The following is a 71,463-nucleotide window of genomic DNA, read 5'->3' on the forward strand; positions in this document are numbered from 1 at the left end:
CAAAGGCTGCACCTGGAGCCCCACAAATTGTCAAAGTCTCAGTGGTAACAACAACCATGACCACAGACTCTTATAGGGCGTCCCTGCGGTCCAGGCTGCCTTCAAAGCCCCAAGATCACTTGACCCTCACAGTGACCCTTTAAAGCTGGTATTATTATTCGCCTTGTTTTTGAGGCCTCAGTCATGTGACGGGGCTGCAGGTGTGCTGGGATTTGGACCCAGGCAATCTGAGTTGCCAGTCTATCTTTTATTCTTTATCACAGACCTCTGACACAGGATGCTATAGAGCAGAGGGGATCAAAGGAGGGCTTTCAAGAGAGAAATAGGAAGAATAAACAAGAAAGGATACAGAAGCAAATCTTAGAACTGAAGAAACAGGGAAGAACAGAGCAAGTTTAGAGGGAAGAAAATGGACAGTGTTGAGGGGACAGACTGGAAAATTGCATACTCCAGACTTGCCCTGAGATGGAACAAGGAAGGAGCCTCTCCGCAGACGGCTGGGGTGCAGAGATGCCTGGGCACTGCCGGGAAGGGTTGGGAGAAGGAGAGAGGGGCTGCTGGGTCCTTCTGCAGGACAGAGGGGAGGCCAAGGATTCAGGGCGGGGAGGTGGTCCAGGAGGGAGAAGCAGGGGAGGCAGATGGGAAGAAGAAGGGACGCCCCCTAGTGAGTCCAAGGAACTACCTCCTATGGAGCAGAAATGCCCAAGGGAAGCTTTCAGCTGTGCGCCGTGGTGGTGGGGTTTGTGTGTGTGTCTGTGTAATTGGCGTGTGTGTGATGTGACGTGTGCGCATGGTGTGTGTGGCGTGTGTGTGTTTGTGGTGTGTGATGTGGGCTGCGTGTGTGTGGTGTGTAAACGTCCTCCTTGCCTATGAGGGGTCAAGTCTACATAAGTCCTGAAGGCAATTGTGTGGGTGTTTTGCTGTTGTCGTTGGGCTTGAAGTGCAGCTGATTTCTGAATCCAGGTTGTCTCGGGTGAGAAAGAGGCACATGTCAGGGATACGGGCTGGAGGGTGGGTGTCGCTGGCTTTGGAGAAAAGAGTTGAGAATGTGATGCCTTAGATTTGCAAGTCAGGGCTCCCTGCTCAGAGCGTGGAGGTTTCAACACCCGTTTCCTTGGGCGCCAACAGGGTTGCCCACTTCCTGAGGAGAGTGTGGGTACTCAGAGCCTGCTGGTTTTGAACTCCAAGAATCCGGCACAAAGAGGAGCAGAAGCGCAGTCCTGGGCACCCGAGGAAGACAGCAGCTACCGGGGGCCCGAAGGAGGGGCCAGGGGAGGGACGGGGCCGCATCAGGGCCAAAATGTGTCGCCCCAGTGCAAAAAGTCACATAAGGAACGCAGAACGTTGAAACATGGAGATTCCACTGCAATAGTTCTCTCTTCTACCTGTTTCTTTCTTCCACCTGTTGCTAATCAACTGTTTTGAATAACTGGACATTCACTAAATTGCTGACTTTTCGAACTTGGCTCCCTGGGGCTCCTTGGGAAGTGGGACCAAGCTGGGTGGTGTCGGGAAGCTGCCCAAAAGCTGTGGCCTGAGGAACTGGGGGCTCAGTCCTCAGCTCTGAAGCTATTGAATGTTTGCATCTAGGGTCCTGGCCTGAGACGCCCCCAAACACGCTAGGTCCCGAGTGACCTTGAGCAAGTCACTTAGCATGTTGGGACCTTGGCTTGCGCACCTGTGATGTCAGGCATCGCGGGGTTGCCATGGGGATGTCCAGGTGCCTTGTGCGTGCTCAGCTAAACGGCAGCTGTCTGCCCTCATCGTGATCACTGCTCATGTCCTGCCCACTGCTGGACACTCTCTGAATTACCTTGGAAACCCCAGCTGGGCACAGGCGACAGTAGCGTGGTGACTCTTCCAGTCCTCAGAGCACATGGTCCTCCAGGTGGCAGCTGTGAACACCTGGAGTGCGGCGTTCTGACCGCTCACGCGGACTGACCAATGCACAGGAAGACAGGTCGTTAGTGGCCTGAGGAGCCCTGAGACCCGGCAGAATTTCTCTGCAGCCAGCCTAGACCCTCCCGTGCTGAGTCTGACCTGCCCCTGGTCAGTGCCCCACCCACGCAGGGCAGCCACAGTTCTTAACGTCTGTACCCCTGAGCTCTCTTGGAGTTCTCTTCTGCTTGCTTACCAACCCAATTTTAGCTCCATGTAAGGACCCTCCCTTAATACCCAGCCCAGGGTCTCCTGGGCTGAATGCCAGTTGGATCCCATGACTTAACAAAGGCATTGCCTTGGACCCATGTCTCAGATGGGGAAGGTCAGGGTCGGGTTGTACTGACGTCCTCCTGCTTCTGCTTCTGAAAAGGCATGACCTTACCACATCGGTACTCATCTTCCCCGTCTTTGCAGTCGGACACTCCGTCGCATCTAGCCGTCAGCTCAATACACTTAAAAGACGACCGACACCTGTACTTCCCGGAGCAGTCAAAGTGGACTGAGGAAAGGAGGGAGGGGGTCGGGGAAGGGCTGCTTCAGTGCACAGCACTGACAACCGTGCACCTGCCACGCGGCCTTGAGCTTGCCCAAGCGTCATGAAGGCTGCATTGAAACGGCACCACTGCCAGCAGCCTGCTTCCCTCAGCCCAGTTTCTGTTCCAGATTCCAGCGGGTGGGGCAGCTGCACCCCACCGTGTCTCCCTAAGTGACCTCAGGCCACAACTCAAGATGAATTTAGACTCCGGTGGCTCAAGGTCCAGAGAGAAAGTGCATGGCTGTGGCCGACTGGCTAAGCCGGCTGAGCAAGGAGACTTGAGAGAGGACCCCTGGCCCCCACTCTACCTCCTGCCTTCTCTGACCCTGGGCGAGAAGTGAGGGCACTGTGGACCCCAAAGCCGAGCACGTGGAGAGTTAAACTGATCTGAGATCCGCCTATTTGAAGAGTAAATGCGAAATTGTTCCCTATCAGGGACCATTCAAATGACTCTCTTTCTCAAAAACCACTTGCACCTTATTTGCAACCCAGCTTGGCCTGGCATGAATGGCCTCCTTGTCTCCTCCACCCGCTCCCACCCTCTCCTGCCTGTGGGTTCAGTTTCATCAGCTGCCTTTGGCCACTGTTAACTGGGCAGAGGCTCCTTGGTGACGAAACCTCTACCACAGCCAAAGGCCCCGCTGGGGCCCTGGTCGGCTTCACGATCCTGCCGGCAAATAAAGCTCAAATCAGCAAACCCAGAGGGTGTTTGCCTTAGTAATTAGGGCTGTGTGGCGGGCCCGGGTTGGTGTGAGGGGGGAGCCCGTGAAAGTCTAAACGCCTGAACAGGTATTTGAGAACCTACTAAATAATGGATGGTACTCACTGCCCAGACCAATGGCCAGCGCTAATATCAGTGCAATTATCCCGATGACAATGATGGGAAAGAACTTCAGTGGCAGCAGAGACAGGAACTGGGCAGCCACCGCGTCGGCATCTAGAAACCAAAAAGCGGGGAGAGCAAAAGGCCACGGAACAGCGAATCTGAATGAAATAAAACAAAATTTAGCTCTTCATCCCCCCTGCCCTCAGTGCAGAGAATGTTCCAGCCCAAAGGGAGTTGACTTCGAGAAATGGCCGCCTACCCAGGGGCACGTTCTCTAAAAGTTGAGCCCCAAGCTCCCCAACACCAGCCCAGCTCCATCCGTCCTCGGTTAGGGGACGGTGTGATGGGTTGAATTGTGTCCCCCAAGAGACATGTTTATGTTCAAACCCTCAGAACCCAGAATATCATCTTATTTGGAAATAGAGTCTTTACAGAGGTGATCAAGTTAAATCAAGGTCATTAATGTGGGCCTTAATCTAAAATGACTGGTGTCCTGATAAACAGGGGAAATTCAGACACAGAGACAGACACACACAGAGGGAAGATGATGTGAAGAGACAGGGGCAGAAGGCCGTGTGAAGAGGAAGACAGAGATGGGGGTGATACATCTATAAGCCAGGGAACCCATGATTTATCAGCAAACCCCAACATCTAAGGTGAGGCAAGGAAGGATTTCCCCTGCAGGTGTCAGAGGGAGCAAGTCCTTGCGGTCACCTTAGTTTCAGACTTCTAGCCTCCAGAGATAATAGATTTCTCCTGTTTTAGGCCACCGAGTTTGTGATGTTTTGGTGGCCCTAGGAAACTAATACGGAGGGGAGGTAGAACCCCAACTCCCAAGGATGTTTTCCTACAGAGGAAGGCAACATGTAAAACCCAAGCAGGGTGCTTTCAGGAGAGAGACAGCTGGGATCTCTGAGAGGGTCACCAGATGATGTGCGGGTCATTCTCCACCAGTCCTGGGCATAGACACTGAAGGCCTTTATTCCAGACTATCTCTTGGAGGATGCTGGCAGAGCAAACAGCTTAGAAGACAGAGATGGTGTCCTTCTCCGGAGCAAGGGACAGGTTATTATTTACATCTGGCTTAGTAAATACCACCTCTTCCTTTAGGACAAAGCTTGTGCAGGTCTGTTTGAAGCCCATTATAAAAGATGTGGATTCCCTCAGCTCAGGGCTCCTCAGCTGTGGTGCAGACCCACTGCGTGTACAGCGTGCACCTGGGCCGCTCCACATTGCTGCCGAGGGACGTGGTGGGCAAGCGTGACCTACTCAAACAGGATGCTCATGCCACCTGTGCTGTGCGTACATGTGTCTGACGGAAGGGCTGTGTCTTCTGCCAGCATCCGTGGGACTGGGGCAGGCTGACTTGTTAGCTTGCAAGTAGGGTAAAGCCCCAGACCCTTCCCAGTTCTTGCCTATAGAACAAGGCTGATTTGGTAGAAAAGAAGATGTGAAGAGCTTAAGATACCCAAAAGTGCAAGCCTCTCTGGACAACAGGAGGATTTCCACTGTAACGTTCACTCTCAGGAGAACAGGCCATTTCATGCAAATTATCTCATCAATCCTGAAAATACATCTATGCTGAAGTTGTCCTCTCTTATAATTAGGAAGGTTAGAATGTAGGGAGGGGAGGAAGCTTCCCAGGCCTCACATGACGACACAGGACGGAGACTGCCTTGGCCTGTTTTCCTGCTCTTGGAGATGTTGGGCCGAGAGTCTCCCATGGAAGAGCCAAAACAAGGCTCCCTGTCTGTCTTTAGAAACCCACAACTTCATCCTCTGGCTATAAAGACTGCGATTATAAAATGGTCAGTACCCTTCCCGGTTGCCCAAAACAGAAGTGAATTAGAAAACAAAAAGGGAAAAAAGAAAGCGATGAAATGGGAGAAAAAGGAGAAAAGAGTAAACAAGGAAAAAGCAGGAGCAGAAAGGGAAGAATGGGGGGATAGGAGATGCACATCAGACTCTGTGCCGTGAGTGTGGAGCGGGGCAGAGGGACCACCCGCACGGTCCTTGTTTAGCCTTGGATGCAGGAGGAGGCAGCTTGTTCCAGGGTGTGCTCTCAGCACCTAGAACGGCACTAGCCATTCCACGGTCCTCAGTAAATGTTAGTAGATTGAAGGAATGGATGGATGGATGGATGGATGGATGGATGGTTGGTTGGTTTGGGGATGGTTTCGGGATAATGAACGTGGTTTTATCTCAAGGCCAGAGACCAGTTCCTTTCAGGATGACCCATTTAGAGTCAGCAAAGCAGACCCCTCCCCTCTACCTCCCCCGCCTCCGGAAGCCTGCCCCAATCAGTCACTCTCCCTACTGAGATGCCAGCTCTCCAGTCACACTTTAAAACTCAGCAGGAACCCCAGAATGACTTCTCATCATTCTAGCTGTTCTGTATCTAAGAGTGAGGTTTAGGAAGTGAGCCCCAGTTGTAGATCCAGAGTGTCCTGCAGTTATAGTGCCTCCTGCAGTCACAGCGCCTTTGTATCCGCTCACATTTGCCACTTTACGGCTCCTCGGCCGCGTGCCCTGTGGTCCCACTGTGGTCCCCCTCCTCCTTGCCCTGTCTTTGAGGTCATGCTTGGAATAAAAAGCAAAAGGTATAGCATCTCTTCAAAGGAGGAACGCAAATGATAAACAAGCATTTGGAAACGAAAAACACACCACAAATTAGACACAGTTACATATCACCTTTGCAATGTATTATTACTACTACTACTATTTCCACTGCAGTCCAAAGTGAAAGGAAATGGATCTCCGCTTAACAGTCAATAAGAGTATAAATTGTGTCAACTTTTTGACAGTCAAATTGGAAATATGTACCAAAAAGCTAAAAAATGGATAGAATTTTTGACCTATCAATTCCACTTCTAGGAATTTATCCTAAAAAGTCATCATAGATGTACACAAATCTCTATGTAAAGGACACACTTAAAGGAGCGACCTTGAAAATATTGATGCACGGACAGATGGAGACAGCCTAAGTGACCAACAAAAGGGAGGTGGTGAAATAACAAATGGCATAGAAATATCTAAAACGATAAGAGGACAGGGGTCGGCAACGTGTTTCTGTGAAGGACCCGATCATAAATGTCTTAAACTTTATGGGCCATAAGTGGTCCCGTCACAACTTCTCAACTCTGCAGCTATGGCCTGAAAGCAGCCAGACAAAATGTGAATAAATGGATATGTCTGTGTTCCAATAAAACTTTATTTATAAAAACAGACAGCGGGCCAGATTCGGTCCAGGGGCCATAGTTTGCCAAGCCTTAAAGGCTATTTAATTATTTAATGTCATGGAAAGATGAACATAATATTTTTAAGTTAAAAAAAATAAGCTTCAAAATCATACAAAGAGTACAGGCAGACCTCGTTTTATCACGCTTTGCTGATATTGCAGTTTTCATAAATTGAAGCTTTGTAGCAACACTGTGTAGTCAGGTAAAGGCTAGCATTTTTTAGCGATGAAGTTAATTGTTTAAGTTAAAACGTAATTTTTTAATTAGGGTATGTACATTGTTTGGGGGCATAAGGCTACTGCACACTGAATAGACTATGCTATCGAATAAACTTGACTTTTTGTACGTATGGGGAAACTAAAAAATTAGTGTGACTCATTTTATTGCAATATTTGCTTATTGCAGTGGTCTGGAACCAAACCCAAAATATCTCTGGGGTCTACCTTCATATTTCACTTCCAAAGAGAAATACAGATATGTTGATAGGAAAAAGGCAAGAAATAAATTATAAAGTGCTAATAGGTTTATCTCTGAGTAAGAGTAAAATTGTGGTTCATCTTAAAAAACTTTGATTAACTGTATTTTCTAATTTTCTCTCATAAACAATGTATTGGTTTATTTAAAAAGAAAAGTTTAAAAAAGTTTTTATTCCTTCCCATGACTAGGAATTAATCATGAAGAAATGATCAAAACTTAGCAGAAAAGAATATGTATAGTGCTATCATGTTATGATTTATATTATAAAATATTAGAAACAATTATATGTCAAATGATGACCCAAATGGCTACGTAAATTACACACCTACCTGATCCTATAAAAAAGGGCATTTAGAAAACCAAAAAGCACATGGAAGAACGCCTGTCTGCACCTGCACTGCCTGTGAGCGTATACTTATGGTCAAGGACATGGAGAGAATAAAGAAAATGTAAAAACTAGCTAAGTTTGGGTGCTTAGGTAACTGCAGGATGTTTTTTCTTCATTTCCACTGATGCTAATTTTTGAAAAGCATTTGTAAGTTGTGTATATTTTCCCTTACTTGAAACCTCTTCTCCCACCTCCCATCAGTCCACATCCGCTGTCCAGGTGGTTTAAAAGGAATCGTTAGTGCGGCCCCCATGCCGTGCTTTCTGGAACCCTAGCCAGGGGCCCCAGATGTCCCTCTGCCCAGCCCCTGGGCTCAGCCTTCCCGACCGCAGCCAGGACCAGGGAGCCACAGCTTCCTGTGACAAGTCCTGATAGGGTCTTTGCCAGAAAGATCCTATCCAGGCACGAAGGAGTCTGCCATTTCTCCGAGCATTTATGACCCATTTCCAAAACCAACTTTCCTTCCTTCAGTTGCTAGGAGCAACTCCGTCACCTGCTGTTGAATTTTAATCTAGGTATCTGATACCGTGAGGGCAACCGGCTTATTTTAAGTTTTCTGGAAGGGCTGGTGACCACTGATTGTCAGGAATTCCTGGAGGGCTCAGAGATTTCCTGGCCAGGATCTGACCCCTAACTCCCAGGGGCAGTGGGAGCCTGGATTTCTGAAAACCTCCATCCAGAGAATACCAACACCTGTCTCCAGGGAGTTCGCAAGAGGCTAACCAAAGTGACGGCCCCCCTAATGCCCCTTCTCTCCAGGATTCTGCAAACACGAGGAAGCGGCCTGTGGGTGTGAGGGCTCCTGGGGAGATATTTCTCCAGGGGGACACTCAGCCACATCCATCATCTATAATGGGGGAGGGGAAGCGGGGCAGCAATGATCCCTGGTGCCACCTACCTGGTGTAACAGGACTTATTTTCAAATCGTCAAGGCCGAAAAGCGATCTGAAGGAGAAGGGGGCTTCGGCAGCAGGTGGGTCATTTTCCCCCATGGTGACTATTTCAGGACCTCGGAGACCAGGCTCTACCTCCACCTCCTTCGCAGGAAAGAACAGAGAGCGTTTGCGTCCCTATTTATAGTTTTAGCATCAAACGAATCTTTGTCGTGTGAAATCTTTGAAGTCTGACAATCCACATAAAGAGCTTTCAGTGCGATAAATCAAAACTATTTGTCCAGGGAGAACGCTTTTTTTTTTTCTGAGCCACAGCAGATAACGCAGAAACGTCTAGAGTGAGCGAAACTACGAATGTAATTCTGCCAAACGTATGACTTTCCCATTATTTGTTCAACCAATCTTCAAATCAATTGAACAGCATGTCTCTAGAGATATGCCCTTTTACCATTTAGAAGTTAGTTACCATTATTTTTCAGAAGATAAATTACTTTCAAACCCTTTCATTCTCTGTTTTGTCCCACTTAAACTTGACCCTTTGCCCGTGCAGGTGATACACCTACCATACTATAAGAAGTCTGGATACTCACATCATGTCCGTGCCCCCAAAATGCAGATAGCACCAAGGAAGGGACGCTCACCCCCAGTATTCGGAGCTTCCCGTAAACACAACCTTTTCCTGGCTCGCACAGGCTTGACCTAATTAAGGATGAAAGTATCCTCGCCCTCTGGGTGCCCAGTCCCCCCCCCTTACCTCGCAAAGGGAGGAGTGGCTGGGGACTGCGGGCTCGCCCAAAAGCTACACGGGGGATCTGTTTCCTCCAAGAGAATTCCACCTATCGTGATGCCGGACAGGTCAGAAGCCTTTGGAAGTCATTTCCAATAACTCAAAAGAGGGGCAGAGGGAGCAAAGAAACAGTCCAAATGTTCCCGACTGAATTCCAGCTCACTCTCCGAGGAATCAGGCGAGAGCACCCCAGGAAGTTGCTTCTGCAACGTGCTAACGCCTAGACTTGCCAACAGCCATATAAACATGGATACTTAGATCACCCATTGTTATTTTCTCTCCATTTACTTGTAATGTTTGAAATTCAAAAGGGAACTATTAAGCCACTTAAAACAAACTCTGTCTTCATGCTGTTTCACGTGGTCATGGGGAAATCTAAGCAAGAGTCATGCGCTAAAAATGTTTATTTCATTTCCATTGCGAGAGTAGCTTCGACGAATAGCTTAGGAAACTAATAATTCACATTCAGCATCTTCTACCTTGATTCTTGCTCGTAACTGCAGCTGACCGTCAGCCTGTGGCAAATTCCACAGCCTGGCTTTAGAACGAGAATAAGAATCAACAGCAAAATGCTTTCTGAAACGGGGAACCTAGGTAAGGGAGTCCCTTCCCAGCAGGTCATGGTTGGGGGGTTCACATCCAGAAATGTTGAGAAGTCATCTTTTAGAAGCGGCTTCTCTCCCCTGCACCTGCCCCACCCCCACCCCCCACTCCACTCACCATTTCTGGAGCCGCCATCATTAAAAGCAGAAATAATTTCCTTTCTCATTATAAAAGCAAGCGTGATGGTGAGCAGGCTGCCAACAGGAGAGTCCAACCGGGAAATATTTCCACCGAGGCACTCAGCCTTGTCGACTCAATCATCACGCAAATGGCTTGATCACGGGCCCCTGGGTAACCCTACCTGGCAGTGACTATCAAGTAGCCACTGGTGGTTGACTGCAGAGACCAGAGAGGGGAAAATGTGGCTTGCCTTTAATTAGTTAAGTAAGGTAAGCAAACCTTTTCAGAAACTTCTCATAAGAGAGGCTTTGGGACACAGGCACTCCTTTTATTTAAAAGAACAGGCAGGTCCTGCCCGCTGCTGAGCAAGGTCACCCAGCAGGGCAGGGAAACTCTTTGGTGGGGCTTTCGAGCCCCCTGTGTGCCCGACCTCAGGTTTAGACTTGCAGCGCTCTGCAGACAAAGGACAGGGGACCCGCAGCCAGCACTCTACAGAGACACCCTGCCCGCTCCACTCTGCAGAGTCCTCTGCGTCCCAAGAGGCTTCTGCACACAATCCGGCTTAGAGATGTGTTATCAGGAAAGCACAGAGCCCTGCTGCTGTGGGCAGGGGACTAGGAAGCCCTTTGGAAGGCCAGGGTGAATGTGAGCTAAATGAGAGTCGTGCATTCACTGATTCAGCAAACATTGATGGGCCGTCTGCCATGAGCCAGCCATCTAGACTCAGAGCAGGTGGCAGAGGGGACAAAGCACTCACCTGTGGTCTCAGGTGATGACAAACAGTAGGAAGAGATGAGGCCAGGAGAGGTTTAGATAATGATGGGACGGTGTGGTGGAGGAAGGCCTCCAGGAAGGAAGTGATGTGTTCGTAGAGCCCTTGATGATGTGGCAAAGTGGGTCTCGTGAGCCTGATACTAACCAGGACTCTTGGCCTCCTTAACCAAGAGAAATTGATAAGAGGCCAGACAAGAAATTCAGGCAAGGCTGTATCGGGGCTCCTGTGGCCACAGGAAGGAGCAAAAGCAAGTAACACGTTCCCTTGATCGCTCCCCGAGGGGGTTTGAGCTGTTTCTTACATGGGGTGAGGGGAGGGGTGTGTCCAGGGGTCAGGCCAGAGGGTGGCTCAGGTGGTCTGCCCACCCTTTTGGTGGTGTTGAGTGCAGGGGGCATGCGCAGTGCCTTGCTTTTGCTCCCAGCTCTTCAGAAGTGGCAGTTGGGGTTTTGTTTTGGTTTTTTTTGGTCTTTTTGTATTTTTTGAATCTTGTTGTCCAGAATTTGTCCTAACTGTGCATGCATGAAGTTATCTTTAATTCTTTATAGTTTATTTGCATTTTGTTTCTCTAGGAGACGTTTGTCCAGGTGCAAGCACTGCAGCAAAGGATCCCAGGTCCCAGCCTGTCTCCAGCTAAGAGGGGAGCTTGCTCCAAGCATGGGACCATCAATGCCAAAGGCCCAGTGGAGAGGATGAGTTAGGAGTGTTGGAGAAACTCAGGAAAGCCTATGTGCCTGGAGAGGCCAGAGGGCAGATCTTGGAAAGCCCGGGCTCCTGGAAGGACTCTGGTTTGGCATCCACGTGAGGGAAAGGGTGGAGGAGCTGATGTGGTAGATCCCCGGGTGTGGTGGGGATCGACCTGTGTGCACCAAGCATAGGGGCAGGTTTGTGTGTACAGAGGACCAGTACGAGGTTACTGAAACCCTGGGCCACCACGACTGCAACCAGGGTGCTGGTGGTGCAGGTGGAGATCAAGGGCAGGGTTTGGGATCGATTTTGAAGGTCGCATTGGTGGGATTTGTCAACGGCAACAGTAGCCAAAGAACTATATTCAGCCAATCGTGAATTACTTCAGTCTTGTTTTCCCACCTCCGAGCACCTGCTCACATATCTCTCAGTGTCTTTTGCATTTAACACCAGGTATCCCTCAAGCCCATACATCCCTTCTTTACATCTGTCCTAACTACCCTCCCCAGTCCCTGAAGGAGCATTTGCTCTCAAAGACAGCAACAGGAAACTTAGAACTTAATTCTTTCTTTGCTTTTACCTGAGTGTCATAGCTGGCGCTCCCAAGTGTGGTACAGCTCTCGAAGGACAGAGTCTAGAATGTACTCTTTGGGTGTCCAGCCCAATGGTGAGTGTACGATGGGCCTCCATGTCTACGAGTTGATTGTAAACCTAGGTGGATGGAGAATACTGAGTGGACATGCAGAAAACCAAAAGCAGCCACGAGGGCATATTACCATGTGTTCACATGTTGGCATGTGGGTCACATGAAGTCAAAGATTGGGACAATTCACCAGGGAGTATTAGGGAAAGAACCCATGAAGGTAGCTGGACTTCTACCACCATAAAGTAGCTTTTCAGAAAGGTTACCTACAATTCAATTCCATCAAACTCAAAATAAAATGTTAAGGAAACAGAAATCAGCATACGTAGGGCTGGCAGATATTCACCAAGCTAATGTCTTCAGAGGTCCCCGTTTGAAGGTATGAGAAGGGGCATCCTCCCCTGAGGACTGATCTAGAAGCTGTGAAGCCTTCGTAACCATCTTCACACAGCTTGAGTTACAGGTGTGGTCTGTTTCCACCTTGATTCCTTTAGTGAGTGAAGGGAGGCTTTGGGGCTCAACCACAGGAGAAATCGTTGATCAGGAAGCTTTAGTCTTTTCACTGTTGGCCTTTGAAGATAACTTTGCAATCTAAGAGAAAGGAATTAAGCTAGATAGGGCACTTCCTGGTTTACACGGATAAGATATTTTTTTTAAAAAATTTACATCTTAATATGCTATAAGCACCAGGGTTCACAACGTGGCTTACTATTAGAAGAGAAAAGTATGTTTGAAGAGAGGCTCTATTTCAGACCCCAACTCTACTTTTTTCCCTTTGGGTAACGAGCTTTGCCTATTTTCAGACATTCAAATTTAAGATCTATAATTCATTTGATTTTGAAATTATTTCATCTTTTGAAATCCCCAAAGGAAAAAGATATTACTTTAAAATATAATTTTTACTTTTCACATTTAAAGGTGAAATATTGAAACTGTTTCCTCTGAGGTGGACGAAAATATAAGGAGATGCACTATGTAGGTATATGTCACATGTATTCAATATTTGGTGTCCAAACCAGTGCAATAAAACTAAGGAAGAAGGAGGAGGAGGAAGAAGAAGAAAGAGAAAAAGAAAAGAAAAAAGAAAAAAGATGAAAGAAAAAGAAAGGAATAAAGGAAGGAAGGGAAGAAAGAGGGAAGGAAGGGAAGAAAGAGGGAAGGAAGGGAGAATTTTTAAAAGAAAAGAATATGTACTGGTTAGAAAACAAGAAACACAGCTAGTATTATTCATAGACAAAATTATTTTTGCACAAAGAATATCTTTAAAATTCTAAAGATAAACTTTTAGAATGAGTAAGTAAGTCAAGTAAGACTTGTGGATATAAGTTGAGTGTAAAATAATGTGAAATCAATAGTATTTTGATTTACCAGCAACAGAGAGTAGGAACATGAAATTTTTAAAAGATATACTTTACAGTGCCTCAATAATAATCAAATATCTAAGAATAATAAAAGCAATAGTGTAAAACCTTGTGAAAATTAAGAGGGAAACCTCACTAAAATGGAATTGGAAGGCCAGAAGTGGGAGTTCTCACAGACACACAGGTAGACGTCAATTACAGGAAGAATTGTCAATTACAGACCCCAGCGGAAGGGTCACCAAAAGGAAAGAATCACCGATTATGCGCCCCAACAGGAAAAGATGTACATTGCATCTCCTACAAGAAATTGACCAGCCCGGTAACTCAGCCAGGGACAAACCATCATCACCCTGAATTCTCACTTTTATCCAATGGACTTAGTTCAAAATAAGCCCTCCCAGCTTCCTCCTTTTTACTATAAAATAATGTTCCTCTCCTTTGTTTATTAGACCTGCCTGTGGTTTTTACTGTGACTTACTTGTCCTGAATTGCAATTCTCTGTTATTCTCGAATAAACCCATTTTTGCTGGTAAAATAACTGACTTTTATTTTTTAAGATGACAATCTGGATACAGAAACTATGGAACAGAATTGGAAGTGCCTGGAAATCTGGCAACTTACATAAGACGGTCAAATTCCTTGAAAAACCATTTAATAAAACACAAGAAGAATAGTCCTATATTGCTTAAATAAAGTAAATCCATAGTTTAAAACTTCCCAAAAAAGAAAATTCTAGGCTCAGATGACTTCCCTGATAAATCTTTTCAAATATTTAAGAAAGAAATTATACCAAACTTACAAAAACTCAGACAATTTGGAATGAGGTAACACTTCCCAACTCATCTGTGAGGCCAGAATAAGGCTGACACTAGGGTGACCAACTGTTCTTGTCTTCCTGGGACTGAGAGGGTTTTCCCAGGATGGGAACTTTCAGTGCTAAGACCAAGAAAGTCACAGGTAAGTCAGAATGAGTTGATCACTGCTGATACCAAAACCTGACAAGGAAATTACAAGAAGGGAAAACAAAAGGCCAAGCTAACTTACAAATATTGATGCAAAGATTTGAAACAAAACATTAACAAATTGATTCCAGCGATATATAAAAAGGATAACATATTATAGCCAAGGAGGTTTTATCTTTGGAAAACAAGATCGATTTAACATTCAAAAGTCAATTGGTGTAAGTTACCTCATTCATTGAATAAAAAAGGAAAACAATATGATCACCTCAATAGACACAGAAGAAGCATAAGATAAAATTTAATATCCATTAATGAAATTTTAAAACACTTCAGTAAACTAGGAGTGAAAAGGAATTTCTTTTATTTGATAAAGAGTATCTACCAAAAAGCCACTTTTATTCAACATGGCATTGGAGGTCTTTGCCAGACAATATGGCAAGAAGAGGAAATAAAGTTTATAAATATTAGAAAGTGAGGGGAAAACTGTCCTTATTTGAAGATTACATAATTGTGTACATAGAAAATCCAAAAGCATCTACCAAATATTAGAATTAATAAGTGATCTCAGGGCTTCCCTGGTGGCACAGTGGTTGAGAGTCCGCCTGCCGATGCAGGGGACACGGGTTCGTGCCCCGGTCCGGGAAGATCCCACATGCTGCGGAGCGGCTGGGCCCGTGAGCCATGGCCGCTGAGCCTGCGCGTCCGGAGCCTGTGCTCCGCAACGGGAGAGGCCACAACAGTGAGAGGCCTGCGTACCGCAAAAAATAAAAATAAAAAAAAAAAGAAGACACAAATCAGAGGCCTTAGCATTATAGTAATTAAAATAGTGTAGTGTGGACACAAAAATGAACAAATCAAACAGCAAAACAGAGTCAGAAACAGACTAATACATATTCAGTCTACTGACTTATAATAAGCATTCTATTGCAATTCACTGGGCAGAGGATGGTCTTATCCATGAATAAAGAAAGGTATAGGGAAATAAGTGAACTTTTATGCCTACCTCCCACCATATAGAGAATGAATTCAAGGGGATCTTAGAGCTAAATATGAACCGCAAACATGGAAAAGCTCCAAGAAGGAAACATAGGAGACTATCTTCGTCAATGTTGGATTAACAATGATTTCTTAAATAAGATGTAGGAAGTTCTAACCATAAAAGAAAAGATTGCTACATTAATTTTTATTCAAATTAAGAACTTTTGTTTTGCCCAAAGACATTAATAAGAGATTAAAAAAGCAAACCAAAGCCTGGAAGAAGTTACCTGTAAAGGCATCCAACCAAACACTCATCTCTAGGGCTTCCCTGGTGGCGCAGTGGTTGAGAGTCTGCCTGCTAATGCAGGGGACACGGGTTCGAGCCCTGGTCTGGGAGGATCCCACATGCCGCGGAGCAACTAGGCCTGTGAGCCACAACTACTGAGCCTGCACGTCTGGAGCCTGTGCTCCGCAACAAGAGAGGCCGCGATAGTGAGGGGCCCGTGCACCGCGATGAAGAGTGGGCCCCGCTTGCCACAACTAGAGAAAGCCCTCGCACAGAAATGAAGACCCAACACAGCAAAAATAAATTAATTAATTAATAAACTCCTACCCCTAACATCTTAAAAAAAAAAAAAAGACTCATCTCTAGAGTTTCCACAAATTGATAAGCAAGCACAAACAATCCGATTTAAAAATGGCAGACAACTAGAAGAGGCCCATCCCCAAAGAGGAAATTCAGATGGTCAACAGCCTGTCTCATGGTGGTCAGTGTCACTGACATTTGGGGAAACGCAAATTAGAACCACAGTGAGATACAACGACGCAGCCCCAGACTGGCTGAAAGACTGATAACATCAAGTGTGGGCAAGGACATAGAGCAGAAGGAACTTTCTTCCGCTGCTGGCAAGGGGGCAAGTTGGTACAAGTGCTTTATAAAATTGCTTAGCAGTTTCTAATGAAGGATGCACATGTCCTATGACCTCACTATCCCACACCTAGACGGGTGTCTAATGCATGCATGGGGCACTCACACACATAGAGAAGAATGTGTGCAGCGGCAAAACTGAAACCCCCCAAATGTACATCAACTGAGAACTAGAGAAATAAATTAGGGTGCATTTATCTGATAGTTCACAGCAATACAGTGAACCATGGCTACACTCAATAACGTGGATAAATTTCACACTCATAATTTTGGGCAAAAGGAATCAGACATGAAAGAGTACATGCTGTACGGTTCTGTTTATGTCAGATTCAAAGATGAGCAAAATTAATATACAAGTGAGCACAGCAGCTACATTTTGGGGGAGGGAGGAGAAAACGAGGAGGCTGGGGGAATGATGCTGGGGGCCAGGGGTTTTCTGAGGTTCTGGTGATGTTCTAGAACAGGGTTTCTCAACCTTGACACTGTTGACATCTTGGTCTGGGCCCTTCTTTGCTGTCATATACGCTGCAGCATTCCTGGCCTCAGCCCACTGGGTGCACGTAGCAAACACCTCCTCCTCCAGCTGTGACAACAAAAAATGTCTCCAAACATTGCCAGCGGTCCCTGGGGATGGGGGCCAAAATTCCCCTGGTTGAGGACCTTTGTTTTATTGCTGGTCTTGGAGGGTTAGGTTAGCGAGCTCACTTTGTGAAAATGCATTGAGCTGTACACGTACGATTCATCAGCTTTTCTGCATGCATATTAAACTTTAAGAGTTTTTTAAATTGAAAAAAAAAAGTCAATGAATAACTAGAAGAGCCAAACCTTTTAGAGCTAGCAGGGACACTAGATGCAGTGCCTTGCAGACAAGGAAGTTAAGATACAGTGGTTCAGAGTTAACCCCACACCGGCTTCCCCTCCCCCACCCTGCCCCCTCCCTCTCAGGCCGACTCGCTCCCCAATACAGCCCAAGTCAGAGCCAAGGCCGATCCCCTGCAGGTACTCGGTTGGACCTCTAGACTCCAAACCCCACTGTGGAAGGGGCTTGGTTGACCTTACACCCGTACTCTGCAAAGAAAATTCTGAAAACCAATAGCTCATGCAAACAGGATATTAGCTTTTGTCAGAAAGATCAAAACGGGCTTGAGGTTTTTCTTCTCTGCCTCAGCCTCCCCTGCCTCTCCCTCCCTGCTTTATCTGCTCGCTTCAGTCGGCATCAGGAAGAGATGGCAGCGGGCGAGACTCAGATCTATGCCAAGGTTTCCAACAAGCTCAAGGGCCGCAGCACCACCTCGCTCCTGGACCCCCTCCTGGGCATGGGCTTCCCGGCACACATCGCGTGAGTACCGCCCTGGCTGGCCATGTGCCCTGGACCCTGAGCTGGCCCCTCTGGGGCCACAAAACTGCAGGTGGCTCAGAGCACTTACTTCCTGTCAAGGGGTGCACCGTGCAGGGCCAGAGACTGGCTCAAAATGAGGCCTTTTCTGCTTTTATAAATGACACAATCTTTGCCTTTTAAAGACAAACTCTGCTGGCTGGTGACGGAGGGACCTTGAAATTTGTGAAAATTGGAAGCAGGGTTTGGAGGGGCCTGGCTGTACCTCCTCTGTGGGCAGCTCAGTGAATCTGAGACAGCTTTTTAGACTCGAATTTGAAAGCCCCAAAGCCGGGTGGGTCTCTGATGCTGGGATCTCTTGAAATACACAAGAATGTAGTTCTAAATATGCAGGGAAACCCCTTGTCCTTAGGGGAGGACTCTCTTGAATGTCTGATAATGGAGCGAAATGGTTAAGGAACTCCCCGAGCAGGGTGGACATGAGCCTACTTGTCCAAGGAGAAGGGCCACACAGAGACAACTCCACCTTGAAGGTTACCCTCCGGGAGAGGACAGGGTCCCCCAAAACAATGAGCTTGAGACTGACATCAGGTTGCAGCTTCCACAGTGTTCTTAGATCTGGTGCTTTTCACGTGTTTATTCATGTGGGAAATACATCATAAGTCCCCTTAGGTAACCTCGGATTTGCGGGGGGGGGCAAACTCTCCTTAGACAGATGATAAACCCTTGCCCAGCTGCGTGGAATGATTGAGGCTGGACCCCTTTCCTCCCCAACCCAAATCAGGACTTTGTTGTCATGGTATGCTCATAGTAAATCGGGGGTCTGTGAGACGGGAACAGAACCAGGCGTGTGCAGGGTGCTTGCCATGGGCCGGGCACCGTCCGTCAGGGGCAGACGGGGACACCGAGGCTGGAGAGGGCAGATTCTGGAGGGGCAGGGCTGGAACCCCACTCCCAGTAACACTCACGCTTGCAACACTCACGCTTTATTATGTGACCGAAGCCACCATCGGAGACATACTCAAAATTCCTTCCAGTTTAAACAGCTGCGTGTTGGAGGTGGAGAAACGTGTTTTAAACGTCTCCCTTAGGCGAGAGTGCCCAGGTAAGGCTCCTGTTAACGTCTCCAAGCAGCCTCATCCCCGCCAGTATCCTCTGAAATAGCAGCGCTGGGCACTGGCCATCTTGGGTGCCTGGTCAACTCCAGCTATTTCCAGGCTGAATTCCCAGATGAGTTACCTTCACCAAACTCCATCTGTCCAGTTCAGTCCCCTTCAGTTAAACTCCATTCAGTGTACGTTCATCCCAGTTTCAAGGATGCTTAAGACTTGGTTGGGCCCTGGGAGCTTGTGGTCCAGTTGATCAGGTGGATGGACTCAAGTCCATTGAGATGAGGGGCAAGGTGGCCATATGTGCGGTGGGGAAGTGCAGGAGAGCTGCACGGGCATCCTGCTTGGGTGGTTTGCGGAGGGCTTCCTGGAAGAGAAACCTCTGAGCCGAGCCTGGAAGACCCAGTGCCATTTGCCCCAGGGCATGTTGGTACCGGGCCTAATCTTGGCAGGGAGGCAGGTGTGCAAGCCTGGGACATGGCCCTGCGCAGCCGACTCAAGGGTCCAAGAGCGGGTCCACCTGGCTTGGGAGCAGGTGCGTTGGGGAGGGATGGGGACGCGGGATTCAGGTGTGGGTGGACCTCAGGACAGGAGCCCTTGGACTCCGTACCAGGGACTGGGGGTGGGGGCCAGGGAAGGAAAATGATGGGCTGAGATGCAGGGCGTCTGCGTTTCCAAAACCACAGTGATGCCACGCGGAGGGCGGAGGCCTGGGCGCTGCATCCCACTGTGAGGTCTGGCCGTCCAGCCCCTGGGGGGGACCCCCTAAGGTCCCATGTGCTGCAGGGACACTCCTGTCTCTCTGACCTTTTCCAAAGAACAGAAGGCAGGTTCTGAGAGCTCCTCGCGTTCTCCCTCCCCACAGGCTCAAGGCGTTGGCGGCGACTGGAAGGAAGACGGCGGCGGAGGCGTCAGACTGGTAGGTGCGGTGAGGTGTCTGCAGGGTGAGCGCTGGGAAGTCCCCAGGACACTCCAGGGGGCGGGGAACCTCCACGCCGCCCACCCAGTACCCAGGGAAAGGAATAAAGAGGCCCCGGTTAAAATGGAAAACAAAAGAGAGAGAACTTTGAACAACGTTTTCTTCACTTAAAAGTCTGATTTAATCCAAACGTGCCTGTCAGTGAAGAGTAATTTCCATGTGATTTGTTGAGTGAACAGGGCAGAGCCATTCCTGCTGATATGAACGCGAGGTTGCCACCGTCTTCACCTCTGATGGGGCGAGAACTTGCAGGTGGTGCTGAATGCCCCCCAAGGCCTCGCACGTTGCCCCTCAGGGTGCCAGGTGCCTGGGGGCTGGGGGGAGCTCTGGGTTCCAGGAGCTCTGCGGCTCTGCCAGCCTCCTGCTGCTACAGGCCTCGGTTTCTGGCCCTGGGAATCAAAGAGGACACCCCGTTCTCTAAAACTCAGTGCCGCCCGCGTGTGGCCTGATGCCATCATCCTTCCCCTGGTGGGAAGTCCCCTCGTGCTCCGCCCCGGAATAGCTGCAGTGAAAATCAAACAAAAACCCCAGGTCCCGCCAGGCTGGGGTGCCCTCCCCAGAGCAGGATGGCAGACACAGGCACCAGGTCTCTTAGGGCTCAGCGTGTCCTCGGCGGGAACCCCCTCCTCCTCCAACAACTCTAGGCCAAGGGCAAAAATGCCCGCCCTGTACGGGACAAAGGGAAGCACCTGGGACCCTCTGGGCTAGGCTAACCCTAAAGTCCATTGGAATTAAAAACCAAACCCGCTGCCCTGAGGGTCGTGCTAGTGGTGACTCAGCCAGAAAGCCCAGCAGACCCGCCGGAGAACAGGGAGGTGGTGGGTCCCCGAGATTCTGTGAGAGTGGGCGCAACCGCACTCCTAATCGGGGGCGGGGGGGCTGCAAATCAGGATGCCGTTAACAGCAAAAGGCGGCTTCGAGTGCTGGTGAGAATGCGGGGAAGGTGGTCTCTCGCTTTCTCAGCTGCAATAGCGGTGAATATCAACACTGAAACTGTGTAGCTGCCCCCCAGAAGTTCATGTCCAAGTACATTCCCTGGAGAGACACAGAGGGCCTAAAAGGACACGGACAAAGATCTCGATCACAGAGCTGTGAAATTTAAAAAAAAGAAAACAATTTAAATGTCCATCGATGGCATGGGTGGATGAGCTATGTAGATGGTGCACTGTTATACAGACCTTAGAAGGTTCATTCTGACAAACTTCCCCAGATGTATGTGTATCGATGTGGAGAGATTACAAAAACACAGGGTTGAGTAAAAAATGCAAGTTGCTGAATTATTTGAGCAATAGCTTATGATTTATATAAAACACACACAAGTGCTATCTGGATTGGTTACCTAGATGTCTCGAAGAAAACAAAGCAGGTTAAGACTTGAGGTTTCCTCTAGAAAAGGGGAAGTGAGCTACAGTAGAAGGGGTATAGCTTCCTCTATTGGTATTTTCTTTTTATTAAGGAGAAGGTATTTGTGTGTATCTTATGTTTTCTCCAGTGGCTGTACCCTGATTCCTAAATTCAATATTATATCACAAGCACTTCTCTGAGTCATCAAAAATTATTCAAATCCATAATTTCCAATGACTGCATGATAAAGTTACTATCTTTTTTCTCGTTTTTTCCTTCTTTCCTATTATAAATAACCGTACAATAAATATGTTACATGAAGTCTTATCTATACTTTTTGCCTCGGATAAATTTCTGGAAGTGGAATTATTAGTTCAAATGGAATGGGTATTTTAAGGCTATTGACACATCTTAGCAAACTGCTATATGTAAAGGTTGCAGAAATTCATCCTTAAGTCTCACTGCACCTTCGACACAATTAAGCCTTTCATCCTCTCAAAGACATTCTGTTAATTTGACAAATGAGAAAATTAGTGTCTCGTGGCTGCCTCAATTTTTTTTTTTTTTTTTTTGCGGTACACGGGCCTCTCACTGTTGTGGCCTCTCCCGTTGCGGAGCACAGGCTCTGGACGCGCAGCCTCAGCGGGCATGGCTCACGGGCCCAGCCGCTCCGCGGCATGTGGGATCCTCCTGGACCCGGGCACGAACCCGTGTCCCCTACATCGGCAGGCGGACTCTCAACCACTGCGCCACCAGGGAAGCCCCAATTTTTTTTTTATTATTGGTGAGAATGAACTTGAATTGGGGGCTCTATGTCATTTTTCCTAGTATTTTTTTTCTTAGTATTTAAAATAACTTTCTGAATTGAAAGAAAATATAGTAGCCACCTAAGTTCTGTCTAGTTCTTTGTGGCTTTGATTTTTACACTTAATTTGAAGTTGGAGATAAAATTAAAGTGTGAGTTTTTTTCCACAAAATTTTCAACCCTAAGGAGATGACTGGCCCACAAACACCATTAGAAGACCAGGTTTTGAGTGTTTCTGTCACCTTTCTCTGCTTTTCTGGGTCTTTGGCCTGGGAATCAGACTAGCCAGGATCTGAGACCTAGCTGGACACTGACCTGCTCTGCGGCCACACTCAGCCCCATGCTCGGCAAGTCCCGCCCGGGCATGGACACCTCTGCTCTGCACGGCCTGCTGTTCTGAGTCGCTGTCACCACTGTCCCGTGTCCTCCATGGGGAAAGACTCTTTTGGCCACGATGCCAGGTAAGTGTCCCATTCTCTGTTGCAGGCTGCACTGCCACTGCAATGACCCTTCTCTCGACGACCCCATCCCCCAGGAGTACGCCCTTTTCCTCTGTCCCACGGGACCCCTGCTGGACAAACTTCAAGAGTTCTGGAGAGAGAGCAGGCGTCAGTGCGCAAAGAACAGAGCCCATGAGGTCTTCCCTCACATAACGCTCTGTGACTTCTTCACGGTGAGTCGGTCCAAGGAGTTTTTCATGCTCATTAACACAGCAGCTGAGTCATTTTCTGCCAGAACTAGGTGGTGATGGGTCAAAATTGAGGGGTTTCCTTTCACAGGGTGGCCCACAATGGTGGTGTTACCCAGACTCTTTGTGTGAGATATTCTTTACTTTCCTCCTCATCTTCATCTGGTCAACTTCTATTCATCCTTCAGAACCCAACTCATTTATCCCCTCCCTTTTTGAGTCTTCCCCAGCTCCCCAGGCAGAAGAGGTTGCTGCCCTTTGTGCTCCCACCATCCTCTTGTTTCTAAGTCTAGCGGCCCTCTTTCCCTGTTGCATGGCCATGTGTCTGGTTCAGCTCTGCATCCCTCACTGGACTGAACCGCTCAAGTGAGGGAGGATAATTCACTTGCCATTGCCCCCCAGAGACCAGCACCTTGCCTCACACAGGTGTGTGATGGATCAACTAAAGGGCGGGTTGGCCAGCCACAGATGTAGGACTTCTCCCTGCCTGGGGGACCAGTTCTCTGATTCAAAAGATGTTCAGAGAGCCAGCTGCAGCTCCCAGGATGGGGTCCTGGGAAGGTGAGAAGGACCTGGGATGCTCAAAAGACAAGAGGGGGGCATGAGAGTGAGAGAAGGAGGGGCAGACACCAGAGGAAAGTACAGAGGGCACACCCTGGCCCCACCCCGCTCTACTGCCAGCAAACTCTAAGGGTCCCACCGGGGCCCAAGGAGCCCTCTGTTCCAGGCTCCTTTGCGCTGCACGGAAAGGGGGATGCAAACCTGTGCAGGAAGGCTTCCAGAAGATGCCCAGGAGAAGCAGCATCTTCCAAAGCCCTTGACAATCATCCTCATTTGCCAGGGCCAGTGGGGAGGGAGTCCCAGGTTCTGAAACCAGGAAAGTCCCAGGCAAACCAGGGTGAGTTGGTCACCCTACGTGCACATTGATGGCATGTGTGACAGGCTCCTTCCTGGCTTGTCCTAGGAGCTCATCAGGGGAAGGAGAGGCAGTGAAGCCAGCAGCGAACATGACCTTAGAAATGGACACACTGGGTCCTGACAGCCAGCGAGCTGACCGGGGCCCCCAACTCTTCCTCCCGGCCTGTCGAGGCATGTCCATTTGTGCATGCACACAGGCATACACAGACACACAGAGACACACACAGCATCTCACGCAGACACACCACACGCACACACCATGTCACACACACAGATATGCACACAGACACACACAGCATCTCACACAGACACACAGACACACCACACGCACACACACACACCATGTCACACACACAGATATGCACACAGAGACACACACAGCATCTCACACAGACACACCACACGCACACACCATGTCACACACACAGATATGCACACAGAGACACAGAGACACACACAGCATCTCACACAGACACACAGACACACCACACGCACACACCATGTCACACACACAGATATGCACACAGAGACACAGAGACACACACAGCATCTCACACAGACACACCACACGCACACACACACACCATGTCACACACACAGATATACACACAGAGACACAGAGACACACACAGCATCTCACACAGACACACCACACGCACACACACACACCATGTCACACACACAGATATGCACACAGAGACACACACAGCATCTCACACAGACACACCACACACACACACACACACCATGTCACACACACAGATATACACACAGAGACACACACAGCATCTCACACAGACACACCACACGCACACACCATGTCACACACACAGATATGCACACAGAGACACACACAGACACACCACACACACACACACACACACACACCATGTCACACACACAGATATGCACACAGAGACACAGAGACACACACAGCATCTCACACAGACACACAGACACACCACACGCACACACACACACCATGTCACACACACAGATATACACACAGAGACACAGAGACACACACAGCATCTCACACAGACACACCACACGCACACACACACACCATGTCACACACACAGATATACACACAGATACACAGAGACACACACAGCATCTCACACAGACACACAGACACACCACACGCACACACCATGTCACACACACAGATATGCACACAGAGACACACACAGCATCTCACACAGACACACCACACACACACACACACACCATGTCACACACACAGATATACACACAGAGACACACACAGCATCTCACACAGACACACCACACGCACACACACACACCATGTCACACACACAGATATACACACAGAGACACAGAGACACACACAGCATCTCACACAGACACACAGACACACCACACGCACACACCATGTCACACACACAGATATGCACACGGAGACACACACAGACACACCACACACACACACACACACACACCATGTCACACACACAGATATACACACAGAGACACACACAGCATCTCACACAGACACACCACACGCACACACCATGTCACACACACAGATATACACACAGAGACACAGAGACACACACAGCATCTCACACAGACACACAGACACACCACACGCACACACCATGTCACACACACAGATATGCACACGGAGACACACACAGACACACCACACACACACACACACACACACCATGTCACACACACAGATATGCACACAGAGACACACACAGACACACCACACACACACACACACCATGTCACACACACAGATATGCACACAGAGACACACACAGACACACCACACACACACACACACACACACCATGTCACACACACAGATATACACACAGAGACACACACAGCATCTCACACAGACACACCACACGCACACACCATGTCACACACACAGATATGCACACAGAGACACACACAGCATCTCACACAGACACACCACACGCACACACCATGTCACACACACAGATATGCACACAGAGACACACACAGCATGACACACAGACACACCATACACGTAGATACGCACACACACATTTCCCTCCTCTCGAGGTAGCTGCCCCCTCACGCCCGCCCCACGCCCCACGCTGCCCTGGTGGCTGAGCGCCCCTGTGCAGCACAGGAGTGTAATAGGGATTCACCCTTGCCTTTGATTCTGTAAAATAACGCTCAACCACCGCATAGCGCCGTCATCCACAGGTCGGTGTGTAACGCGGCCCCTTGCTCCCAGATCACACGAGATGCGTGCCCTCCAGGCACCGCGTGCTTCCCAGGCCCTACGACGACTGCAAAGATACAACAGAAAGGGTTGAATTCAGCGCGCTCCCGGTTAGCGGGGGGCTGAGGGTGCGCATTACCAGCGATGATAAGGTTCATAACTCAGAGAGTAAAGAGGGCTGTGGGAAGCCCAGAGGGAGCCCGCTGCTGGGGAGAGCGGGATTTGGCCGGCTCCCCGAAGGGGGTCGCTCTGTCAGGGTTCCACTGGGGTCCCACACGGGCGCGTGGAGTCTTTCCCACTGAGCAAGGAGCCAAGGACTGTGTGGCCAGAGGGCAGGTGCGTGGGTGACAGCAGGGTTGAGGGGGAGCTTGTGAGCCAAGACCACGTCAGAGGAGAGCCCGTTGGGGGCAAGGATGGCTCGGTCACTGGCCGAGTGTGTGGCCTGCTGCCGGGTCTGAAGGTCAGCAGCTGAGGGGTAGGCTACAACCCTCCTCAGTAGGGTAGGTTCTGAGCGGTGCGCCCCGGGGCTGCCTTGGTGTCTACAGGAAACCTCCAGAAGCCAGTGATGCAGCGCTGAGCCCAGCTGTGGGCCACAGGACCGGAGGACGGGGCTCAGGATGTGATGCGGGGTTGGGTCAACTCAACATGGAGTGAGGCACATGTTTAGAGGGACAAGGGATGTTTGACCAGGGCACTCAAAGGCTATTCTATTCCCAAAAGAGCTGGACCTGAATTCTGTAAGAAACTGGGGACCAGCTACAGAACGGATCCATCACCCCAAACGCCAGGACTAGTTAAGTTATGTTACAGCATCGTGGACAGAAAGGAGGCTCCCGAGGCTGCCTGATTTATTAGCTAAGGTAACAGGTGACGTCCTGTCTCTGTCCCTCAGTGCGAGGACCAGAAGCTGGAGTGTCTGTACGAAGCGCTGAAGAGAGCCGGGGACAGGACCCTGGGCGCCTTCCCCCCGGCCGTGCCTCTGGTGCTCCATTCTTCCGTCAGCTACCTGGGCTTCTTCGTGAACGACAGCACCGCAGACATCATCCAGGAATTTGCTGTGATGTTCGCCACGGAAGCGTCCATCTTAGCAGGTAGGCAGCCCCAGGCAGAAGCACACGCGGGGCCCGGTTAATAGAAAGTGGTCCCTTTGTGCCTGGGGCTGAGCCCGCCACACTCGGATGCGATGGGCAGACCCCAGGGCCGCAAGAGTGAGGCTGTTTCCCCGATGCAGCGACGGTCATCCTACGGGCTGGCCGGGCACAGGGCTGTCTGCACCCTCACCAGGTCACTTCCACACCCACCTGGCCCTTTACAGCCAGCAGCTATGACACGGCCTTAACCTGAGACTGAACGATTAGCTAGAACCTCCGTAACGGGCCAGGATGTCCTTCAAAAATGTAAGCTTAGTCAGACAGAGAAAGACAAGTATCATATGACATCACTTACACGTGGAAAAAAAAAATGGTACAGATGAACCTATTTACAAAACAGAGTCACAGATGTAGAAAACAAACTTACGGTTACCAAGGAGGAAAGGGGTGCGAGGGATAAATTGGGAGATTGGGACTGACATAGCCACACTACTATACACAAAATAGATGACTAATAAGAACCTGCTGTGTAGCACAGGGAACTCTACTCAATACTCCGTAATAACCTGTACGGGAATAGAATCTAAAAAAGAGTGGATATATGTATACGTATAACGATTCACTTTGCTGTACAGCAGAAACTAACACAACATTGTACATCAATTATACTCCAATAAAAATTAATTAAAAACAAAACAGAGTGAGCGCATAGAAAGACTCAGAACTAGCAGACGGCTCTTCTCTGAGTGGGAATAGCCTTGTCTGCATCGATGTGGTTTTTCAAAACACTCAGCCGTGTTCCAGCTGCTGGGAAACTGTCCCAGGAGGGACGGTGTGTGGTCACATGATGACAGGGGATCGTAGGCTGGGGCACCTCCCCCAGCCCCACGCCCACAGAGGCAGGCCTCCTCACCAGGCCAGCGCTGTATGTAGAACACAAGTCCTAGCTGATTCATTTTAACGTTCTAGGTATGAGCGTAGTCTTGTCTCCTTGGCCTCTTGGGGGGAAAATTATCTAGACTCACTTTGCAAATCAACCAAATTCACTTTCCTCAGACACCAGCCCCGGTCTGGAGACTGAGGTTCCGGCTGGGGTTTACTGGGAAGAATTCCAGACTTGACCTCAGGTGTGAATTTTCCCTCGTCTCTGGTTGGTGATGTGACCTGAATCATGTCCTCTGACCCCTGAGTCGTTTGCTTTCTCTGCAAATGACTGGGGCTCTCGCCCTTTAAACAGTGCGGTATGTTTGGGGAACTTCCCCGTGGTCCTGGTACTCAGAGGTGCTCCGCACAGCTGTGCTTTGCTGAGTCTGAAACTCGAAGAGGCCGCAGCACCCTGGTAGCAGGACCCCTCCCTGCCCCCTGCAGACATGTATGCACGCAGGTGCCGGTCACATGAATAATTTCCTTAGTCCCAGATCTCCATTTGGAGGCTCGCTTGTCGAGTCTGGGGTCATATTTGCAGCTAATGATAACCTCACCCCATGTCCTTGCGGATTGCCTCCCTTATGTAAACGTGAGTTCAGGGGATGGTTCTTGAATCTCCTTGTCTCTAGAAGGACGACGGACATGGCTCCTGTCCTGATGCAGTGTATCAGCCGCTTGCCTCCGAGCAGGCCTAGTACCTCACTTACTCCCATGCCCCCCAAAAGTAGCTCTTAATGACCACTCATTTAAAAATAGAGTGACCGAGGGCTGTGCAGGGTAAAGTGCCTGCCCAAGGTCACTGTCATGGGTTGAAAAGTGTCCCCTAAAATTCAAGTCCACCAAAACCTCAGAAAAGGACCTTATTTGGAAATAGGGTCTCTATTAGATGTAATTAGTTGAGGTCACACTGGAGTAGGACAGGCCCTAAGTCCAGTGTCCTTGTATGACGAGAAGACACAGAGACACAGAGGAGAGGCCATGTGACCACGGAGGCAGGCATTGAAGGGATGTGGCCACAAGCAAAGGAATGCTGGGGCCACAGGAGCTGGAGGAGGCCGGGAGGGACCCTCCCCGGGAGCCTTCAGCGGGGGGCACTGCCCTGCAACACCTTGGTTTTGGACTTGCAGCCTCCAGACGCATGAGAACAAATTTCTGTTGTTCTAGGCCATCCAGGGTGTGGCCATCTGTGACAACAGAGTCCCCAGGCCAGTGGGTGGTGGACCTGGCATTAGAGCCCGGCCACGTCCTGCTTCACGCCTCCTGGGCTTCGTGCTGACCCGCTCCGCACCCCGGGAAACGGGCTTTGACCTCACGTCCATCGCCCACCCCTTAGCAGGCTCCGCCCTGCCCTCCACGGCCGGCACCCTGGGCCTGACCCTGATGGATCGGGAGGCACCAGGCACAGCTCAGCCAGCGAGCGTGATCCTGGCCAGATCACGGTCCCCAGGGGCATGGGCCACACAGAGAAATAGACAAGCGCCCATTCAGATCAGGTGACTCAGTGATCTCTCTGACGATGACCTCAGCGGGCCTTTCCCAGGCCACGCTGACTCATCCACGGCAGGGCCGTCCCCCCCACCTCGTCTGGAACACCCGAGAAAAGGAATTTCCCCGGCACCCACATGCTCTCTTGCTTCGAGCTCCTCTCCCCCGCAGCTCAGGGCCTGGAGACCTCGCCGGTTTCTCTTTTGCTACCAAAGGCTCAGATAGAGGATGAGAGACATCAATGGGGTTTTGCCAAGTCTGGGCTCCAGGAAGTGGGTGCATCACCCTTGACGTTTTTCAGGGGGAAGACGGATCCTGTGTGTTGCTAAGTGTTGCCTGTGAGAAAGGTAGCAGGTAACTAAGATTTACTGAAAGTTTCCCGGGGACCTTACGGTTAAGAGGTCGGTTTCCCAGGACAGCCCGTCCAATCCTCAAGTTGTTGCTGTCGAAACTGAAGCTGAGTCAGACCAGGATGGTCCCCAAAGTCAGTTGCCAAACGGGGCAGCTGGGTCTAAAGTCAGGTCTATCCGATTCCAGAGTCTGTGCAGTTCCACTAGTCACCGCCTCCCCGGAACAAAGCTGCTTTGTGACCTGGCTGAAACCGGATCCTGGCTGCTTCGGGGACGCTGCCCCGAAGTGCTGCCCACTAACCTGAGGGCCCTGGGATGGGGGCCAGGAGGACTGGGGCCATGAGGGCAGAGGTCACTCCAAAAGACCAGGGCCTGGTGGCGCAGGGGTTGAGAGTCCGCCTGCCGATGCAGGGGATGCGGGTTCGTGCCCCGGTCCGGGAAGATCCCACATGCCGCGGAGCGGCTGGGCCCGTGAGCCATGGCCGCTGAGCCTGCGCGTCTGGAGCCTGTGCTCTGCAACGGGAGAGGCCACAACAGTGAGAGGCCCGCGTAAAAAAAAAAAAAAAAAAAAGACCAGGGCCTTGGCCGCTCCAAGGGCTTCCTGCTTCACCAAAGTCAGCAGAATATTAAAGGCACTGCGATGCCTGATGGAATCGCATTGCTTAGGGCATTTTCTTCCAGAGACTCCGCAGTTGACTGGAGCGTGAGCCACCCGTTCAGGCCACTGTGTCACATGCACACCCCGGGGGATGAAGGAGATTTGAATCAGTTGTCGGGGCAATTAGCTTGCAAATTGATGGGCCACAAACAGCCGCCCCCAAAACCTGTGTCTCTATACCCTCTGCTTTCCTGCTTCTTCGTAGAATCTGCGAGTACCCGGCCACCTCCTTAACGAGGTGACCTCTGTGTGGTGGCCCGTCTGGGCCAACTCCTTGCCCTGGCGGGGGAGCGCTGGTGTGGGGAGGGGAGTGGGCAGAGGCAGGAGGTGCGTGTGTAAAGGCGTTTGCACCTCCAGCCCGGGTTCGTGGCCGCCCCGGATGCGGCGACCCCGGGCGTGCAGTGCGGACGTCCGGGTCAAGGTGCCTCGTTTGCGTGATTTCACAGACTGCATCGTGAAGCCCTGCACCAAGCAGCTGCATCTCACCCTGGCCCACAAGTTCTATCCCCACCACCAGAGGACGCTGGAGCAGCTGGCCAGAGCCGTCCACCCCGGCCACGGCTGCCAGTGGACGGCCGCACTCTACTCCCGGGACATGCGCTTTGTACACTACCAGGTGAGCGAATGCAGGCGGACGGCTGGACTGGACCCCGCCATGGGAATAGGTGAACGCTGCCCTCCTGACGGAGCCCTGACCCGCAGGAGCCCTCGGATGGAGGTATTTCAGCAGAAGGACGAACTTCTATCCCTTGTCTAAAATCATTCTGTGGCCTGCGTTTGGGAATTAACATTCTTTTGTATATATGAGTCGCAGACACAGAAATTTGGGGAAAAAGTGGAAACATTTCTGGTATTAAAAATGGACGGTTGCAAAGATTTATGAATACATTGTGCTGTTTGCTAATTTGTTTAGATAATGATTTGAGTGAAGCCTCGGTTCAAGACTCCCTCCCCACGGGATTGGTTGCTTTAGATGGAAAGCTTGTTACGCTCCTTTCAGACCCATGGAACAAGTATGAATGAATCCACCGTGTTCTGTGGTGTGGGAGAAGCTGTAAATAACCTTATTCCAAGGGGGCCAGATGTGAACATCTGGTTATGCTTTGAGATTTTCATATAAGAAATAAGTAAACAGACATAAATAGGTAGGTAGATAGTAGACTGATAAAATAGGTAGATGATAGAGATAGATAGATGATAGATAGGTAGATAGATAAATTGATAGGTAGATAAGAGGTAGGTAGATAATAGATTAGCTAGATAGGTGATTGATAGATACAGATAGGTAAATAGATGATAGATAGATGATTGATATGCATAGATAGATGATAGGTAGAGAGATAATAGACAGATGATAGATAGATAATAACTAGAGAGACAGACGATAGATAGATACCAAAATGCATTTCTGAATGTATCTGAACAAGTGTATACTTCCTTTTGTCATAGTCTACTGTCATCAGACAGAGGCTTGGATGTGTCTTGGAGACACAGAACCCATCCTTGCTTGAGACGTGAAGACACTTTCCTCCATTCTAGACCCTGAGGGTCCTGTTCCAGTACAAGCCGCAGAACATGGACGAGCTGACCCTCAGCCCCGGTGACTACATCTTCGTGGACCCCACGCAGCAGGAGGAAGCCAGCGAGGGCTGGGTGTTTGGGATCTCGCAGCAGACCGGCTGCCGGGGCTTCCTGCCCGAGAACTACACGGAGCGAGCTAGCGAGTGTGACACCTGGGTGAAGCACAGGTGAGCGCCGCTCTGCCCCCGCAGCCCAGACGCCTCTCTCGGACTTAGTGTCTGAGAGCGTCTTTTTGGAAACAGTGGCCACGGTGCTTGTATGCTTCTAGACAGTTCCATTGTTGGTAAAAATTGCCTTCTCCGTGCTGGCAACATTATCCCTGAAGGTATACGGTAAATATCTTGGTTGATTTGTGGTTTTCCACTGAAAACATTCAGAAAACATCACTCACTCTACAAAACTTTTCTGAGATCATAATCCCAAAAGGACTACAAAATACCACTTCCTTATTATGAGCATAGCAAATTATAGAAGCATACAAGCACTGTAGAAGAGATAATTCAATTAAAGGTAAGCCAGTGAAATAAATTATGATACAGCCATACAATAGAATACTGGAGGTTTTTAAAAATGATCACAGGGAAGTATTTTATGTACTGATATAAAAAAATCCAAGAGAAGTTGCAGAACAATGTGTATAGGATAGTACTAACTGTGGCGAACAGATGCATTAAAACATTACCATCTGTACTTCTATCTGCACAATAGGTATTTATATGCACGTTCATATGTAAAGGTTCCCCGGAAGGGAAGATGTCTATAAACGTCTAACAGTGGCTACCTGCAGGATTGAGGGTGGGAGTTGGGAGAATGGAATAGGAATGGGAGGGAGACGTTTCACCCTCTACCACTGCATAATTTTTAACTTTGTGAACCATAGAAATGCATTACTTATTCAAAATCTAAATTAATGAATTTTAAGTTTAAAGAAAAGAATATAAGGAAACTGGGTCAAAAGGAGAATAAAGGGAGAGAAGTCAGACAAACCCAGGGCCAAGCTCTGTGCACACCATGCACGCTGTGGGCCCCAGGCTCCGAGCTCTCCCACACCCAACGTGGAAAGGGATATGGCTTCCACGAAAAGATCACAGCCATCCCGGGTGTGGGTAGACCAGTCGTCCCGGAGAAGCACGGTTTTGCAGGTGTGGACATGGCCATGTGTCCAGTGGCCACAACAAAATCACAGGACATTGGTGTCACGAGGGACTGCAGAGATAATCAGGTCCATCGTCATCCCTGAGAGCTGAGAACACTTGGGCCCAGGGAGGTGGAGGGGCCAGATGACATCACGCAATCAGGGAAGCACTTGGTTCCTTTTAGAACCAGCTCAGACCATCACCCGGTCCAATGAACCATTTAAGGAGTAACAAGGGAGAAGATGCCGGTTCCACCCCAACTGACCATCTGAGGTCCAGGTGGCGTGGGCTCCCGTCTGGTCCCTGTCCTCTAGCAAGTCCTCCAATCCTTGCTCAGGACGAGAGAGCATCACTGTCGCCAGGCAGTCGGCAAACTGGATGTTTCTAGAACTATGCAGCTAAGATTCTGGAGAAAATGAGTTCGTGGCTATCGTACCTTTCACCTCACAGTTAATCTATTATTAGTCACCTGTCACCAAAGTAACGGTTCAGCTTTTAAGCTGAACATTTCTGGGACTATTCCTTCTAGAAACAAGTTTCCCCTAGGAATTGATAAGTATTAACAAGAATTATAGCAAAAGAAGAGAAAACTAAGTACTGGGCTGGGCTGTGGGGTGTCTGATTGGCCGTGTTTTGGAAGCACCCCAGCTGTGCTGGGGAAGAAGTAAGACAAGCTGTGACATGTGATTATGGGTCAGAAGGACAGAGAGCCAGCACTGTTGTCGGACTCAGCTGTCCTGGCTAAGTCTTTTAAAATGGCCCAAAGTGTACTTTACTAAACTTCAAACTTTCAAATTCAGAAAATGGCCCTAGAATGTCTGGACACCTTACTAATTGGTTGAGCAGAAATGCCGTCCGATGATACTGTCCAAGGCTACTTTAGCGGTGGGCAGACAAACTGTTGTTTATAGACAGTGGATAAATATCTCTGACAGTGTCAGCACAGAATTCACACTTGGGACGTGCAACCCAAGCAGGAAAAATTATTGGCCTTACATCAGCGACCCATCACCAGTGCGACAATTCAACCTTTGTGCCAATGGTTCAGGGTCTCTGGATTTACTCAGCAACAAAATGACCCCACAATATTTGCCTGTTACTTTGAAGAAAAAGATCAGAGGTGACCACTGTGATATTGATGCAACATACTCATGCATCACAGCAGTTTTCAACCCTCCACAGATAAGAATGTATGTAGCATAATCTCGAACAAGGAGCCATGAACGTTAGCGCTTAGAGGACACTTTGTCCTCTTTGAGCCAAGATGAGAGAACCAACCCTGGAGCAATACATGCTCAGCAACTTTCCAAAACCACAGAGCAAGCTCCTGGCAAGTAGCTCAGACATAATAGAGATATTGTCATGGGCTGCATTGTGTCCCCCAAATTCGTACGTTGATATCTGAAGCCCCAGCACCTCACAATGTGATTGTATTTAGAGATGGGTCTTTAAAGAGGTGACTAAGGTAAGATGAGGTCACAGGGTGGGCCCTAATCCAATTTGCCTGGTGTCCTTATAAGAAGAGGAGATCCGGACGCAGACACACACAGAAGGACGATCATGTGAGGACACAGGGAGAAGACAGCCGTGTACACACCAAGGAGAGAGGCCTCTGGAGGAACTAACCCCGCCCATACCTCGATCTTGGACTCAGCCCCCAGACTGTATGAGAATAAGTATCTGTTACTTTAGCTGCCCTGTCCATGGTACCTCACTACAGCATCCCTAGCAGACACAGTCCACACAACCCCACAGATGGCAGCTGTGCCCCTTTTAAAAGCCAGGGAAAATCTAAATACATCTATTTCTATGGTGTAAGTTAAGCAGTAAGTGGGTCTCCGACGTTTCAGAAAAAAACAGAAGTATTAAAATGCTACGTTCTTTCCTTTCTCTTCTCATCACCAACATCCCCGTCGTAGTCAAGGTTGTATTTCATTTGAAAGAGTAGCAAAAAAAAAAAAAATTCAATTTTTCTCTCCAGCTGTAAGCTTCACAGATGTTATTTATAGATAAGGAGGCTTCACTCTCTGCCCGGAGGGCCGGGAGCAGGGTGCGGGAGGGCCACGCCTCGCCCTCAGTAAGGGGAAACCCACCAGCATTTCCTGTGTCAACATGAGACTCTGCAAATACTGAGAGCGTGCTCACTAGAAGAGGGAAATGTCAATGGTCTGCATATGGGGATCACGTTCTTGTCTATTTACGACCAGTTAAAGATGTCCAATGTGCTGACATCTGACGCTGTGAGAATATGAGCCTGTAAATCTATTTGACCTGGATCCTGCTGTTACCGACCAGGGCTCTTAGCTTCCTTAATCAATGGAAATTGATCAGAGGCCAGACAAGAAATTCAGGCACGGCTCTGTTGGGACCACTGCTGCCACAGGGGGGAGTGAGAACCAACAACAGGTTCCCTTGCTTGCCTGCTCCCCGAGCGGGGGCGAGCTAGTTCCTTATATGGGGCGAGGGTAGGGTGTGTCCAGGGGTCAGGCTGGAGGGGCGACTTAGGTGGTCTGTCCACCCCTTGGTGGTGGTGTGTGCGGGGGGCCCGCTCCCGACACCCTGTTTGTGCTCCAGGCTCTTCAAAAGTGGCAGTTGGGTTTTTGGTCTCTTTGTATCTTTTGGGTCCAGAATTTGACCCAACTGGGTATGCACTCAGTTATTTTTAGTCCTGTACAGTTTCTTTGTATTCTGTTGCTGGAGGAGAGGTGTGTCCAGGTGCAAGGCCTGCAGCAAAGGGTCCCAGGTCCCAGCAAAAGGTCCCAGGTCCCAGGTCTCACCGCCAGTAGGATTTACCACTCAAGACAGGACAGGCAACAAGATGGGAAGAGAAGGTACGACTGGCAGACAGTTTCAGAAGTGAGTTCACTACATCGAAACACCGCGTGGGCACTGAGGGTCCCGGGTGTACGGTTGTGATGGTGAAAAGCAGGTGGCCTGAGCCTGTGGGCCCCTGAGATGCAGGAGAAATGATGCCACTCCCAGCTCAGGACCCGGTTAGGGTCTCAGGATGGAGGCCTGGGAGCCATCAGCTTTACGAGAACTGGGGGACTTGGGGCCACTGTGGGAGAGAAAGGCAAACATTTACAAATGGCCCGAATAAGTAGAAACACACCACGGTTCATGATGGAGCAAAATGAATCCTCCCAGAGCCATTTCCAGGTTTAATGAAATTCCAGGGAAAATCCCAATGGGATCGTCTGTTGGAACTTCACTGAGTGATTGAAAAATTTATCTGGGAGAATAAATAGAAGAGAAGAGCTGAGAACACTTTGAAAAATAAAAGTGATGAGAGGAGATATTTACCCTACCAGATATTAAAAGCATGTTATAAATCTATAATATGGTACTGACTTGAGGGAAAGAGAAAAAATAGATCCGTGGAACAGACTAGCTAACAGAGCAGGAGACCTGGTGTATTAGGAGGTTCCTATCTGATAAATACATCAGAAATAGGAAAATAAATGGGTGTAAAATAAGAGGTGTTCTGTATGACCTCACAGCACACACTGATATCAGTTTAATTCTGAGTCAAGAATTAAACAGAAAAAGAAACTCATTTTAAAATAGAAGGCAGTTTAAACGACTGTATTTCTGATTTCTGGACTGGGGAGAGCTTTGAAAGCAGAGAAGCAGTGGAATGGATCTTAGGGTGAGACTTAACAGATGTGTCTTTAATACTGATTATTAAATGCTTAAAATGTAAGCCTTCTGTATGTTAAAAATCATAAAGAATACTACAATTTAAAGAGCAAGATGAGAACGTGCTTTCCAGAGAATAGGAATAAAGATGACGTTCCCTTACCAGTCACTCACGTGAGCGGACTGTCTGCCTCCTTCTCTTCCCCCGTAAACTGGAGGCCCAGGCATCCCTGGACACTCTGCCCACCCGTTGATTTGTGTCCGATTTTTTCATTGAACCCAGAGGCCACCTACTGCATTCCTCATTCCTATCCACCGGGACAGGTGAACGTCAGAAGGGTGTCTACCCGCTCTGGTCACCTGCAGCCTCTGGGCCCACGTGCCCTTCTCCCCATAGCACACAGTGATGCTGGGCCCAAACTCCTAGCCAAGGCCACCTGTTCACGGCGCGTTGCATCCCATCCCTCCTGGGCATCCCTTGCCCTCCAATGGCATCACGCCAGCATCACCTGTCATCCCAAGGCCCTCCCCAATGGCTCCCACCAGCAAGCAAACATGCTGTCATCTTAAAAACAAAATCAAGCACAAGCTCTTTTTTTCCCATTTCCCTCTCTAGCTACTGTCCATTTCTCTCCTCTGATTGTACGTATCTTTTTCACTCAGCCTTGTTTGAAACTAGCCCACATGCTCTAAAGCAGACAGCTCCTGAGGACAGCTTCAGTCTAACTAGTCGTCCTTTTACGACCACCAGGACAGGTGTTCAGATCCCATGGGAAAGGGAACCAGAGGTGCTTGTAAATTGTTTTTAACTAGAGGTTACAAAGATGGCCTTTCGCTTTCTAAAGGGAATCTCCCCGGGAACCTGGCCATTTCTTGCTCTTGGAGGATTTGCATCCATGACGGTCGGCGCCTGGCCCCTCCCCTGTTCCTCACCTCGGCACCAGCAGCCACTCGCCTTCCGGAGTTCTCACAGCTCTGGTGTGCCATGACCTTTGCCCTTAGTGGTCCTCAGAGCTCCCAAACAGCTGCCCACCCGGGGCACCTTTCTTGATCCCCTAGACGAGCAGCAGTTTCTTCTCCACCTGCAACTGCTCGGGCACTGTGGTCACCCGCCCGCCCGCTAATGCATCTGTGCCTTTCCTGTGTGTTGCCATGGTGTTTAATGTGTCTGTTCTGCTCCCTTATCCCTGTTCCCAACCACGAGCATCTTCACACCTTTGGTTATTTTAGAAGGCGATTCTTAGAGGATGATGCACTGGTTTGCTCGGGCCTCATAACAAGATATCACAGACATGGTGACTTAAACAGCAGGTGTCCCTTCTCTTGCAGCCCTGGAGGCTGGAAGCCCAAGCTGAAGCTGGTCCCTCCCGAGGCCTCTCTCCCGGGTGTGTAGATGGCCGTCTCCTCCCAGTGTCCCCACATTGTCGTCCCTGTGTCCTGATCTCCTCTTCTCAAAAGGACCCAGTCAGATTGAATTAGCACCCACCCTAGTGACCTCATTTTACCTTCATCAGCTCTTTAAAGGTCCGACCTCCAAATAGGGTCCCATTCGGAGGTCCTGGGGGTCACGACTATACACCTGAGGGCACACAGTTCAGTCTGTAACAGGTGGTGACGGAGAACGTGAACCACCACCACTGGCTCAGGAGCTGCTATGTGCTGGGCACTGAGCCGTTTTGAACCATTGTTTCGTTTCATCCCCACGACGACCCCACCACCTGTCGCGTCGCATGCGTGCTCTCCATCACGTGACGACCGGATGCTTCCCGGGGTCGTCATGACACTGATCTCTTTCCTCTCCCACAGGACGTACACCTTCGGTGTAGCCCCAGACCAGAGCTCCGGGAAGGACGGTGAAGCCAGCAGCAGACGGAACGGGGAGCCTCAGCCTCTGCCCGTGTCCCAGAGCAGCAGCCTGCAGTCCCTACAGGTGACGGGGCCCTGAGGTCAAATGAGCCGCTCACAGCCCGACTCTGTGTCGACTCCGGGTAGACTCAGCTTCTCGGGGCAGCTTTCACTCAGACACTGCTGCCCTGAGCTCAGACCCAGGTGGGCCAGCAAGGGCCCCATCTCTCTGCTACCAGGTCCCCCTGCTCCATCCACCCCGGGCAGAGGGTGACCCCCGCACACACTCACACGCTGTGAGCCTGACCACTGTCATCATGGCACTAGGTCACGGGGCAGGAAAGGGGCAGAGACCCAGCCCTCCTGGGGGGCCACACTCTCACCCTAACTCTGCCATCGGCCAGCTGCCTCCTTCCCCAAGAGCCCACCGGCCCCCAGAGCTTGCCTCCAGTTCAGACAAGAGCTGAGCGCAGGGCAGGGGACCCTGGGAGGACAATGGGTGACCTCTTTAGCTGGGCCTTCAGGGGGTGAACGGCCTGGGTGGAGAAGCTGCAGACTGGGAGCCAGAGGCCTTCCAGCCCCAGACCGATGAAAATGGGGCCCCCGGCCCAGACTCTCTGGGAATGAGGGGGGCCGGCCTGGACTGGGGCCGTGGGCTCCCTGAGGCTGAGCCCCCCTTTCAGATTGAAGGAGGGGAGGAGCTGGCTTGCAATGGTCAGCCCCGAGCTCGAGCTCGGCCTCTGTCTGAACGCTGGTGCTTTAAATGAACGAGAACCTGACACCGTCCCCGATAACTGAACCCTCCCCTGGCCTGAGGTCACTCCATCCAGGTAGTGAGAAAGGAAAACTGGCCATCGTTTTGCTATGGTCGAGTAGTGGGCTGAAAAACGTCTCCAAAGAGGTAAGGTCCCAATTCCTGCCACCTATTATGAGGAGAATGGTCTTTGCATGTGGGACTGAGATAAGGATCTTGATGGGGAGATTATCTTGCAGGCCCTAAACCTAATCACAGGAAACGGGATGTGATGCTCATAGACGAGGAGACAGGCACACAGGGAGAAGCCACGTGACCTCGGGGCAGAGACTGCAGCCACACGGCCACACGTCAAGGATGCTGGGGCCACCGGGACCCTCCCCTAGAGCCTCTGAGGGGGCCTGGCCCTGCGACGCCTTGATTTTGGACTTCCGGTCTTCAGAACTGGAAGAGAATAAGCTTCCTTTGTTTTCAGCCCCCGCAGTTGGTGCTTTGTTACAGCAGTCCCAGGAAAGGCATCCGGCGCCTTCTGTCAAAAGATCTGATGTGGGCTTCCCTGGTGGCGCAGTGAGAGTCCGCCTGCCGATGCAGGGGACACGGGTTCGTGCCCCGGTCCGGGAAGATCCCACATACCGCGGAGCGGCTGGGCCCGTGAGCCATGGCCGCTGAGCCTGCGCGTCCGGAGCCTGTTGCTCCGCAACGGGAGAGGCCACAGCAGTGAGAGGCCCGCGCACCGCAAAAAAAAAAAAAAAAAAAAAAGATCTGATGCAGCCCTGCTGTTGTGTGGGCCCAGGGCTTACTCCATTCCATTCCCCACAGACCTTTCACTTTATCATAATATTCCTGATGCAAAGCTCTGCATTTCAAAGTTCAACTCGTCTGTGCTCTTCCAGGGAAGAAAATGTCCCCAATCCAAAACCTCAGCCCAAGGCAGTGATGTGCTTTGAGACCATCAGGGAGCAGATCCAGGTTGGGAGCACATGTGTGTCCTGTGACCTGCTGGGAAGATCCGTCCTCGGCAGGGGGAGTGAAATAGAAAGGGGGTCCTGGTGTCCGTGCAGGCAGTCCCACATACTTCAAAATGTAAGACAGCAACGGGACTTCCCTGGTGGCACAGTGGCTGGGACTCCGTGCTCCAAAGGCAGGGGGCTCGGGTTCGATCCTCGGTCAGCGAACTAGATCCCACATGCACGCCACAACTAAGGAGCCCACGTGCCGCAACTAAGAAGCCCACATACTGCAACTAAGACCCAGTGCAACCAAATAAATAATTTTAAAAAAATGTAAGACAGCAAGACGACCTTCCCCTTGCAGCTGCCGGAGGTCGGTGTTTGCATCCTGGACCAAACATCGGCGCCCTCCACCACAGTATTCACTTCACCTTGACCTTGTGCCCATTTTGAAGACTCCGCCCCAAGGCCCCGAGAAACTACATATGGAGACCTTGACCGTCCCATCGGCTCACAAACACCGCATTTCACGCGCCCGTCAGAACGTAGTCAGGTCCACTGAGAAGAGCACTGTATGTCAAGCAGCTGGGGATTCTGCACCCCCCCGGGGGTGGGTGGGCCCCATGAGGGGTTGGGAGGGTCTGGCTGGGGCTGCCCATATGGTGCCGGACCCAAGGGCGCTGGTGAGGCAGGTGCAGTTTGCCCGAGACCCTACTTTCTGGTGTCTGCCCTTCTCAGCAATTCCCAACCACTTTCCAACATGCGGGGACTCTGCTGGGGCCCCTTCGTCCTTCTTGATGAACTTGAAGACGTGCTGGGGGGGGCAGCCAGAGGTGCAGACCCTCGAGGCCCCACCCCTGTCGGCACAATCAATCCCAAGGGCGTGGTCAGTAGCACTGGCTAGTTTCAAATGAATGCTGTGTCTCTCAGGGTGTTTACCTGTTAAAAATACCTACATTTTCCTCTCCAGTATTTGGGGGAAACCAGAGTGTGATTCTGGGTCTGGTGATGGAGTTCACACTGAGGAGGGCCACATCTCGTCACCTCTTCCTCACCTCACTCAATAGCAAAGATACAGGGACTTCCCTGGTGGTCCAGTGATTAAGACTCCACACTTCCGATGCAGGGGGCGAGAGTTTGATCCCCAGTCAGGGAACTAAGCTCCCACAGGCTGCGCAGAGCAGCCAAAAGAAAAAAATAGCAGGTACAAAACTATCAGCTTCTCTCATTTGCACCCCGAAGCCCACCTTCAGAGGGATGTGAGGCCAAAGATGGGGAGGGAGAGAAAGGGTCCACCTGAGGAAGAGGAGTGGTCAGGGCAAAGCAGACCTCTGGCTGGAACTGTCTCCTGTCCAGACGCCCTCCCCCTTCTGACCGTCCCTGGTGACCGTGGCTCCAGGCATGACCAAGTCCCGTGTCTTCCCTGGAGTCCCCCCAGCCCACCTCCTGTGGCAGGCACTGTCAGCTCTGCCCCTCGTCCTCTGCCATCTGTGACTCATCTTTCCATGTTGGTCCAGAGGCCCCAGTGAGATCCGAGGCCCCCTAAGTGGGGCACCTGTGGACGACAACTTGTGTCCCAGCATCTGGCACGCGTGTCCCCAGACCCTGACGGCACGAGTCCCCAGAGGCAGCGGGCCTGTGCTGATGTGGAATTTCCCATCCTGCTCCAGAGTCGAGTCCCCTGAATGGTCTGGGCCTGGCACTGGGCAGCATCACCCCCGCCCCCGGGGCTGGGAGGCGAGCTCCTTCAGGGTCCCGGCCCAGCCTCAGCGCCTCCGTCGAGAGGTTCTCTGTCACCTCTGGGGTTCCCGGGGGAGGGCTGTGCCCCACACAGCTGTCCTGGCAGCTCCACGTCGGCTCCACCCTCAGCCTCTGCAGGTCACTCTCACCTCTCTGGCCATCTCAGCTCTCCCTCATTCTCTCCGTCTTTTTTGCAGAAAATGTGCTCAGGCTTCCTCTCGAGGTCAACCTCTCCCTCTGACATAGCACAGCGAGGAGAAGGTTCAGCCCCAGCTCCCCTGAGGAAACCCCCAGCCACCCCGCATATAGAGGCCCCCTCCTCAAAGACCCCCCACGCCACAGCCTGAAATGCAGCCCTTGGGTTAATTCACCGAAGCACTGACCTCCCCAAGAGCAAAGGTGGACATGAGCCCTGCAGTTTTGAGGCCCAAAGGCCATCTGAGTCCCTGTCCAAAGCAAAGGGGGAGAGCTCCAGAGAGCTCTGCTGTTTCCATAGCTGGACCCTGCTAACCTCCTGTCGATGCCTTTCTCTCCCCAAAATAAATGAAGTAAAATAAAGTGCTGTTGTCCTCTAGCACTCAGCCAAACAGAAAAACGCCAGCTATGGGAAAGAAGGACCGGCAAGAAAGGAGAAGGAAGGGGTAGATGCAGGGCTTCTCCCCTGGGTGCCCAGAGCTGAACACACGCCCTGGCACCCTGGAGAACAGGGTGAACCACATTTAAGCAGAGAACCACATTTAACACACCAACACTGGGGTGGTCCCAGAGGCCCCCTCGGAAGAAAACGAGTGCCAACAACAGAGGAGACTAGGATGGATGGATGGATGGTTAAATGATAGATAGATTAGATAGAGAGATAGATAGAGAGATAGGTAGATAGATAGGTAGATAGATACATAGATAGATAGATAGGTAGATAGATAGGTAGATAGATACATAGAGAGATAGGTAGATAGATACATAGATAGATAGATGATTGATAAATAGATAGTAGATAATAGATAGATTTTATAGATAGATATAGATATAGATATAGATATACACACACAGATGGTCCCCAACTTACAATGGTTCGACTTACAGTTGTTTGACTTTAAGATGATGCAAAAGCAATATGCATTCAGTAGAATTTTGAATACTTGAATTTTGAATTTTCCCAGACTAGTGACATGTGGTCCAATCCTCTCTCTGATGTTGGGCAGATGTGAAATGATATTAAATGCATTTTTTACTTAAGATCTTTTCAATTTATATGGGTTTATTGGGATGTAACCCCATCCTATGTTGAGGAAGATTTGTACATATCTAATAGTATATACATATATCTATTATATCTATTATATATAATAGATATTATGTAATCTATAATATTATAATAGTATATTATAATATAGTACATTATGATAGATATATTATAATATAGTATATTATAAAGATTATAATTATATAATTGAATTACAATTACATATCATATTATAAAGTAATAAATGTATATTTTATTATATTTAGATAGATTCAGATCATTTCCTAAGAAGTCACTATGGAGGGGTGAATATTTGTGTCCCCCACCAAATTCCTATGTTGAAATCTTGTTGATCAATGTGATGGTGTTTGGAGGTGGGGCTTAGGTCATGCGGGTGGGGCTCTCATGAAAGGGGTTAGTGACCTTATGGAAAAGACCCCAGAGAGCTCCCTTACCCTCCACCGTGTGAGGACACAGTGAGATGTTAGCCCAAAAGAGGGCCCTCACCTAACTGTGCTGGTGCCTGATCTCTGGCAGCCTGAGACTTCCAGCCTCCAGAACCATGAGACACAAATTTCTGTTGTCTTTAAGCCACCCAGGTATTTTATTACAGCAGCCTGAAGGGACCAAGACAAAGGGTAAGAACTTGGAAGAGACAGAAAGTAGACAGTTGATGTGTCATGATGTGGGTCATTTGTTCCACTTTCTTTTCATTTCCTATGTGTGCTGTAGTGCCCAGAAAATTAAAAGTTGCAAGAAATTAGAGATCACCTGCAATTCTAGTCCCTTCTCATCATAATGATCCTGGTAAAACGGGCTGTAGCTACTGAGCGAGGAAGGAAGAGACGTGGTGTCCAGGCCACCACTGGATGAGGGGGAGAAGCTGCTGGAACAAGTCTCATAAGGTGGGTGTTCACTCTCACGTGCCTTTCTTTCCACCATTCCAGGCCACCATACTGAGGAAAAGCGTCCTGGTGGTGCGCCATGGGGAGAGAGTGGACCAGATCTTCGGGAAGTCCTGGCTGCAGCAGTGTTCCACTCCCGACGGTAGGTGCAGTCCTGGAGAATCCAGAGGCAGGAATTAGACAGAGCTAACAGATGAGATCACGTCTCAGACTTCTTAGCCAGAGCCCCTGGGGCACCATTCTTCAGAATGACCGCGCATAGACTGTTCATGTGGGATAGACACACGCTCCATCTCTCTCCACAGGCATTACATGTGTGCATGTGAGCGTGTATGCATCCGTAAGTATCTTACCTCAAACGCTTGGGGAAGATGGAGGAATGGTTTTCAATAGTAAGCAAGTCTGCTGGAGTGACACGTGGACAGCCCTGTGTGTCCTGGCAGCACACATGTGGCATTTGGTTAGTGGGTAAGGCACTGCCTTGAAAGCCAGTCACTCTGACTGCAGTCACGGACCCTCAGCTGCTGGCACATACCCCAACTTGCAGTCTCACAGCCGCATCTTTCTGAGGTCATCTTCCCTGCGGTGGTCGCTTCCCTACAATGTCTGGCCGTGCTATACTCAACTGAAGGGCATATTTTTTAACGTATTGGGTGCTTACCCCAACTTCACCCCTCTGGATGCCAAGAACTGAGAACAGGGCTTGTAAACACAAAATACCCACAGTCTCTGTACTGATCCACAATTGTGTCACACACATCCCCTAATGGAAAGCCCAGAGTGCCACTATTTCTGAGCCATGGATAATTATATAAATGAAAGTATTAAGTGAACCTAGTGATAAAATCCATTCACAGTGGCTGGACTTGCTGTGCCCTTGGGGATCCCTCCAGGATCCCAACAGGCCAAGAAAGGGAGAGGTGAATAGGGGAAGCATTGGCAGATGACCTGAATGCAGAAGAAAATTCCTGAGCAAATGACGTCATGACTACACCTATCGCCAAGAACCCATAGAACTAATGCAATGCTTGTCTCTACCAAACAAGACCAAGTAGAGGCACAAGGGCTCAAGGAAGAAACAGGTGGCTCTGGAGATGCATGGGCATTCAAACAAAGAATTATAAGAATTATAAGACAATAAAACAATTACCAAAACTACAGACTGAAATGGCACACACGTCAGTAGGTATATGATGGTGGTGGTGGTGTGAGAACCAGACCAAACAACCAACGTCAAAAAAGAGTGACTGAAAAAAAAAAAGTGACTGGACTTCATAAAAAGAGGGAAAAGATTTGGTCATCTATGCAAAAGATCAAGTCACCTATAAGGGAAAATATGTTAAAGGCACTGGAAATTCCCAGCTTAGAGGAAGCTGCTGATGGGTCTTCTACCAGGTAAGGAAGCCCTGGTAAAGTGCGTTGTGACTGTCTACTTGGTCTGAATTCTGCAAGTTGCAGTGTTTGATCAATTACAATGGCGGGTATTTGGGGACACTGCTGGCCTCCCCTTGCATTCTGGCGTCCCTCCTGGTTTCTGCTCACTTCTGGACGAAGGACCCACACCCTCTACGGCCCCTGACTTCCCAGCGGCACTGGCCCAGGGCACCCCTATTCGCTCAGACTGTACTCCCGTCAGAACCCAACCACCCCCCAGGTCCTCGGCTTCTTCTGAGCTCTGCCCTCTGCCTCCCAAAGTGATCACAGATAAAGCATCAGTGAGAGCAAAAGACCTCAATGGAGTAGTTTCACATTTGGGGATGACAGATGCCCTTGAGAATATGACAGAAGTGACGGACCTTCGCTTTGAATGAAAAACAAATACCAGCTTTCCCTGCGGGCACACCTAACACTGGCATTTAATAAAGGTCTGTAAAGCTTACGGTTCAAACAAAGTCTCTGCCAGTGGAAATCCCAGGGAGGCAGCTTCCAGAAAAATCTTGCGTGGAACCTAAAAACACAAGGCATGCAGATAGCCTCCGCCTGCCTCCCCTCGGTGAACTGCTGGGAGGCTGGGGTGGCGTGTTCAGGAGCAAGTGACAGGCCAGCCGTATGACGTATGGCAGGTCTCAGGAGAGGCAGGTTGGCTGCTAGAATCTGTTGTAGCCAGGAGGTTTGGGGGTCGCTTGGGAGGATGAGAGGGCTTGGTGTGGTGTGGCGTGATTATCCATTTATCCGCAGGGATAATTGGATAATCTGAGGATGAGATCAGACCTGACCCTATTGGCCACTACCTCTGAGCCAGGCTCCGGGCTCCAAGCATTATCTTGCTGATTCGTTCAGACAACTCTGTTGTTTTCCGATTTTTATTGATAAGGGAGATCAGTCAGTTGCTTCTACACACACACAGCTAGTAACTGGTGGTGCCAGGATTTGCACCAGATCGTCCAATCTTCGAGCCCAAGGTCAAACTCAAAGTGAACCAAGGTGCTCTGAGCCTCTGAATGGGTGGTGGTGGTGGGGAGTCCCAGTGGAGCCCCCTGATGTCCAGTCCTACCTCAAGCAGCTGACTAATAATACACAATGCAGGACCCTCTCCCGCCATCTGTATTCTGTCCCGTAGGCAATGGGACATCTTCAAGCTATGGGGATGGGTTGAGTTTCATCTAATTAATTAATACCAATTTGAGATTCTTATCGAGTTAAGCTAAATCAGTCTCGGCTCTTAATCAGGAAAATTGTATGAATGACTCTTCGGGGGGGGGGGTTGAGAGGACAAAGAAGGTCTCATGGTTCCTATGGCTGAAACAGACGTTTTCTGTGTTTGAGGGAACGGGTGGTGGGAGTAGGACTTCCTCCTGGAATCCACATCACAGAGCATGCTCAAGAAGAAACCCAGTCGACCACAATGTAAATAATGACCGTGTTTCAAATGTGGGTCTTGATCTTAAGAGTTTAGTGGGACAAATGTGCACTAACTCAGTGGAACTGAGCATCTGGTACGTATTTATGCTTTAGGGAAATACTACCGGCCAGACCTGAACTTCCCTCGCAGTCTGCCCAGACGGAGCCGAGGTATCAAAGACTTTGAAAACGATCCACCTTTATCGTCCTGCGGAATTTTCCAGTCCAGAATGGCAGGTATGTTTGAGGATCATTCTAGTAGGAATAGTAACAATAGTGGTAGCAGTGATTATCACTCACGTGTATTGAGTCCTTGCTACGTGCCCTTGGAGGTCAGATCTCCCCTTTATATGAGGGCACCAGTCCTCATAAATTGCTCGTCTTAACTTGATCACCTCTATAAAGACCCTACATTCAAAGAAGGTCACACTGTGAGGCATGGGGTTAGGACTCCAACATGTGAATTTAGGGAACAGAAATCAGCCCATCACAACATCCATGGAAACCTCACTGGGGTTGGTACCGTGCAGATTTTGTACTGAAGAGATCTCCTTCTTTCCCAAAGACCAGGTCCTCTAAGTTTGCAAGAAGAAATGTGATTTACAGGCTTGTCCTTCCATGAGCCCCAGGGGGCTTGAGTTTCCATTACTACAGATGACCATGAACTTGAAACAGCACCCACTTGATGCTCACAGTTCTGTGGGTCAGAAACACAAACACAGCATGGCTGGGTTCTCTGTTCAGGGTCTGAACTCTGATATCAAGCTGCTGGCTGGGCTGACTTCCCACCTGGAGCCTCCTGGAAGCAGTTCCACATTCGTTGGGCTGGTGGGAGAATTCAGTTCCTTGTGGTTGTAGGACTGAAGTCCTCACTTCCTTGCCTGGTGCCAGCAGAGGGCCTGCTGGATTCCTAGAGCCCACCCGCCTTCCTTGCAACATGGCCCCCTCCATCTTGGAAGCCAACAATAGAGAAGTTATTGCATGTCAAATCCCTCTACCTTTGGTTTTTAAAAAATTTTTTATTAAAGTATAGTTGATTTACAATATCATATAAGTTTCAGGTGTACAGCAAAGTGGTTCCGTTTTAGATAGATAGACAGCTAGATAGATAGATGTTCTTTATCAAATTCTTTTCCCTTTCCCTTATAGGTTATTACAAAATATTGAGTCTAGTTCCCTGTGCTATGAAGAAGGACCTTGTTGGTTTTCTGTTTTATACATAGCAGTGTGAATATGTTATCTGACTTCTTTTCCGTGACCGGCTGGAGAAATCTCTGCTTTTAATGGGCTCACCTGAATGGGTCTGGCCCACCTGTGATAATCTCCCTTCTGCCTTATAACATAACCTGGTCACAGGGGTGCTAGCTCACCGTACTCACAGCTTCCACCCACACACCAGGGGATTATACAGGGTGTGTATACGGGGTGGTGGTGGGGATTCTTGGGGCCACTTAAGACCCTGCCTGCCACGGGTAGTAAGCCACCTGTTGGAGTTGCCACCATGGGTAGCTACAGTTATGAAGAGAGCACTTCTCCACCTGCTGTCTTCCAGGGGAAGCTCTGCTGGACAGTGGCATCAGGATCACCTCCGTCTTCACCTCCCCAGCCCTCCGCTGTGTTCAGACAGCCAAACACATCCTGGAAGGTCAGTGAGAACTGTAGCTAGCTTCTCATGTGGCCTTGACCTCATGACTCTTCTCCTGGGGGAGACGACAGTGAGCAGAGGTGAGACTGGGGCGGGTGACCACGAATGGCCACACAAAGTCACACGACAGCTGTGAACCAGCCCTCGAGGACTGTTAGGAGGCACTGAACCAGTTAGCATTTCTGGAAGGTCAGGATTGTAATTCGCCTTTGGCCTGCTTCTGCCATGTGTTTTTTAAAAAGCTGGGGGCGAGGGTGTTCCCAGAGAGCTGAAAACTGCTGTGGTCCCTTCTCAAGTCCAAAATGCAAGACTCCCTGGGCAAGGGAATCGGCTTCTGGGAGCTGTTCAGCACCATCAAAAGCTGCTGTGTGATCGGAAGCCAGTGGCAGACCCTTCTGAGCTAGCGTCCACCTACAGGAGGAAGCAACTTCCTGCCAGAGATGGGCAGCCTGCCCTGGAGGTCCTGGTTCCGCCCCTTCCAGTGTGGGGAAGAGGGCACAAGACCTAGGTCGCCATGCATGCACGGCCGGTCCTCCACAGTGATGGGAATGAGGGCAGAGCGTGTGGACACAGGTGTAGCAGGTGGGCACATGTGGAGGAGGTGGCTTGCCTCTGCTTTCTCAGAGACACAGGAAGTCAGGTCACCAGGTGAGCATGAGAAAGGGGAGTGCTGAACGTGTGACATGCTTATTGGGGAGGGGGACCAGGACAGGGATGGGGAAGTACAAGGTGACCATTGGGCAGCACAAAGGCCACTTGACGTCATGGGCACAGCCTTACACGGAGACCCATCAGCTGGGCTGGGGCTGCCCCCAGGCATGGGCCGGGAGGAGCGGAAGGACCTGGGGCTGTAACCCCTGACAGGTTTGAGAAGTGAGTACGATGAAGCAAGAAAGGGTGCGAGGTGCACAGGGAAGGGCCGTGGAGATTGAGTGGAGATTTTAAGCTGTGTAAGGTAGGGAGTTAGGGGCTGGGGGAGGCCAATGATACCAAGAAAAGAGTCAGCTCCGTGGAGTGAAATCCCGGGAGGTGGCTGGAGGGTTGGAATCCGACACGAGGGACAGGAGGCTACAGAGAAAGGAAGGCTGGCTGGAGATAGAGAAGGGAATGGCACTGAGCTTAGAGGGGGTTGCAGCTGCTGGGAATGACCTACTAGATCAAGGTCAGGGAGGAAGGACATCAGTGGAGGAAGGGGACAAAGCGGAAAGAGGCTACTGCTGGAGCGGTGTCAGAAAGAGGGCAGCAAGCGGACCTTCACGGGAGGAGCTGTTGAAACGATGGCGGGTCCGCCAGCCCGAGCCCCTCCCCGATATCTCCTCCACGTAGATCAGAGAAGCTCGGACAAAGTGCCTTCCCAATTCTGCCATGCAGCCGGGAATCCCTCCCAGGGATGGACCTGATCCTTGCACAGGACCCGTGTGGGCCCGTGGCCAATCCAGTCCTTTCCTACCTTCTCATTAACGTGCTGTTTCTTGATCCACTGGCTAAGTTGTGAGGGTAGAAACCCATTTCATCACCGTCCACTTTCCGCACATTTAAAACTCGGACGTCGTCTCTGTGCATCGTCAGCCCTGCAGACGTCCTCCGTTTGTCATGTCTCATCCGAGCATGACAGGGGACCCTGGACTCCCCTGCACGGTTTCTCGGGTCCCTGAGATGGAGAAACGCCCGTGGTTTCCCCCACTGTTGAGATGTGCACGTTCATTGCTTTGCTTCCCTGCAGCTCTGGGCTCTGGACCCATGGAGCCGAGGGCAGGTTTACGCACAATGTCAGCTGCTAAACAAACCCGGGAGGGGCCCAGGACCCCGCCGTGTGTGCTCTGTTTCCATTTGATAACTCTTAATAAATAGGACAGAAGAAAGCAAAATAGATATGAAGTCATTCTATCCCCGGATAGCTTAGGATCAATATATGTGTAATTAACTCAACCGCTACAGTGATCAGATGTGAAGAAAGTAAGAAACATGCACAAATACAGGATAAAAGGTGACAGGCTCATCCCTGGTTCTCCTATGCCCCCCACCCGCCTTTAAACCTGCCATTTAATGGAACTTATTTTGTTTTAACCCATCCGAGAAGCTGATACGTTTCCACTAACCTAAAAAAACACTTGAATTTCCATCTGAGGCTGGCAGCCCACAGGTGAGCGGGGGTGACACCTGCAGATAGCCCGTGTCCAGCCAGGCCAGCACGCGCATGTCTCTGACGGTGACTACTTCCTCCGAGTCGCCAGGCCCTTTCCTGATGATGCTCTCGGGCTCCCTTTCCCCACCCAGCCTCCCAGCCATGGTCACAATGTATGAGAAAAAAGATAAAGGAATATTCTTTTGGCCTTAAACGAATATAACTGAGAGCTTCAAAAACATTTTTCATAACTTTATCCCCTTTTGGTTATCATTCATGTTTCTTCATTATGAACGTATCTGTTCCAATTTCTCTGACTTCTATTCTATTATGTGGATCTCTTGCATTTAAAATAAAAGCTCCCCAAAATGTTTTCTGACCATGATCATGTCAATGTCTTTAACATGATCTCTCATTGACTTTTACTCTATATGCAGGTGGGGAGAGGACGACAAAGTCAGTTAAAAGAGCATAAATCCATAAATCCTGTGTTAACCCAGAAAGCAGGATGCCCGGCCTTCTTCATATGTCCTCGAACATGACCATCCTTTCCCCAGAATGCTAAGCTTTATCTCACCACCATGTCAGTGAATGTGTCCAGATGGACCATTTCCCAACGTGTGACCCACAGAACAGGGAGAGGGCCCAACGCCATTTGGGACACTCTCCAGACTCCTTTTTTTTAACTTTGTAGAGTATTATTTTTCTTTTTTCAATTTATTTTTTATTGAAGAATAGTTGAATTACAATGTTGTGTTAATTTCTGCTGTACAGCAAAGTGACTCAGTGATATGCATATATATTCTTTTCCGTATTCTTTTCCATATGGTTTATCACAGGATATTGAATGTAGTTCCCTGCGCTCTACAGTAGGACCTTGTTGTTTATCCAGCCTATATATAATAGTTTGCATCTGCTAATCTCAAACTCCCAATCCATCCGTCTCCAAACTCTTTCTTCGTGTCACCTATTCCCGGTGGACACGAGCCCCTCACAGGCTGCAGGAGAGCCCAGGAGCCCCATCAACCAGGCTTAACTCTCTTTTCTAAATGTGCTTTGCAAAGGAACCCATTTCATGAGCCTGAAATACATTTGGGGAATGGGTTTTATTGCCAGCATTTCCGTTTAATGTCATTTTCTCCATTTCGAATAAAAGCATTAAGGTCTTGTTTTTCCCCCACTCGAAAAGAGGTGACTTTGGTTTACAGGTCTCTTACTGAAGGTATTAAAAAAAAATGTCAGCTTATGGAATGTGCTTTTCTGTAGCAAACATATGTACTATTTTTGGCAAAACAGATGAAGTATACTTAGATGCAAATATGATTATATGAAGTCTTGTCCAAAACAACTTCACCAGTTAGATTTTACTGAATTCATGACTTCCATTTCCAGTTTTGTTTAATTTACAATAGAAAGTGGAGGTTTTTTCTCATTAAAAAAAAAATCCTAGGGAAGGGCCAGTTGTGAGAGATAGAATGTTCCAGAAGGTGACTCCCATCCACCCTCCGCTTCAGCTCAGTCCGGGGTAAGTGTTTACCAGGATGGCGCTTCCGTGTGACTAACAAGCTCCACGATTGTCCTCGTCTTTTCCTCAGATCATTGGACCAGCCAAGTCCTCATAGGTGCAGGTTCCTCCTTGACCCAAGGAGGCGCGCGGGTGCCGCGTGCCATGGGGCTGCATCGCGTGACCGGGATGAGCTCCAGGGAGGCTGCTGCCAGTGGCACCTCCCAGATCCCAAGAGACTCTGGCCCTTCCTGATGTACAGAGGGTCCTCACTCCTCTCATACCCTCCAACTGCCCCGTGGCTTTTGTCTGAGAAATAGTATAAAGTCAGATTTTTTTCCAAAGGTTTGATTTAGACCTAGGAAGAGACATCTTTACAGAAAGCCAGAACAGACGCCGAAGATGATAAACACTTGTATTCTGTTGAATCCAGAGCTCAAACTGGAGAAGAAAATTAAGATAAGAGTGGAGCCCGGAATCTTTGAATGGACCAAATGGGAGGCTGGCAAAACTACCCCGACCCTCATGACCCTGGAAGAGCTGAAAGGGGCGAACTTCAACGTCAGCATGGATTATAGGTGAGCCGCCTCGCGTCGTCTGCTGCTGGGGTTTTCTCGTTCTTGTTAAAGAAAAATTACTCCCGACGCTTGGTAAAGATACCAAGGAAGGCTTTATTCAAGAGGGACCGCTGCAGTGGGGGGTTGCAGAACGGGAGGAAGATCAGCTTCCCCTCCGAATACAAGGCCAAGTGGGGATTCTTCCTCCCAGGAGCAGGGTGGGGCGATGGGAGATTCTTAAGAGAACAGGGTGATTCTCGCTAAACGGAACCTAAAAGGATCCTTTCCGCAGGCAGGCCAGGGGATCGGACACCTCCTGGGGTTGGAGGGGAAGCTGAGTTTGCTCGGATATCCAAAGTGGTCAGATACGGGGGTGGGCGATTCTGGCTAAACTGAGTCCACAAGGTTGGATGTGAAGCCCACAGGTCGGGCCAGTTGAGAAGAGGGTCGGTCAGTCTGGCTAGAGTTCGTCAGCCAGAGGACCTGCATCTCCCTCTGCCCGCAGCTGGCCGCCATCACAAGCCCGTGTGGCTGGTGCGCAGTGAGAAGGCACGCTGGAGGCCCAACGCCAGCTCTTTGCTGGTTTTGAGCACAGATCTGGAGGCTTCCTGCTGACCGCGAGCCCTGGCTAGAGGCGAGCCGTCACCTTTCTTCTGTTCCCCTCCCCCTCCTCCAGGCCCGCCTTCCCCCTTCCCTCCCTCCTGCCCGCCGAGCGCTACGAGGATTACTTGCACAGGTGTGCGGTGAGCATGGAACAGATGGTCAGCATCCGCCCGCAGGATGGTACGTGCCCCCGTCGTCCTCGGGTACCAGCCGCCCTGGGGGTTGGGTTCTCACCTCCGGGATGGAAATGATGGATTTTTGAACCTAGGGATGCCCCAGCCTCCCCTGCCCCATTTCCCTGCCTCTGGAGTGCTATATCGCTACCTCTGCATAGACACGTGCCCCCCGACCCAGGCCCTGGGGCCGCTGATTTCGGAACCAACACCTGATGGGATCCAGGACAGAAGGGTCAACACAGACCACCCAAGCCCACTTCCTAGGAAACAAAAGAAACCAAGGAGCAAACAGCCAAATGTTGGGTCATGTTTAAATGACAGTTCGGACAAAGCGTCTGTTTAAGTTGATGGTTGAGACCATGAAAGAAATTTGAACATGGAATTTAAATCTGGAATCTGAATATGGAAGTATTTGAGAAATATTAATGCTAATTTTGTGAGGTGTGATAATAGCATGGTTGTCGTGTAAGAATGAAAAGTCCTCATTTGGAGATGCAAACCGAGGTATATCCTGTGAAATGACGTGATGTTTGGGATGTGCTTTAAAACACTTCACTAAGTGTCCATCAACCAATGAATGGATTAAGAAGATGTGGTGCATATACACAATGGAATATTACTCAGCCAGAAAAAAGAATGAAATTTTGACATTTGCAGCAACATGGATGGACTTGAAGGGCGTTACGCCAAGTGAAATTAGTCAGACAGAGAAAGACAAACACTTATATGTGGAATCTAAAAAATACAACAAACTAGTGAATATAACAAAAAAGAGGCAGACTCACAGGTATTGAAAACAAACGAGGAGTACCAGTGGGGAGAGGAAACGGGGAGGGGCACGATAGGGGTAGGGGATTAAGAGGTGCAAGCTATTAGGTATAAAATAAGCTACAAGGATATATTGTACAACATAGGGAACATAGCCAATATTTTATAGCCACTAAATGGCGTATAGCCTTTAAAAATTGTGAATCAGGGGCTTCCCTGGTGGCGCAGTGGTTGAGAGTCCGCCTGCCGATGCAGGGGACACGGGTTCGTGCCCCGGTCCGGGAGGATCCCACATGCCGCGGAGCGGCTGGGCCCGTGAGCCATGGCCGCTGAGCCTGCGCGTCTGGAGCCTGTGCTCCGCAACGGGAGAGGCCACAACAGTGAGAGGCCCGCGTACCGCAAAAAAAAAAAAAAAAAAATTGTGAATCACTATATTGTGCACCTTATATAATATTGTAACTTATACAGTATAATATTGTACATAAACTATACGTCAGTAAAAATAAAATAAAAATACTTCACAGAAAAGGGCGTGGGGTAGCAGACAGATGGCACAAGATGGGCAAAATGTCAACAACCGTTGGAGCTCCCTGATGGGAGCACGGGGATTCATCAGACCCGCTTTTGGGGTATATATGAAAATGTCTGTAGTAAAACTGGAAAAACGAATCCTATAAGATTTAAGTTAGCAAGTGCGTATCGAACATCAGCAATGTGTCAGGTACCAGATAAAGCATCATGGGAAAAACCTAAGCAAAGAAGACACACGTTCTGCCCTCAAAGGGTACGAATGTTGTTGGAGGAAAAGGCGCAAACGTCTGGAGTATTAGGAATATTAAATAACATGAAAAAGAGCTCAGAAGGAGTCGATAAGGGACCACCCGGCCCGCTTGCCCCACCATCGTTCTTTCCACCCCCTGTCCAAAGGCGCTCAGGGGACCAAAGACTCTGATGACCAGGACCTCGGGGACAGCTGAGCCCCTGCCCTCCCGCCAGAGTCCCCAGTGCACCGTGGGGCACAGGCTCTGAGACCTCAACCTTGCGGTGTCCAGCGCAGCACACACACCCGGCCCCGAGACGGGTCCATGTGACCTGTTTTGACTGATGGACGCCCTGGGGAAGGTGCTTTTGGAAACCACACCTTAGTGGCCTTTGACTCATTATCAGTCTCCCGTTGCTCACAATTATCGCTCCAGGCCATCAGAGGACAGAATGAAATGAGGGCCTTTCCCGCACCCAGGCCCCGCCCTGGCCCACCTGTCTGCACCTGACCCAGGCTGAAATTCAGTGTCCACGGATGACCTTCCTTCCAAGCATCTCCCTACGGTCCTGAGGGCTTCTGGAAGAGGACGCAGAACCATTGCTTCATTACCTCTAGGGTCTACTGACCGCTGCCCGTGACACAGGTGGCCGCGGCCTGCTGCAGGGATGCAGAGCCATCCACCCATGGCTGTGGCATCCAGGATGCAGCACCTGAGCAGTGGCATGAGTAGGGTTTGGAAGGCAAAGGCGGGGCCGGGAGGAGGCGGAGACGTGTGGATCCAGCGGACAGAGCAACGGAAAGTCCGGTGGGGCTGGAGGGTAAAACCTAACACCTGCCAATCCTGCGGCACTGGTGGCCCTTCAGGCTTTACCTGTTAGGTCCTCACCCTCCCGTGCGGTCTGAGATATCATCTCCACTGACACCATGTGACTTGGAAGCTCAGAGTGTCTAGGAGGCCGCCGTGTCCAGGTGGCCCGGCTGGAGAGCACAGGCCAGGGGTCAAACCTGCATGTCCGGCAACCTCACCATGACCTTGGAGGCCAAAGAAATGAGTGTGAAATTACTCAGAAATAACACAGGAGAAGCAGGTGGGGGCTTGGCTCTGGGGGTCACACCGGAGAACTTATAGCCACATTAGGGGCAAATGAATAGATCGCTCTGTGACTCTCAGCTTTCCAGGGAAGCTCGGGTTCTGATTCCGTCCTCAGGTGGCGGGCTGGGTCCGGCCTTGGGGCCCCCCTGGCTCACGCGCGGGTCTAACTCCCAGCCTTGCCCGCGCCCGTCACCTGTAGGAGACTCACTCGGCCCTGGACTCTGGAGGTCTTTCTGTAAAGAGAGAGTCATCCGTGGCCCCTTCGGCACTGAGCAGCTGATCTTTCGCAAGCTCACAGACGAGGCCTGGACGAGGCCGCTCAGCGCACGGCGCCGGCCCATCCCTGAAGCTTGCGGGCGGGTGCTGCCACCCGAGCCCCGCACAGGATGCGACGGGCTCAGAAGAACTTCTACACAAACGAGAGGCCGACTGCCAGTGTTAACGAGCTCTTACCAACCACGCCTCCCTCCTACCCGGGGTCCCTCAAGGCCTCGGGGCACCGCGAGCTTGTTCCGCCCGACAACTTTGCCCCCCCCACCGTCTAATAAGACGCGTTCTCTGTGCCTGCTCTGACCTCGGGGTGTCTTTCCTCCCACAGTGGGCGTCATCCTGGTCGTGGGCCATGGCTCGGCGCTGGACTCCTGCACGCGCCCACTCCTTGGGCTGCCGCCCCGGGACTGCACAGTGTTTACCCAGCTAGTGAGGAAGGTACGCGCCCCCTCGTTCGTGTTTCTGCCGCAGAAACAGGCAGCCCGACGATGCGGCATCACCACACGCCCCTCTCAGGACGAAGACAAGCGTCCTGACAACCCAGGGCAGCAGGGACCCACCTGTCACCTGAGAACGTGCCCGCCTGCTCTGACGCAAAGGGCAGCCTTGGGCAGGGAGCAGACGGGGATGTTTGTCATCTTTACCATTATGGCAACTGTGGCCATTTGCTACCCACATAATATAAAAAACAAGACAGAGAACTTTTATTATCAGGTCACATGATAATTCCTGTCACTCCAGTAGTTGAGCACTTGGTCCAGTGGGGGGTGAGACATTTGGATAAGAAGAAAAAGGGCGGTTGCTGGGCTCACTTGCTCTGGGGACTGGGGGGCTGACGGCCAGAAGGGAGCCCCTCCCTCTTGCCTTTGGAGTCATCCAGCCTCGGAACACACGAGCTGGTCAAAGCTGCTGGGGTGCCTGGTGCCGGGCCGGGGCCGTATAAACACATACTGAAAAAGCAAGCAGGTGACGGATGTGTAGAGAAGGATAACGGGTACTTTGGACCAAACTGTGGAGCATCACCCGGCAAAGCAGAGGTGGCTTTTATCCAGATGGCGAGGTGAATGGAGGCGGGAAACTCAGGACTCAGACCCCGCCCCCATCCCTGCCCCCTAAGTCTACTCAGGGCCTTGCTCCTGCTGACATCACCACGTCTCCCGTCCCTGCGCACTCCGACGTGGCCACTCCTATTCTCACATCCCTTCCCACCCCAGGGCCCCCTGGGGGTCCTCGTTATCCATGCAGACAGCAGTGCTGCACACGCCAGACGCTGACTGAGACTGCATGTCAATTGCATGTTGACACGGTTCCAAAATCCCATTAGTCTTTGTGGCCAAATTCCCACCCACTCCCCTGACCCTTGGCCTCCCCTCTCGAGATGCCAGCCTTGAACTTCCACACTCCCGCCACTTTCTTACACTGAGGATCTAGAGTCCACCCCACCCCATCCCCAAGTTAGCTGGACTTGCCAGTTAATATCAGAAATTCATCAAGGGCTTTACCAACCAACGATGGGCCTTAAAGTCAGGGGCAGCTGAAAACGGACATTCAGGAGCCCACCCCCATCACACTCATCCCCGAACCCTCCCCCCAGTCTCTACACACAGAAGGAGAGGGTGTCCCTGAGTCAACGCCAGCCCCCACTTGCATCCTGCCCCCCAGGTTGGAATTTTTGCACGTTTCTTCTAAGCAAGGAATTTCCGGACATTGAAAAGAGAGGGGGAATAAAGGAAAGCAGAACATGTAAACAAACAAAGCCTTAAAAACAAAGATCTGCTCCAAACCATTTATTTTACAGGGAATTGGGTCTAAAGTTTCGCTTTGTCCTTTAATCTTGGGTTTGTAAACACAATATCTGTATCCTTTGCTGAATTCGAGAATGGAAGCCGCTCTTGAAGCAGTAGGGTAGACAGAAGGGGTTCTCAGCCTCAACACTGTTGCCATCTGGGCGGGACGATGCTGTGCTATGGGGGCTGTCCTGTGCATTGTGGGATGTTTAGAAGCATCCCTGGCCTCTACTCCTGAGATGCCGTAGCACCCCCAGCTGTGACCAAGAGTAAGGTCTGCAGACATTTCCCACTGCCCGTGGGAGGGCGGGGAGGCCCCACTGAGGGCTGCTGCGTTGGACGTTAGCGCTGCATTCAAGGCATCGTGGGGACGTCACGCCAGCCTCCAAGGCTGTCGCCTTTGGAACAAGTCTGAAATCCATGGACCTGGTATAAAATAATAATAAGTGATTTAACTCTGTTCTAGATCCCTTCTCTGGGTATGTGCTTCTTAGAAGAAAACAAAGAAGAAGGAAAATGGGAGCTGGTGAACCCTCCCGTGAAGACACTGACTCATGGCTCAAACTCAGCGTTTAACTGGAGTAACTGGATCCCGGGCAACTAAGAGCCGCCTCTATGTTTGCATAATTCACAATGATGAAGAGGGGAAACGCTTCGCAGTGGCTGTAGGATACTGTTATTTCGAAGAGGTCATAGTCTCCCCTAATGTGACTTGTAGAAGCACAAAAGGCACTTTTAGATACCAGAGTGTTTGCCCTCTGCGGACCGTCATCCTGTGAGCTTAGCTGTGGGGATGCCACCGTGTACCATGTGCATTGGCCATGTGGCTTGGAGGGGAATGAGGAACCATGACACTGACCCCACAGAAAATTCTACTTTACTTTATATGTTTTTATTCATCAAGTTCCCAATCATTTTTTTCTTTTTCTGTTTCAAACACTCTTTGGCTATGTCCACATAGGCCAAAAGAGGTGGAATATTGAATAAAATGTTGCAAGGAAACCACCTACCAGATCAAAACCGGGAAACAGGCTTGGTGACCACAGACCAGGTATTAGCTTCCTGTTGCTGCTGTAACAAGTAACTGCACAGTACTGATTAGAGTCACAACTTTTTGAACACACACGTGTTAACTCTGTTACAGTCCTGCAGGTCAGCAGTTCTGAAACAGGCCAGCGGGTTCCTTTCCTTCCACGGCCCTGGGGAGAGTCGGCTTCCCTGCTTCTCCAGGCTTTAGAGGTTCCTGCATTCCTTGGTTCACAGCACCTTCCTCTGTCTTCAAAGGCAGCAGTGGTGCCCCTTCAGATCTCCCTGTTCCTCTACTTACAGTCACATTGCCTTCTGCTTCTGACCTTCCTGTCTCCCTTTTGTAAATTCCCCTGGGATTACATTGAACCCACCCAATAATCCCAATAATCTGGGACTATCTCCCCATCTCAAGACCCATAATTTAATCCCACCTGCAAAGTCCCCTTTGCCATGTGATGGAACGTAGTCACAGGTCCAGGGATTAGGATGTGCACAACTCTGGGCTGCTCAGTCTTCAGCCCACCCCACCCCCAGTCCTTCCAAGCACTTCCAGCTGCTTATACAGAGGCCAGGGTGTAAGGATTTGTGACATCCCCCCTTGGTGCAGGTCTTATTCAGCTTCTCTTTTTCTCCCTTTGATCAAGTGGAGGGGGGGAGGGGAGCTTTGCAGATGGGGGCAGTGGGTCCTGCCCTGACTAACAGGAAGGAAAAACCAGAGAGCCCCCAAGCCCACCAGGCACAGTGAAGTATCCAGAGATGGTGTATCCAACGGTGCTCTGACTTTGAAGAAGCTGGTCCAGGCAATCGAGGGGGGGCCCCCAGCAGTGTCCTCTCACCCCAACCGTGCTGAAGAAACAGAAAAAGTTCTCCAAGTGCTCAGAGGGAGGGCACAGTCGTGGTTGGATGTGCCACACCACCACCTCGCAATCCCTCTGCATTCTCTCCTGGGTAGCCCAGTGCCACACAGACCTTCCTAATCACGATGATGATAAAAACTTCACAAATCAAGCAAATGGGGTTTCCATAGTGGTCACTGCTCGGGGGTGGTCCACAAGATGTCCAGGTTCACCCTCTCACGGGGGAGGCTTCCGGGTCTCACGCCCCTGGGTGATGAAGGGGGCAGACAACGACCTCGTCTTCACTGGGCTGCTGATGGGGGTTTACACGGGATGACGAGATGGGTTTGAATCTCGGAGATTGAAGTCACGTTTGCAAGAAACACTGTTTTCTTTATATTCTCTAATTCTTCTGACTAGCCCCCCACTTCTGCTGCAAAGATAGAAAAGCCCACTTCTGTCATTCTCGGCTTCCAGAATGACCCTCACTGTGCAGGGCGTCCTTGGGCACAGAGCTGTCCTGCGGAGGGGTAAGGATGGAGGTGCCTTTGGAAGCTTTTCATTATTTGGTGTAAGTTTTCAACTCTATGAACTAATAAGGAACCAGAAAAGAAGGAAAGAGGGCTTCCCTGGTGGCGCAGCGGTTGAGAGTCCGCCTGCCGATGCAGGGGACGCGGGTTCGTGCCCCGGTCCGGGAAGATCCCACATGCCGCGGAGCGGCTGGGCCCGTGAGCCATGGCCTCTGAGCCTGCATGTCTGGAGCCTGTGCTCCGCAACGGGAGGGGCCACAGCAGTGAGAGGTCCGCGTACCGCAAAAAAAAAAAAAAAAAGAAGGAGGAAAGAAAGATTTCTGAGCACTCTCCTCTTTCCTCTTTCCTTTGGCCCTGCTGGTCCTCAGGTGTTGACAAGCCTAGTCTGAGCCCTGCTGACGTCATCTGGAAATAGATGTCCTGTGCCCACTGGCGCCCACCTCTGATCCCGCCCACATTATCTCTTTGATTTCCTCACCTGTGAGCTCGAAAACACAAACCTGGAAAGGGGCCCTCCACCGTGTTTTACTTGCTGCCCCCCACACGGTGGAGGTTAACGTTGTTTAATAACTTTGCGGCACAGTGACTGGGGCTCCTCCTGGCCAGTACTTGGCTCCTTCGGAAGATGAGAGGAGGCTGAAAGTGGGGGGAGGAGCTGGCCTTGGGCTGGGCTGCAAAGGAATTGAGGGGCCTGAGCTCATGCCTGTGACAGAGAAGCCCTCAGCCACAGGTCTGGGGCCACCCATCCCTGCAAACGCTGCTAAGTTTCTCTGAGAAGAAAGAGCCGTCATAATTTTCCACTGAAGCAAGTCTTATTTTAGCACCAAATTTGAGATGCTTTAGGTATGAGTCATGTTGGTGAATTTTATGGGTTGAATCATGTCCCCCTAAATTTTATAAGCTGAAGTCCTAACCCACAGCACTTCAGAATGTGACTTCTATTGGAGATGGGTCTTTAAAGAGGTGATAAAACTACAATGAGGTCATTGGGGTGGGGCCCTAATCCAAGATGACTGGAGTCCTTATAAGAAGAGGAGATTAGGACACAGACATACAGAGGGACAATCATGTGAGGACACGGGGAGAAGAAGGCCATCTACATGCCCAGGAGAGAGGCCTCAGAGGGACCAGCCCTGCCCACACCTCAATCTTGAACTTCAAACCTCCAGAGTATAAGACTAAAATAAACAACTATTTTTTGAGCCACCCAGCCTGTGGCACTTTGTCAAGGCAGCCCCAAGACTCTACTACAGAGCATAAAAAACATCTATACAAACACCAAACATGGATACTTCTGAAGGGCTGGTTACTGGCCAGGGCACGCAGCTCAGCGCAAGGCCCATAATAAATGTCACCATCAACCGAGCCTGTTTAAAGCATCCAGATCCATACATGACCCCTCCTGACTTTTTCTGTACTTTCTGTACTTTTTTCTGTACTTTTTCTGTACTTATTTTCAGTTAACATAAAAATCTAACTCCCTGTGGGCAGGTCTTGTGAGGAGTAAAGGCCAGAACCTTGGTCACCTAAAGGTCCTCCCTCCCTGGCCTTGGGGAAGAACGAGGTACAGGGACATTAGTGCTGACCCCCTCTTCCCACCCCAGTTATTTCTGGGAGTCCTCTGGGGAGCACGGGTGCTCGGGAAGGGATCTGTGGGACACTGCCCTTCTCAGCCCCCAAGATCAAGAGCCCCTAGTGGCTTTGCCATCCTACCGTCTAGAGAAAGGCACCCACCTAGGGTCACGGTCCACGCTCCCAGAACCTCCTACACAGAGCCAGGCTGGGGGTCTCATCCTCTCCAAGTCCCTTTGTCACCCAGTCTCGGGGGCTCACAAAGGCCTACAAACAGCCCTAACTGCTTCTTCCACTCCATCAGACCCCCAGATCAGTCCAAGGAGCGTGGCAGAGGAAATGGGGAACAGAGGTGTCCCTCCTACCCACGTGCAGAGACCCTGCACCCTCTGGCCACGCATCGAAAGCCAGTTGTCAGTACTTACAGATGGTGGGACCATAAGCCTGGAACCCTAAGAAATGGATTGAAATCCTCGTACCCCAGGAAGAGAATTCAGCAACATGGCTGAGCTCATGGGTAAGTTCAAACATCAATAGCTTTTGTTTAGGGCCACATCCTTAGGAGATATGACACAGAGAATGTCCCGTTTGCATGGCCCTGACAGCACAACATGAAACACCTAGGAATACACTTACAGGACTCATGAGAACTTAACATACCACCGAGGGGCACAGAAGAAGGCTGGAATGGTTGGAAAGGCATGCCATGTTCCCCCATAGAAAGTAAGACTCAACATCACAAGGATGCCATCTCCTAAATTCATCCACAGGGTGATCACAATCAAATTCAAATCGTGAAAATGACTTTTGAGGGAGAAATGAGTGGATTCTGAAGTTCATGAGGAAAAACAAACTTCCAGGAGGAATAACTAACAAAATCCAAAAGGGAGTGTTGGGATAAAGAGGGGAATTAACCCCAACAGATATTAAACACATTATATTTTTTTATTTTATTTTATTTTTTGCAGTACGTGGGCCTCTCACTGTTGTGGCCTCTCCCAGTGCAGAGCACAGGCTCCGGACGCGCAGGCTCAGCGGCCATGGCTCATGGGCCCAGCCGCTCCGCGGCATGTGGGATCTTCCCGGACCGGGGCACGAACCCACGTCCCCTGCATCAGCAGGCAGACTCTCAACCACTGCACCACCAGGGAAGCCCCTTAAACACATTATAAAGCTACTGTAGTTAAAACAGTGTGGCAGAAGTGCTGGATTTTAGGCAGAGCGATCAGAGGTATAAATAGAAAGGCAGGAATCAGCCCTGAAATATAGACGTTTATGTATGTTAAACTGGGTAATGGAATGACTGGGTGGTGGGGCGGAAGATGATTAAGTCAGTGATGTTGGGACAATAGGGTCGCCATCCGGGGAAGAGAAGGTTGGAGTCGTTCCTCACTCATTGCAAGGAAAAAAAAAAAATCAAAGGTTTAAATGTACAAAGTAAAATTGTAAAGTACTAGAAGACACCATGTGAGAACTTTTTAAAAGTATCTCAGAGTGGGGGGAAGGCCTTTGTAACCATGACACAGAAATCTGGAACTATAAAAGGAAAAATAGATAAATTCAACTAAAATATTCTTCAAATCTGCTTTAAAAAGCACCTTAAACAAAGTTTAAAAGTACAAACTGGGAAAGTACAAAATTTAAAAGTACTACAAGTATAACCCTACCCCCAGCCCACCCAGCCTCCTCCCTCTGCACCGCAGGGACCCCGATGTCCTTAGCCATGCTCTGCCTCGCTCTGCTGTTTGCTGTCACTTGTTTGTGTAGACATTGCTTATTTCAAAGGGTGCAACCGTGACCACGTGCCAAGTTCACCGCAAGCCCAGGACCTGGGCAGGGAGTGGCACTCCGTCACCTCTGTGACAGTGATTCACCTGCGAACCTGCTCCATTTATGTGGTCCAGGGTTTCCCAACCTCGGCACTGCTGACACTGGGGAGGGATAATTGCTTCTTGTGGGGGCTGTCCTGTGCATTGTGGACATCCAGCAGCATCCTTGGTCTGGACCCAGTAAGATGCCAGAAGCACCCCTCCTCCCCATGATGATGACCAGAAACGTCTCTGGACATTGCCAAATGTGTCTGGGGGAGCAAAATCACCCCAGTTGAGAACCACTGATGTATCCCCTTCCCAGAGATGCCGAGAGCCCTGTCCCCAGGTGATGACACGTGAAGTCACCCGGGCTCCCCAGGACCCACACACGTGTGCGGGTGGAACCCCTGCTGAGTACACGTGCTATCATGGAGACAAATGCCTTAACCAATAGGTCCCTATCTTGAGCTGAGCAGCTTGGGTTGCTCTGAAGGGCAGGGCTTTGTGCATCACAGGACAGAGGAAGCCCGGGGGTACCTGTGAACAGCTGTGTGAGCCTGGGGGGCTGCACAAAGGGGTGGCCGAGACCACCAGGGGAGAGCTCTGTCAAGTGGGTCTTTCTGTCCGGGTGGCCGAGACCTGGTGACAACCCAGCCTTGTTTCTAGTCTTTTAGTCCATTTGACCGAGACCCCCAACCAAATTCTAGAACTTGAAAGTCTGTTTTTGTTTTTTTTAATTTTTGCTTTATATTGGAGTATAGTTGATCTACAATGTTGTGTTAGTGTCAGGTGTACAGCCAAGTGATTCAGTTATACATGTACATATATCTATTCTTTTTCAGATTCTTCTCCCATATAGGTTGTTACGGAGTATTGAGTCCCCTGTGCTATACAGTAGATCCTCATTGATTTATCTATTTTATATATAGTAGTTATGTATGTTAATCCCAACCTCCTAATTTATTCCACCCCCCACCTTTCCCCTTTGGCAACCATCAGTCTGTTTCCTAAGTCTGTTTGTTTTGTAAATAAGCTCCTTTGTACCGTTTTTTTAGATTCCACGTATAAGTGATACTCTATGAAAGTCTGCCATGAATGCCCAATGGCTGTAGTCTTTGGACACAGCGCATGGTCCCAAATCAGAGTAATCTTCTCCATCCCTATCCCGTACTTCCTCCCTCCCCCAGGCCCCAAGGGCCAGCAGACAATGGATACACACAAAATTAATAGAATGGCAAGAAATAGTTTCCAATAACGAAGGAGACGTTAATTATTCAACGTCACCACCAGCATTGTCCAGAGGAATTAAATTGGGTTTGGGAGACCTGGGTTTGAGCTCCGATTCTGTCTTTTACTCATGTGACCTCGGGTACCCTTTCTGTGTGTTTTGCGTGCGCCACTGTGACCTGGCATTGGGTGACAGCATCCTACCCGCTATTCAGGAGGAAGTGGCACCCTCTTAGCAGTGAGCACTGGGCGGCTGAGCTGGGGTGTCTGTGGCGTTTGCCCATTTCCATGATGCAAATGCTCCTCCCACCGTGGTGGATTCTGAGCCATCATCAACGTTTTAACAGTCGGTTTACAAAATGCCTGAGAATTTCAAAAGCCGCTCTCCTGAGCTGGCGTGAGCCGGCTCCAGCCCACCACCGCTCTGTGGGGAGAGGTCAGGGTTAGTGAGAGGGGCTTCGACGGGCCTGCGGGCACCGTCGCAGCCATGTGCTTCGGGCTGGTGCCCACTTCCTGCTAAAGAAAACAAGCCTCCTTCACAAAGAGGGGGACGGGCAGGAGGAGGGAGCCAGAACAGGAGAGTGAGGAGACCATGGCCCTGGGCTGGGAGGAAAGACTTGGCAGGAGAGCCGGGCCGGGGGTATCAAATGAGATGCTGTGTGCTGGGCTCTGGACAGACGTTTGGCTCCTAGGATCCCTCCAAGGTTGTGTCTCTTCCGGGTTCCGGGTCCAACCAGCGACTCTGGCGCCTGGACCCTGCCTGGGGGGAGCCCCACCGCTTGCCTGTACCCAGTCTCCCTGTTCAACTGGGCACCACCTGCTTCCACCCCCTCCTGACCTGCTGTCCCCCCTACACACACACGAGAAAACCACACACTTCCTCCAAGGCAAGACAAAGCCTGCACACTCCACGCACTGAGTAAAGTCTGGGGGGTGGAGATGGCAAACTACCAAAGCTGAACTTGACACTTGGAGACGTCACAGGTTTTATAGGCTTCTCCATCACAAAGGGTAGTAGGAACTCAGCTGTGTCGAAAGGTCTTCGCAAGTTTCCGCAGAAAATTTCCAGAATCCTTAGCTTCTCATCCCTGTTTGGTTCCAAGTAAATGCCACTTCCAGCTGTTGAATACCATTTGCTTCTAAAACTGAAGCCCCCCCAAAAGCTAAGAATTAGACACACACACACATACACACACATGATCTCCTCAGTGGAGCAGAGACGTTCTTGGAGAAATCATTCCAAAAATGAATGATCTGGAAATGTCAGATTTCTCCTTCTCCCTCCAAAAGTGTTTCTTTCAACTGGTAACTCATTATCTTTCATTCTGTTCCACTCACAATAAGGTGAGAATCTGTTAGTGCAGTAAGCAAAGTGTTTTCCCAAGAAGCTACAGCACATAAATCCCAGAGGAGAAATGCTCTGAGTGAGCTGCAGGTAGGCTCTCCCCCAAAACCCTTCCCAGAAAGGCAGCCCAGCTGATTTTAGCGGTTGATTCTGGAAAGTACACGTTTTACTGCCTTCAGTGATCCTTGGACCATTTTGCTCTCCTTGCTCGGGGTGCTGACGGAAGGGAGGACCCTCTACCCTGGCTCACGTCGACATTACTAAAAACCGGGGGTTCCAGAGCTTATTATCTGGGAAAACACAACCAGTCTTTGAGGAAAAGCAAGGAACCCTGAATAAGCCATCTATCAGCTTGCTTCTCAAACATGCAGTGGGATGGGCATCACCTGGGCGCGTGTTAGAAGTGCAGAGTCTCAGGCCCCTCACTCACCTGCTGGGTCAGAAGCTGCATTTTGACTCAGTCCTCAGCGGGTCTGCATGAAGTGAACGTGAAGAGGTGCTGTCTGCCTTGAAGAAAATATATTATGTCATGTGCCATGCGAAGATGAAAAGGGACACAGCAGAGAAGGGAACACAGGGATGGTGACACAGCATTTGTGATAGAAAGGTGCCACCACGCCCTGAGCCTCTGAGGTCCCAGTTGACTGCTCTAGCGTCTTCCTAACTAGTCCTCTTCCTTCCTTCCATCCTTCCTCAAGATAAGTGAACCCAAAGAGGATGTGGTGCATGTACACGATGGACTACTACTCAGCCACGAAAAAGAATGAAATAATGCCATTTGCAGCAACGAGGATGGACCTGGAGATGATCATACGAAGTGAAGTAAGTCAGACAGAGAAAGACAAATATCACATGGTATCACTTATATGCGGAAACTAAAAAAACAGTACAAATGAACTTATTTACGAAACAGAAAGAGACTCACAGACATAGAAGACAAACGTATGGTTACCAAAGGGTTGGAGGGATAAATTAGGAGTTTAGGATTAGCAGATACACACTACTATATATAAAATAGATAAACAACAAGGACCCACTGTGTAGCACGGGGGACTATATTCAATATCTTGTAATAACCCGTAATGGAAAAGAATCTGAAAAGAATATATGTGTAACTGAATCACTTTGCGGTATACCTGAAACTAACACAACACTGTAAACCAACTGGACTTCAATAAAAATAAAAGATAAGTGAACCCAGATTTTACCACTAGCGGGAAAACTTTCTTCCGCCCTTAAGACCTCCTCGGAAGCCTCAGAGTTTATGTGAGATGAACATGGGCATCATCTACATGGGCAGCTGGAGGCCCTGGAGACAGAAACTTAGACTCAGTCCCCGCCATGCGCAGGACATGCATGGGTGAGCGAGCAATGGGACATCATCGGGGCGTGCGGGGGTCTGGGGAGCCCCAAGGAGACCGCCTCACCTGATCAAGTCTGAATGGGCACATCTCCAGTGCCCATTCGCTGTTACATAAACGTCATCCCGGTCGTGTCCTCTGGCTCTGCAGCCCAGCCCCACCGAGGAGGCCTGAGCAGCAGCGGGAAGATAGCCAACCAGGAGGCTGGGAGAAAACACTGGTCACTTCATGTGAGCTAGAGATGAAACGACGCTCAAAAAGAGAGTCGGCCCCCAAATTGAACCCCGGTGAACTGAGTACAGCTGTCCACCCCAGGGGTTATAAAGAAAGAAAAGTGGACCAAGCAGTCCTTGTTCACAGCAGACTGGTTCTCGACTCAGGATGTAAACCCAACGTGGTCCTGGGCCCTGCTGGGTGGATGGACTCATCTTTCAGGAGCAGTGCAGGGGACAGGGGCTTGGTTATCACACCTGACAGTTGCCTGAAGAGGCTCAGGAAGAAGGACACACTGGAATCTGTGGGCTGGATGGGTGGATGAGCTGGGCCAGGCCTGCTCCGGGGCTGGAGAGCTCACCCTGGGCTCTCACCCTGCAAGAATCCAGGCCTCCAGCCACCCTGCCAGCAGGCGCAGGGGACAAGGGAGGGAAGCAGAGCTACGGCCCGGCCAGGACGTCATCTGGGGAGGACATAAATCATCTTGCCATGTCTATGCTTCTTGAGTCTCCTGTTCCATCTCGCTTGTATAGAGCACGGAGCAGGACACTGGAGCTGGGGAACCTCTGTGGACTGTTTGCAGTCATGATTGGCGTGGGTGACGTCAGAGCACGTGAAGTGGCCCAATCTGGTCATTAGGTCACGGTGGTGCAGAGGAGCTAAAAAGAGCACAAGTTTCAAGTCAGAAAACTCTGAGTTAAGCCCACACTTGACACTCACCTACTTTGTGACCTGGAGTCATTTAATTATCTAAACTTCTATTTTCTCACCTAAAAAACGGACATATGTTAGTACCTCCTTCATAGGATTGTTGTGAGGTGAAGCTAACCAATGTTCTTTACATAAAATATTTAGCATAATGCCTAGAACACAGTGATCTCAATTTGTGTTGGAAGCTCTGTTATTTTTTATATCGTAGCTTTGATTACCAATAAAACCACTCAGGTTTTTTCTAGATTCCCTCCTCCACTCTGGCCCTGTGAGCCTAGATGTGGAGTGTTTAAGGGATATTTGCATGGGGTATTGTGAACCGAGAGGGAAGCAGGACCTAGAGCTTGAGAAAATTGATTTAAATCAATTTTTCTATGCACTTGGATTTAAAAGAATTATATACAAAAAGGTAAAGTAGTCATTTGTTGTAATCAGAAAGTTAGAGCAATTTAGAAGAGAAAATGGCTCCTGAAAAGAGCAAGATGACAAATAACAGTAGCTTCTACAGAATGCTTTTTATTTTCTTGAATCATTTTCTATTCTTTCAGTTTATGCTTTTAACACTTTATAAGAGGATGAGTAATACCATCTCAGTATTAGGGAAAAGGTGTGGCTTTTCAAGTCAAATACCTCGTAAGTGATGGAGCCCAGGTGAGAAGAGATGGGTACGGGTTTAGAAACATTTAGATCCAGTATCAAAAGTGAAACTGGGTCCTGGAAGTAATTGCTATGGCCCTCGCCTTCTCACCATGAACAATGAGAAGGTTCATCAAAAATATATGAAACAGGTTTTTCTCAGATGTTGGACAACGGGCAGGGCAGCAATTGTCCATCTTACTGACTGAAGAGAGGGTTTCCAGGTCAGAGTACAGAGAGCGAGAACCTAGGTAAGCCCAGTAGGCTGCCTGAGTAGATGAGGAGGGGTGAGAGTTTGTAGAGACAGGGCAGCAGGGATTCACCAGTACCAGACAAGAGAGTGGCACAGAGAGAGCTCCAGGGACATGTGGATGGTAAACTTCAATTATTCAGCAGAGCACTTACTTAAGTCAAATTTCTTGAGATGAAAACTGTAATGACTGAGACTTAAAAACATATTGGATAGAACGGCAGAAGAAAAAGATTGGTGAATACGAGCACATAACAGTAAAAACTAACCAAATTGAAACAGAGAGAAAAATGACCAACAATGAAATGAACAAAGCATCGGCGACTTGTAGGAAAATATTGAGCAGGCTAGTACGCGAAGAACTGGAGTCCCTGAAAGGGACAGGGGAAGAAGAAATATTTTTGGAACGCAAGAGCCAAAATGTTTTAAAATCTCATGAAAATGACAAACCCTCAGCCAAGAATCTCAACAAACTCCAAGCACGAGAAATATAATGAAAATTACATGAGAAAAAACTATAATCAGATCATTCAAAACCAGGAATTAGGAGAAATCTTAAAAGCAGAGAGAGTAAAAATAGACAGAACAGACAGAGACACAAATTTAAGAATAACAGCAGACTTTTTGTCAGAAACAATACAGGTAATGTCGAGCAGCATCTCTAAGTACTGAAGGAAAAAGCTGCCAACATAGAGTTCTATACCCAGCGAACACGTGCATCGAAAATAAAAGTGAAACAGAAACTTCTTCAAATATAAAAAGCTAAAGAAATGTATCACCAGTGAACTCACAGGACAAGAAATCTTAAGAAAATTCTTCATCAGAAGGAAAATGATGCCAGATGGAAATCTGAATGTACACAAAGGAATAAAGAGCATCTACAACGTTAACTGCATGGATAAGTATATAATATTTATTCTTATTGTTATTTTTAAGAGACTGTGGGATACATAAACAAAAATAATAACAATGTAGGATGGGGTTTATAATATCTGTAAATTAAAATATAAGACAACAGTAGCCTGGGAAGAGAGAAGTAGAAATAGGGTTCTTATACTACACAAGAACTGGTATACTATCACTTGAAAGCGGAGCGTGAAGAACTAAATATGTGTACTGTAGACCCTAAAACAATGACTAAAAGGGAAGACAAAGATTTATATCTCATAATCCAAGAACAGAGATAAAGGGAACCATAAAAACAATCTAAAAGAAGACAAAAAGGGGGAGAGGGTAATAAAATGACAGTTGGTATTTAAACCTAGTCATATCGATGATACCATTAAACATCAGTAGTCTAAACATACCCATTAAACAGCATAGCTCAACAGATAAGATAAATAATCAAGACCTAACTGCATGCTACCTACGTGAAACCTCTTTTGCCTATCTTTAAAAATTATTAGAAGTAAAAGAATGGAGAAAGATATACCCTGCTAACTCTATTCAGAATAAAGCTGGAATGGCTATATTGATGTTAAACATTTCAGAGCAAAGATTATGGCCAGAGATAAAGAAGGAATTTCATCATCATAATTAATGAGTCAACTCATCCAAAGAATATAGCAACCCCAAACATTTGTACTACAGATAACAGAGCTTCCAAAACTGATAGAACTGCAACTGTGGAAAAATCCACAATTCTAGTCATGGATTTCAATCTCTCTCATAATAATTGATAAAAACTAGTAGACAGAAAATAAGTAAGTACATAGAATTTGGCAACACTATCAACCAACTTGGCCTAATCAATATTTATAGAACACTCCACCAAGCAACAGCAGAATTCACATCTTTTTCAAGTGTGCATGGGCCATTTACTAAGATAGACCATACTCTAGGCTAAAAAACAAGTCTTGGTAAGTTTAATAAAAGTACTCAAGTCATTAAATGTATGTTTTCTTACCAAAAAGGAATTAAATGGAAATTGATAACAGTAAAATATCTAGAATATTTG

The 71,463-nt window shown here is 49.5% G+C and overlaps 2 protein-coding genes and 1 non-coding gene across 5 annotated transcripts in view; 1 reads left to right on the top strand and 2 right to left on the bottom strand.

Annotated features, from left to right (window-relative positions):
* The window catches only part of TMPRSS3 (transmembrane serine protease 3), a 19,959-nt gene extending 10,941 nt beyond the window's left edge, over positions 1 to 9,018 (bottom strand). The window contains exons 1-5 of one of the 3 annotated variants that reach the window (XM_033856389.1): positions 8,863 to 9,018; positions 8,305 to 8,443; positions 3,303 to 3,413; positions 2,324 to 2,440; positions 1,814 to 1,937 (exon numbers count right to left, since the gene is read on the bottom strand). In XM_033856389.1, the coding sequence (XP_033712280.1) occupies positions 1,814 to 1,937; positions 2,324 to 2,440; positions 3,303 to 3,413; positions 8,305 to 8,443; positions 8,863 to 8,865 (494 nt within the window). In that variant the 5' untranslated portion in view covers positions 8,866 to 9,018. Of the gene's footprint in view, positions 1 to 1,813; positions 1,938 to 2,323; positions 2,441 to 3,302; positions 3,414 to 8,304; positions 8,444 to 8,862 lie in introns of those variants that run through there. The other 2 variants (XM_033856388.2, XM_073803642.1) reach the window with 2 other exon arrangements.
* An 8,253-nt stretch (positions 9,019 to 17,271) lies between these two features.
* On the top strand, positions 17,272 to 58,992 carry UBASH3A (ubiquitin associated and SH3 domain containing A). The gene is made up of 14 exons (XM_033856116.2): positions 17,272 to 17,479; positions 19,451 to 19,504; positions 22,200 to 22,386; positions 26,442 to 26,640; positions 30,507 to 30,676; positions 31,600 to 31,808; positions 38,223 to 38,346; positions 43,896 to 43,995; positions 46,809 to 46,931; positions 48,247 to 48,339; positions 52,402 to 52,546; positions 53,202 to 53,308; positions 56,527 to 56,636; positions 58,452 to 58,992. The coding sequence occupies exons 1-14, from the start codon at positions 17,367 to 17,369 to the stop codon at positions 58,587 to 58,589; spliced, it is 1,872 nt and encodes a 623-aa protein (XP_033712007.1). The 5' UTR covers positions 17,272 to 17,366; the 3' UTR covers positions 58,590 to 58,992.
* LOC117312262 (small nucleolar RNA SNORA61) lies at positions 37,080 to 37,207 on the bottom strand. The gene has a single exon (XR_004526520.1). It is a non-coding gene; the product is annotated as a small nucleolar RNA SNORA61 (small nucleolar RNA).
* Positions 58,993 to 71,463: the final 12,471 nt, after the last annotated feature.

This window comes from Tursiops truncatus, chromosome 4 (assembly GCF_011762595.2).
Source record: "Tursiops truncatus isolate mTurTru1 chromosome 4, mTurTru1.mat.Y, whole genome shotgun sequence".
In the NCBI taxonomy this organism is placed as follows: domain Eukaryota; kingdom Metazoa; phylum Chordata; class Mammalia; order Artiodactyla; family Delphinidae; genus Tursiops; species Tursiops truncatus.

Excerpts from the sequence above, each read along its gene's own strand:
- UBASH3A (XM_033856116.2), top strand. The coding sequence starts at position 17,367 with ATGGCAGCGGGCGAGACTCAGATCTATGCCAAGGTTTCCAACAAGCTC. Across the intron at positions 17,480-19,450 it reads GGCTTCCCGGCACACATCGC|GCTCAAGGCGTTGGCGGCGA; the intron begins GTGAGTACCGCC and ends CCCTCCCCACAG. Across the intron at positions 52,547-53,201 it reads AACGTCAGCATGGATTATAG|GCCCGCCTTCCCCCTTCCCT; the intron begins GTGAGCCGCCTC and ends CCCCTCCTCCAG.